General features: G+C 40.8%; 1 protein-coding gene across 3 annotated transcripts; it reads left to right on the plus strand.

Moving 5' to 3' along the window:
* Positions 1-11,595: 11,595 nt before the first annotated feature.
* On the plus strand, positions 11,596-51,447 carry kcnj19a (potassium inwardly rectifying channel subfamily J member 19a). 3 transcript variants are annotated; one of them, XM_066642319.1, is made up of 4 exons: positions 11,596-11,896; positions 12,051-12,958; positions 40,940-41,156; positions 48,973-51,447. In XM_066642319.1, the coding sequence occupies exons 2-4, from the start codon at positions 12,293-12,295 to the stop codon at positions 49,635-49,637; spliced, it is 1,548 nt and encodes a 515-aa protein (XP_066498416.1). In that variant the 5' UTR covers positions 11,596-11,896; positions 12,051-12,292; the 3' UTR covers positions 49,638-51,447. The 3 variants fall into 3 exon arrangements, with proteins under 3 accessions (XP_066498416.1, XP_066498417.1, XP_066498418.1); XM_066642320.1 differs by having other exon boundaries at positions 12,082-12,958; XM_066642321.1 differs by lacking the exon at positions 40,940-41,156 and having other exon boundaries at positions 48,973-49,058.
* Positions 51,448-72,089: the final 20,642 nt, after the last annotated feature.

Raw genomic sequence — 72,089 nt, forward strand, 5'->3', positions numbered from 1 at the left:
GGCAGAGCAGTGTTTAATATGCATTAGGATCATCCTCATCAAATCTGCAGCTCCCACAATGACTGTCCAGGGAATATCAGCTGCCCTAAAGAAGTCTGGGACAATCAGGGTGTGTGTGTGTGTGTGTGTGTGTGTGCCAGGAATATATCATGCTGTGTGGGCTAACCCCTGTTTAAACATTCAAGTTGTGAGTTATTCTTTTTCTTTGTGAGGACCACAAGCTGGTCCCATCAACGTAAATCATTAAACATTAAAGTGAAGACTTTAGGTGTCAGGGTAGGTCTACATTTCCAAACATTGGAAGTCTATGTTTTCATGCCCCCAGAAAAGCATGAAAATAAAGTGTGTTAATGTTCATTTTTGTACACTTCAGGACAAAGTAACCTTTGTGAAAACTGTCAGAACCAAAAACATTAGAAAACAAATGAATACTTATCCTCTTTAAAGTGGTGATTTTACAAGACATTCATACATTTAAACATTTATACATTTGTTTGAACATTTATAGCATTTTTATTTATATGTTCATGCAAAGAGATGTCATTTTGCTGCATTTCTATTGGTCCAAGCCTAGGACAATTTTTATACTGTGTATAGAGCTGCTGACATGTTCTAATTTCATTGAAAATGACAGGAAAAAATGGAGATACATGGTGTTGTTTGAACAGTTACAATTACAGTTATACTTACATACATGTACATAGATAGACAATGGATATTCAGCATATATTTAATATATGTTTCTCTATGTGTGTGTGTCAGTGAGTGAGTGAGTGAGTGTGTGTGTGTGTGTGTGTGTGTGTGTGTGTGTGTGTGTGTGTGTGTGTGTGTGTGTGTGTGTGTGTAGGTTTATCAAACCGTAAACTGAGTGAGAGAGAAAGAGATAATATTATTTGAATTCTTTCCACAATGGAGTTGATGAGTGCCTCACAGTGGGGGTCCTTCATCTTTTCCTCTTTATTCTCTCAGAGTAACAGAAGACAAATAGAGAGAGAGAGAGAGAGAGAGTAAGAGAAGAGAGGGAGACACAGAGAGAGAGGAAGGAATGAGAGAAAAGCAAAGAGCAGAGAATGTGTGTGTATGGGAGGGCAAAGAAATGTGTGTGTATGGGAGGGCAAAGAAAGAGAGTGGAGAAAGAAATAGAGAGAGAGAGAAACAGGGAGAGAAAAGAAGAGAAAGAAGGAGAGAAAAGAGAGGAGGGAGGGATGAAGGAAAAGTTGCAGCTGCAACTTCAGGGCTTCATTTCCGACTGTGGAATAAATATTACACTGCTCTTCCTTCCTGTTGACTCTCAGAAAACCCACAGCTATTATTGCTGTTTAACTATTTAAATCGAGGATCTGCAGAGATGAGCGTCCACATCTACTACCTATCTATCAATACCGAGGACTGTTTTCATCAGCCATAACATACAGGATGATTAAAACAACCAAACTCTGCAGCAACAGAGGAGCTACTGTCTCTGACTTTACTTCTACAATGTGGAACAACAATGCATCAATAGTAGGTGTCTAACCGAGTGGACAGTGAGTGTTTAAATGTGTTTAGAAACTGTAGCAGCCCTGCTGTGTCTGATCCACTCAAACCAGCACACAGCACACCACAACAATGTCAGTGCCACTGCAGCGCTGAGAATAATCCACCACCCAAATAATACCTGCTCTCTGGTGGTCCGCCAGTGGTCCTGACTATTAAAGATATAAGGTGAAAATGGGCAACCAAAGTATGTAGCTACAGGGCAACAGAAGGACTACAGTCTGTAATTGTAAACTACAAAATGTGTGTTAAGAAATAAGAGGCCATTTGACTGTGTGTGTGTGTGTGTGTGTGTGTGTGTGAGACTATGTTATAGACTAAGGGTGGAAGTGTATAATTAAGTTATCATAGCCACCCACGAGTAATGGGTGTAAGATTGTGTAAGTGTGCTCAGGGTCTCATTACAGATTAAAGAACCATGTGCCTCCATTTATGTTTTAATTCAACGATTCATGAGAGAGCATTCAAATATTTAAAAAAATAAATGAATATAAAATATATTTGCAGTGGAGCATATGATTGTGCAGCAGGTAGTGTCTCTGTCACAGCTCCAGGGACCTGGTTGTGGGTTCAAGCCCTGCTCCGGGTTACTGTGAGGAGTTGGTGTGTTCTCCCTGTTTCTGCGTGGGTTTCCGCCGGGTGCTCCGGTTTCCTCCCACAGTCCAAAAACACACGTTGGTAGGTGGATTGGCGACTCAAAAGTGTCCGTAGGTGTGAGTGAATGTGTGTGTTGCCCTGTGAAGGACTGGCGCCCCCTCCAGGGTGTATTCCTGCCTTGCGCCCAATGATTCCAGGTAGGCTCTGGACCCACCGCGACCCTGAACTGGATAAGGATTACAGATAATGAATGAATGAAAGAAAGAATATTTACATTGATTAATTGTATGAAACAGAAAGGACCTGAGAGAGAGAGAGAGAGAGAGAGAGAGAGAGAGAGAGAGAGAGAGAGAGAGAGAGACAAACAACAGACAGGAAAACTGTTTCCATTACCCTGTATGTTATTTAAGGAAAGCCAGCAGGTCATATGACATATAGATGCTTATCAGTTTTCTGCGCTCATGTATTATTCAAGGAGCAGTGCATTAATGCTCTTTTAGACCCCCCAGTTCTCCCCTATTCTTCCTCTTTTCTTTCCCTTTCTCAGTGGGAAAGCTACAAGGTTGTAATAGTATAACAAGGGAGGATGTGGATGATTGACAACCATGGAAGTGGAGGAATATACCCAGAATCCATAGAGATCAATCAGCTCAGTAGGAGGAAGTCAGATCAGCCCATGACTTGGAGCTTAGGTCTTAGTCTTTAAAGGGCTCATATAATTGGAAAACACAGTTGTCAAATATATATTTGAACCAAAATGTTTATTTTTGCGCCATAATCCATGCTGGAAACTAAACAGTGAAGAAAAACAAAACTGTTGTTGTGATATCACAATAGACTCAGCCATTCATTCACACTGAAGTCATAAGGAGTGTTTCAGTCTGGATTGCCCTTTGAATGAAGCACAATACAACTCAATTAATCAGAAGAGACTTTCAAATATAACTCTTAATAAAAACTTTACTACTAATAACAAGAATAATAACAAGAAAAGTTATTATTATAATTATAAAGGAAAATATAACAAAGAATTCATGATTTAAGCCATACTTGGACAGGATTTGTTTCATGTGGAGAGCTGGGGAAATGTAACTGATATTATAAAATGTTTAAAGGTAACTTAATGAGTAAGGTATATGTTCATAACATCGCCAGTGTGTGTGTGGATTGACTGTTGAGTGTTGATTGTAAAGTATCCTTGTGTTTCTAGAAAGGCGCTGTATAAGTGTAATAATAAATAACATGTACAGCTACCGGAAATTTCCCTCTGCAGAGTAAGCCTATATATATTTATATACCTTCGCACAAAACATAAGGAAATTTGTGTTTGGTAGATTATTTCTTGTAACAATGTTTCTTGGTAATAAATCTTATACTGTTGGAAAGCCTGTTAATTTCCCTTTTAAATGGTGCCACACTTGTAAGGAACATGCAGTTGTGGAATGAGCAGTAGAGCTGAGTACGTGGGTTGCGCCCATGAAATGTCAGAAAATTAACTGTCAGTTCTTGGTCTTAATAGTACATTTGTCTAGTTCTAAATTATAATTTAGAACTAGAACTATAATTATAAATTATAATGGTCATATATTGGTCAGGGCATTTAGAAAATGGCAAGTCCTGTGGGGTGTTCCTTTTATACAGTGGTTATTACCTACAAAAAGTGCTCTTAGGACGGACAACCTGCTTTTCCTCCTTCCAACACACCAACTTCGAGAACTAATATATCAGCAGGGGTGTGGGATGTAATGAGTTAATGAAAGTTATTCACTTTCATTTCCTCCTGTCATTAGTTTTAATGTTGTGCCTGATCTGTAAAAGTGGCCCTCAGGGAAATAAATTCTAATACAAGACAAAGAAAAAATATATTGACCATAGACTGAGTATAGCTGAGTGCTCTTTTCAACGTAACTGCATGGTTCTCTTAAGTGGAACATTGGATTACAGCAATTATATCCAAGGGCACACAATCCGTCCACTCATAACAGCCGCTCTGCAATTACAAGACATTCCTCCTCTTTTATTAACTATTAATCAGTGGTGTGGTTGTTTTCAGTGTAATTATTCCCGCTGTTTTGCTTTATAATTGAGTTGAACTCAGTTTATCCATTCTCTCTCATGGGTTCTTAAAGACAACTAAATAAAATTCAAGCCCAGGTCGAGAAGGAAAATATGATGCTACTGTATTTAGTTATTTTGATCATTTATGTAAATATGTGGCAGAATTTGCTCAGTAATTGTAGAACGCAGTCTTTCATTGATGTTAATCGCTGAATAGTGCCCCTTGTGGACCATGCTGGTAAATGGGAGTGAGTGAGAGAACTTGTGAAGGAGTGAGGGTGTGAGCAAGTGAATAACAATCCAGTTTCATGATTGGCTTCATAATGAAAAATAATAATTCGATTTAATAATACTAATGGTAGTGGTACTGGGAGTAATCATCATTACGCAGTAGAGCAGTGCAGCTGTGTTCTGTGGAGGGAAGAATCTCCATTAAATACCTTTGGGATGAGGTAAGGTGATATGGGTGAGTGCAGTCAAAATTACAGTATGTAAGTTACAAAATGTTACAGGATGTAGCGTGAGACCCTTCATTTAAGAAGAACCTAAAAAATTAAAAGTTCACAATGTAGTTCACAATTGTAATCAAAAATCACTTTTAATAATATTCAGATGTTTCCTCACCATTGGCTGCTCTCCAGTCTGTTAGTGTGTTCGAAACCATTCTTTGTAAATGAGTAGAAAAACAAACTGCCTCTGCCGTGTATGCTAGGCTCTCTCTCTCTCTCTCTCTCTCTCTCTCTCTCTCTCTCTCTCTCTCTCTCTCTCTCTCTCTCTCTCTCTGAACCGAAATGAGGACTGCTTTGTTTCTGCTCCATAGGTGGTTGATATTTTCGTATTGTTTCTGTTTTAGATCACTTAAGGTGGAAATGTCTCCAAACTCAGGAGACGGCTAACTGCATTACTGAAAGTGCTACAAAACTAAACAACTCGAGTTACAAATGAGTTTCTGTGGGATTTCAAACAGTGAATAAAAACGTACAGAAAAGTTAAATGTCAGCCACGTCCAAAAACAGTCATTTTTTTCTCCTCAAACACACTGTTCCACCTTAAAAAAAACATGGAACTTGAAACAGCATTTCCCCACAGTCGTCGACGTTCTCTTTAAGACCCTGTGGTGGAATTAATGTCTTTGTCTCAGATTTATTTCACACACACACACACACACACACACACACACACACACACACACACACACACACACACACATACACATACACACACAAACACACACAAACAAATGACAAAAATTACTGGCTGCTCAACGGCTCAGCATTTTTAGTACTTCATATTTTCAATAATCCTTCACACCCAGTCCCACTGATGGATGCATTTAATTCTCTTTTGTGCTGAAAATAAAGAAGACCCATCCAATAGAGAGACACTCAGTTCCTTTATGTGATCTCTCCATTATTTACAGAAGCCTGGAGATCAAGGAAATGAAAGCAGCGAGACGTCTTTAGCTGTTGGCAATTATAAATACAGTTTAATAAAAAGCCCATGGAGATGAAGTAGAGCTGCCAGTAAGACGTCTGTCTGACTCCACGTGATTCCTGATGGGGGCAGATTCCTGGGTGTGATCAGAATGACATAATCACAACTTTACGTCGTCAGCAGCGGGTCCTATTACAGCTTTGCTGAAACTCCACTGGCCTTAGGGACAGCTACACACTACACTATCACACTACATTACACACAGCCAGAGTCATACCAAAGCTTTTTATGCTGGAATAAGGAGAGCATATGTCTTGCAGAAGGTTTGTCTTTAACCCCATAAAACATAGATGATTTATAGGGACAATAACGATTAAGTGGTTTTAAATGAATACCAAACAACACATATCCTTCCACATGACCCTGAAAACATGTCAGCTTTAAAAAGATTTCATAGAAAATATATTGACAAAAACACCACATAAACAACATGCGAGGTCAATAAAGCTTTTTGTGGTGCTCATTGTTGTCATGCCAACAGAAAGTTATTAAGCCATTATGACATTGTCAATAGTGAAAACATTGGGTAACATTTACTTTAACGCCACTGCATTTCAAAGTCAAATATTGTACATTGTACAAAATCTGTGATTCCTTTTGGCTTATGTGTGTATAAGTCTGTAACATGTCTGATCCATACCATCCCTAGGAGAAAGCTGGAGTCTGTGCTCTACGACAAGTGAAACTCTCTGCCTAAAACCAAGCAATAGCAAAGGTAGACTTGTTATATTATCAACTGTTGTGCGTATATGAGACTATTAACTATCACTTGTTTGAGTTCTTAGAACCATTTTGAATTAACCAATGGTTTGTACAGTTTAGTATTTGTCTGTTTTAGAGTCAGCAGTAACTGAGAGTGTTACAGAGAGTTGTAATTTACTGTTCATATTACAAGATAAACAGATCCTGATATAGCATCATTCATTGTATTTAATCTTTGGCTACTTCCGCTATGTTTTAGCTATTCTGTTATTTTATATGGCCATTAGGGTGACCAGATCTGAGATGGTGAAAAAGAGGACACGTGGGATAGCTGCTCTAGATAAGGGTAGGTACATGAGCTTTGCCTGACGTAAACAAGGACTACTGACGTGCAGACTGACCAATTAAATGTTTACAGAGAGGGTTATCGACCAATAACGGTAGCGCTACAGTCAGATCGTCCAATCAGATGATTTTAGGCTACTTCACCACGCCCCCTTCTCACTCAAGCGAACCAATCGGAGTAGGGGAGGGCGGGACTAGTTTGTGAACGAAACTCTTCTCGAAGTTCTATGTAAACTCTAGAAAAACTAAATCCCGGACGTTTGTGAAATTCCGCCCGGACATTTTTTAAGCCTAAAAGAGAGGACGTGTCCGGGTAAAAGAGGACGTCTTGTCACTCTAGTGGCCATGTATGTAGTATTGTTTAATGCCTCTCAACAGTCATTGTGTTTTATGTAACGGATAATGTAGTAACACTTTTTAGGTTTGTGTGTGTGGTTTTGATGTCTGTTGTATTACATGATTTTAACTTCGGTTATATATTGAGAATGTTAGTAAGTAGGTTACTAATTGTATCATATTAATTAGTCTCTTTACAGATACAGAAGTTTATTTCTTTTAATTTTTTTTATATTTACTATTAACTTTTTTATATTCGATATGTATATGCTTTACCTAATTGCTGTTTTTATTCACGATTAAATGATCGAACTGTTAAATGCCAAATATAGAGCTTATTATCGCACATCCGGAAATGGAAGCTACTTTGCTCTGTAGTTAGCTGGAGATGGACCTCCAAGGCCAAAAACCTTTAAAGAGTAATTTTTAAACTCTTCTGAAAGACTAGGAAAAGAGCTGGAATCAATAGAGCCTCGGAGCGAGCGAGCAATTTAGAGCAAGAACACTCCACCAAGCCAGGGCTTCGATAAATGTCTGTGAAGTCAATATAATCTAATTACTCCAAGGCGAAGAACCTTCTCTTTTGTTATGTGTTCGGAATCAGGCTTTAAAAAAAGAAAAGGAATGAAAAAAAACATGCTTTTCCTCTAAGCAACACTGAGCTTACTCCTAGGAGGCTTTTCACCGCCAGATGGCGATACTGCTTCTGCTCAGTCGTTTAGAGCAAGGACAGAGGCTGCGTCCGAATCCACACACCACACAGTACATACTAGAGCTGACCCTGAATGTCCTTTATTTTCTACCCACTTAGTGATTATTATGGTGATAAAACAGAGAATCCTTTCTTCTGTTTCTGTCCTCAGGCTTATTAGCTTTGCTAAATGTCATAACTATAAGTTATTAAACCTCATATCTCCAAGCATTAACTGTGGGTGTGTTTAAAGTTACTCCCTCTTAGTAAGACTCCTCTCACCTCAGATGTCTCTCTGCTGCTCTTTCCTCCCTCCTCTGCCCCAGTGGAATTATGGCCTGCAGCAGTGTGCTCTATTAGAATACTTCACTCCAGGTGCAGTACAGCGTCAAGGACATTTTGTGTACTGACGCATACGGTACATTTCGACCTTTTACTCAGTGATGACTCCAGTATATATTTTGCTGTCACGTGATGTTTTTGGACTGTAAGTGGGAGCAGATTGGAGCACCCAGAGTAAACCCACGTAGACAAGGAGAGAACACATCAAACTCATGGTTCACAGACACAGACTATGGACACTTTTGAGTCGCCAATCCACCTACCAACGTGTGTTTTTGGACAGTGGGAGGAAACTGGAGCACCCGGAGGAAACCCACGCGGACACAGGGAGAACACACCACACTCCTCACAGACAGTCACCCGGAGCAGGACTTGAACCCTCAACCTCCAGGTCCCTACCTGATGCACCACCGTGCCGCCCCCTAATTCTGAAATATTTTGTGTTATTTGTGTCTTAAATTTGAACCTAAACTGAAAAATTTACAAATTCTATGATGACACATATGAATATCATTCTAAACAACCCAGTTCCCAGATAACAGATGCAGAATAAGAAGCAGCATGCTGGGCTACTCTTAATACTGGCAAAGTGCTTGTGAACCTAAAGTGGCCCCAAATATAAAAACATTAATTCAGCCACAAGTCACAGCAAATATGTGTTGGCTGTGGTAAACTGAGAATGAGCCTAAAATGGCTCACAACATGACTTGTGATGACATGGGGGTTTGTTTTGGTGTTTATGTGGCCCTTCATGGCAAGCAGACGCCGCATACCCAAGTGCTGTCATTACTTGAGGCAGGTGGGTCATGAAAACAGGGATGTGGGCAAACTAGTGCAAGGATCGTTTTTTCTATTTACACCCTCACTGCTTAAAGAAGCATCAGATAAGATTTGGTATATTTGTTCCTGGTCTCCCCCTACACAGTGCAGTTTCTGAAGTGCTGAACCGGGAGTAGCAACACTGTATTGGTTTTATATGATGTTCATGTTTACTGATGATTGCAGCATTCTTTGTACAAATCATACTCACCAGCTGCTCTCCTGGTGAAGAACTGAGCAGCTGTTTTGTACATCCTCCTCATTCTGTCTCTGATAGATCCATGTTCCATTGTTGGAGGACTGACTGATGGTCAGACTCTCCATGCTGGACACCACTGACCCAACCTCTGCACCTGTTGAGCTGTGGCATGTCTTTTCCCCTGTCACAGGTGCACCACAGACCAGACCAGGAAGCAGATTCCATATGATTTTTCCTCCTTCCTGCTCCTTCATTGGTACATGGCCATCATAAGGTGTCTTCCTGTGGCCATTTTCAGACCCTCAATGGCAGCAAAGACCTGGTGTGTTATGGAAAGGGCAAGTTCTATGCTGATATCAATGCTGGAGACAGAGGGCACAGCCCAGTGTCTCAAAAGGTGGCTGTCCAGAATAAGAAGCATGTTCTGTGAAACAACCTCCCAGAAGTCTCACAAGCCATTATACTACAAATGTAAACAAATGCTTAATTAGACATGAAAGACATTTATACTATAGATTTAATACTGACAATAATCCAACTACAGTCAATTAATTCACAGAGCAAGCTTGATCAGTTTGCAGTAGATACAAATTATATAACACTTGGTCTGTGTTCCTGAATCCTTAGAATCAGGGAGTTCAGGAACGATGAGACCATTTTTAAGGATGTTTTGAAGCTCCTGGTTTTTCGTGCTGTAACCTGGACTATTTTGGAATTTTGATGAATACGATCATGAAATTTCAACAAAGCAAATATGTGAAGCTACATTCAGAATCGTTCTCTTTTACAGAAATAGTGCACTATAGAGTGTGTCAGCCATTTTGAAGTGTTATTTGAAATCTCAGTTCTTTTAAAATTTCACTCCCTATGTAGTCCACAATTCAATACCGGTAATACATTGCAAAATGTAGTGTACAGACAATGTACGCTAGAATCTCCAATGTATACCATACCATAATGCAATGCGGAGGTCTCCATGGCAGTCGTGTTTATGCAACAGAATATGAATTTGTCACACCAATGTTCCTCACTTTTTTATGAACCTATTTTTCTGTAGTGTCACAGTCACGCAGCGCCCGGGACCTGAAGGTTGTGGGTTTCAGTCCCGTTCCAGGTGACAGTCTGTGAGGAGATGAAAGTGTCCATAAGTATGAGTGTGTGAATGAATGTGTGTATGTGTATGTTGCCCTGTGTAAGACTGGCGGGGCCCTCCAGGGTGTGTTCCTGTCCTGCCTTGCAGCCAGTGATTCCGGGTAGGCCCCAGACCCACCACAACCCTGAACTGGATGAATGAATGTTTCAGCATGTAGTATCCCAAAAGACTTTTGGTCTTCCCCTAGTCAGTTTATTATGTAATAATTAATAATGTGAATAGTGATTGAGTTATCGAGTGAACCAATCAAAACACAACATCTGTGTCATTAATAATAATAATAATATTTCAACTGATACTAATAATAAAAGTAATGCTGTTATTATTGTAATACTGTTGTTATATTTTTAAGAGTTTAAATATATTTATTTATTATTAATATTTTTTTGGGCCATTCACAAATGGTTCTGTTATTTTCGTTGTCTCTACACCAGTGCACTGTACAGGTTCAAACGTGGAGAATATTTAATAGAGTTTGGCTTCGGACACAACCACACCTTAGGCACGTGATGTGAATGAAAATTTTCAGCCTGAGAGTTAAGGGGAGTTCTGGTCTTACCTCGACATTGTCTCGTTCAGTATTGAAAAAACTGGCGCGAACACCTTTTATAGTAGAGACGCGTGACGCCATAATACAGCAGAGGCACCTGGCAACCTGCAAGTTTTACGTTAAAATACAGAGCAACTAACGGCTCTCTTTAAGGTGGAATGAGAAATATTTCTGCCTCATAGTGTTCTTATTAATGTGGAAAGAAAAGCAAATTTCAGTCTCACAGCCGTCCATTTAACGATAAATGGAAAATCTGACAACAAAAAGTAAGCCTTGTGAAAGGGTAAATTTAATGTACTGAAATAGAAAGCAAAAAGAAAATGAAAAATAGCGAACGAATATAAAGGGATAAGATGGAGAAAATTTAGAAAGGGAACGAATGGGTAAATGTTTAGTTTTAAAGGGAAATTGAGGGTAGCGACGTCTTGGCTAAACGCCATTCTAGTGAATGGACCGGGGTTAGAAGATAACTGTCGATAAAGCACTGTTTTGGTATTTGCTGGTAAAAATTAATACCAGGAATACTGTGCGTGAAATGGAGGAGGTGGTGGGGGGGTCTGGCATTGAGAATGCAGGAAAATAAAATACGTAGCACATGCCAAGAGAGAAAGGAAGGTGGGTCTCTTTCTCTCTCTCTCTCTCTCTCTCTCTCTCTCTCTCTCTCCCCCCATTTCTTTCTTTCTCTCTCTGTGTGTGTGAAGTGTTTATTCTACTCCTCCTCCTCTGCTCCGCCTCTTTCAGCTCTTCTCTCTCCGAGCGCGCGCGAAGCTGAGTGCGCTTCAGAGCGCGTACGAGGCAAATACACGCGCTGCTCTGAGCTAACAAGCTAACAGCACTCACTGAAGAAAGAGCTGCTACAAACCTGAGGGAAAACTTCTCCTGAGAGAAGGCTAGCCTGGATTTTTAAAAACTAATCCCGCCATGTGAACGAATCTCACCCTGAAGAACCATGATAACTGAGAGAAACCAAAGGAAACGGTGCTGAAATGCTGAAAACGCGGTGACCAAAAATGACAAACGTCGAACAACATGAAGAGAAAATACTGAAGTGGATTTAAGCCAAATGATAAGTCTGTAAGTATGTCTTGCTTTAAATGTTAAGGTTTTGTGAAACAGTCCAAACAGCCTTTCAATGCAAGCTACTCTGATACATTTTTATATATTCATAAAAGTGGCACAATAAACCAAAAATACTAAATACAATATCAATGTGACTTATGTTTTTCAGTGTTTTTCCCCACTTTTTGCCTTTATTACAGCTTGAATAATTTTCAGGATACCTGTTTTTTAGTGTTCCAAAGAAACCTGCAGGGAAAATTTTCTACATCTCCAAAGTTCAGTCTTAGAAGATGGTTGCATTTTCTGGTCCCCAGTAAACTAATGTTTTGTGTTGTAATGCTGAGAGCACGGTGACATTTGTACTTATTTTTCACCACCACAAGCACAAACCAAGAAGAATAAGAAAATAGCATGGCTGCACTCCGACGCAAATTTGGCGAGGACTACCAGGTGGTGAACACAAATCGAGGTGCACCGTTTTCTGCACCTGTGAGGAAGAAGAGGCAGCGATTTGTTGAGAAGAATGGACGCTGCAATGTCCAGCATGGAAACCTGGGCGGAGAGACAAGCCGATATCTTTCAGACCTCTTCACCACTCTGGTGGACCTGAAGTGGCGCTGGAACCTGCTGATTTTCATCCTCACATACACGGTAGCATGGCTGGTGATGGCCTTCATGTGGTGGTTGATCGCCTACATCCGCGGAGACCTGAACCATGGACATGACACTTCATACACACCTTGTGTGGCCAACGTCTATAACTTTCCCTCTGCCTTCCTCTTCTTCATCGAAACCGAGGCCACCATCGGCTACGGCTACCGCTACATCACCGAAAAGTGTCCTGAGGGCATCATCCTCTTCCTCTTCCAGTCGCTGCTGGGCTCCATTGTGGACGCTTTCCTCATCGGCTGCATGTTCATCAAGATGTCTCAGCCCAAGAAGCGTGCAGAGACGCTGATGTTCAGCCAGGACGCCGTCATTTCACAGCGAGACGGAAAACTCTGCCTTATGTTCCGTGTCGGCAACCTGAGGAACAGCCACATGGTGTCAGCACAGATCAGATGCAAGCTCATCAAGGTGAGAGGTACTTAATAACAAGTGTGTGTAAATGTTTTGCGGGCCACTGCTCGGATTGAACTTAATATTTACATGTAAAGCAACACTCTCACTCATGTTTAGCAGGAAGGAAACTTTCCACTAGAGGGAGCTACTATCATTAACATTTCTTTTATTCTACTGTATCCTTGATCTAAGTGAAAATATCACCAAGATATAATATCATCTATAATGGACTTTTGCACATGCTCAAGTACTTTTGATTTCCTGTAGAGTAAAAACCAGAAAAAATATGTAAAACGTGGCTTGTGCTAACAATTACACAAGAGTTGTCGGATAATTGTAGGATATTGCACACTGTTTACACATTAGTGTAAACTAGTGAATATTTTCTCTGCATAAATATTTCTTTAGCCTGGCCATACATTTAGCACAGGTAATTATACAAACATTTGTCCAGTGTAAAAAATATCAACTTATTTCACTTATAAAATAATGTAAAATGACATGTGGCCCCCAAACCCTGGCATATAACTATACACGCATGCATACACACATTTCTGCAAGTGCGCACACCATATGCTCCAGTACACACACACACACACACACACACGCACACACACACACACACATACTCAGCAGGCTAGAGTCTACACGCACACATACACATGCCCGGCAAGAAATTCTAGCAAAAATTGCAAATCCGAGACAAATTGGTACGCTTTGATTGTACCCTGCGGAGCTGAATATTCCGGTGATACTGGTAAAATATCGAAAACTTGTATTTGTTTTATCTATTAAATTGTGTGTATCAGCTTTGGCAGATACCTATATGAAAAATATCACACATGATTATTGGTGCACAGTTTTCATATCTGTGTATCATGCTATTTAAGGTAATTCCTTGTCATGTTATTACTAAGAATAGTTTTATTTAATTTTATTTGATATTTATATGGAAATATCATATTGCTACATCATTCATTCTCTACAAATAGTTTGAAAGAACATTTATACTGGTTCTGTGGGAGTTCTAGAGTGGCTGGTGTAGTGTTGTGAGGTTCAGTTCCCTCTTGAATTTAGTTTAATTTGAATGTTCATAAACCTCAGAGCAGGTTTTCCAAATGCTGCTTTATTTTTGTTGATAGGAAGTTATCATCTAATCAGGCTGTTAGATAGTCCATGTGGTTAATGCTGGTTAATGATGCATTATGCTGTTCATTTTTCTCATAATGGAGCAGCCTTTTTGTCCAAGGATCACTTATCATTTTTGTTCGGAAGGTATTATAAATCTCTTTACTATTTGTGTTATTTGTAATTATATAATAAACTCATTTTTTACTTATTGTCAGATCTCACAAACTGACCAGTCAGGAAGAAGAAATGAAATATAAAACAGTTCTCCACCAAGTGAACTAGCTCGTTCTTGGTCATGCTGTTCTTAAATCATCCTGCTGATCTTAAAAGTACACAGACAACATGCAACCAGAAATAAAAGCAAAAAAACAGAAAAAAACCTCCTCATTCAAACTCCTCATGTCAGTTTTTATTAAAAAAAACTACGTCAATAACATTAAACACCCATATGGAAGCATACAATATGTACATCCACTGTTTTGTTTTGTTTTTTTACCTCACTCACACTCAGTCAAGAGGTGAACATAGTGCCGATCTAGCAGTTCCTGACTTTCTGAGCTATCGCAGTATATCACATGTATATTTTGATTGATTTTGCTTATTTGACAGACTCTGTTTAAAATATTGCAATAGCCTCACGAAAATATGTTAATGAGAAAGATCTGTTTAAAAACAAATAATTGGAAATTGCAGATATTTAGCATTTAGGCACGGACGATTTAAAGGTCAGAAAATGTCCTGTCATTGTATAAAAAGAAAACACACGTGTCATTGGGGGATTATATTTATTCTGTTCCCCCTTACTGTAAATTATAGTGCACAAAGTACACATATGCTTTTGATTATATATCAACATTTAAAATAATACAATTCAATGTACAAAATAAAACTGGAAAAATGGAAATAAGGAGCAACACAGGCAACTAGACGTCATGTTAAGAGTTTAAAAAAAATCTGCATATTACTCACCATATATCAGTCAAACATTAATGTGACTAGTCTCAGCTTTAAATGTGCCCTGGATAGAGCTTCACAGGGTCTGATATCATTTGTATGCCAAGCTGAACAATACTGAGTATCAGAATATTGCCAGTTCTTTTTCACTGAGCTGTGACATTGAGTAGGAAATGATAGGAGGAATGATTTTAATCATTTAGATATTCTTCTGTGTTAGGTCTGTTTTTGTGGTTTGTGGTTTACACTCTTTCTTGTTCAGATATGTGCCACATTAAATAACCCTTTGAACTGTCTAATGATAGGCCTATGTTTAACTAGTGGAATTACTAGGGAATGACTTAACTGGAGACAGTTTTGAATACTATGCAGGGAAAACATAGTCAATATGTGAAAATGGGATAATAGAGTGGTTATTTCCTCCCTATCAAACTACAGCATCCAATATTTGGGTGACTATTACTTCTTAATATCAGACCAGCATGTCTGGTATTTGTATGATAATCGTGTCTGAGTGTTAGACTATAATGTCCCCCTTCTCCTTAACAGTGGGTGTCTTATCCCATAAAAGGTTTAGTAGAGCATTAGCATAACTCAGTCACAGAGATCCAGTGGAACAGATGAGTGACAGTGGAGCCATATCAGAGACTGAGTGTTTTAATCACAGTTCCACACTCTGCTCCATGTGGAAACATGACCCGTGGCCAAACTCTGTCACTCTGGAACCAGTGACATTTAAAGAGTCACCCTGGCCAAAATGGAAAAATGTTACCACTGCTACATCTGTTGTAAACATGCCGACTTGTACTTTACACCAGCGTCAGAGTAGTCTTTAGATGGAAATGTTGTCTGATGGTCTGTTGTAAAGATTAGAAACCCACATTTCTAAAAGGTATATCTTGATGGTGGGAAGAAATTTACAGCATGTGGTGGATTTCTGAGGTTTGTCTGTACAGATTTAAATTTTCATGAGTACAAAAGAGAAGGAAGTTGAATATCTTCCTGCAGCTGTACAGCTTTGATTACATTGCAGGAAATGTATTATTCAAACAAGCTAAAAAACTAAAGCACAGTATCGGACTGGACATCTCAAAACCATACCTTAATTTAATGGATCTGAAATGGTAAGAAATGTATATGTGATGTTTATGGCGAGAACAAAATATTTTTTCTTTATGATTAATCCATTTATGCACAATAGGTTGTATTTATTAATGTGTAGGTAATCAATTAGCCGCCAGGATTTGTTGACACAGGGATTCTCAGTGGCTGTATGGCATGTTTTCATAATGCATGTGTTGTAGTGTAGTAACACAGATCAATGACATGATGAATATTTATAAAATTGTGAATTCGGTCAGATAAATAGTATTGAATGATGAAATGCTCAGCTACAGAACAGAGCTATAATTTGAAATAATATTTTAAATTATTGTTTAAGACTATATGTTTGCAGTTAAAGACATGTATTTTACAGTAAAAATTTAAAATACTTCCATTCTGTTCTGAACCCATTTCATTGTAATGTGTACAGCATTTCTACATGAATGTAATACATCAATTTAATAACTGATAGAAGTGAATAAGCTTATGTTTACATCTGTTGTGTTCATGTAGTGTAGTTTATTCATGCAGAGATAGGAAAGGAGTTCATGTAAATATTCATCAATATGAATCAAATAAATTCAGACCGTTTTCTATCCGTTTGGAAGCTCTTAGTTTCATCTTGGTGCCAAGATGATAGGATGAGAACAGAGACTAGTGGAAGCTTTGAGCCTCCCTCTAGTGCTGAGGTTACATTCAAAACCGTGCCAGAAAATCCGTGCTTCTGAAGCACTGTGAAACTATCCAAATTTTTTTGTAGGTCACAACTCTTGAGGAATGTGTATTGTTGCATTCCTGGAGAGAGTGAGTTGGCCTATAGTGTGTACTTCATGTATCTGAAAATCAGTCTTTAAATGATGATAATTAACAGTAGTTGCCAACAGTAATGGTGGGTTTTTTGTTTTTTTTTTTGTTTTAATGATAAATGACTTTAATCAAAACAATATCTGTAAATAGACAGCATATGTACCTAGCAGTCTATATGCTGGACATAAGAATGTCTTTCATTCTGACAATTGCAGGCCATATTTAGGTGATTTTGATCGCTTAAAAGGGTTAGAATGGGAACTATGAGCCATCTGCAGCTACAGAGCAGATGGGCCTTGGGCCCTCAACACCCAGTCCGTAGCTGGTGGCCTGTCCCTCCTCAGACCACTGTCAGCAGGTACTCTCCAGAACTGACTGGGAGTATCCTACTAGCAATGAGAGCCAGGTTTACTCAAGTATTCTCACACACACACACACACACACACACACACACACACACAAATATACTCTCACAATTAATCAGACCTCTAATCTCAGACCTTGACATGCATCCATTAAAATATATCAGTGTTAATCCTTTTATGTTAATATTTTGTTTTGTTTATAATTGTTTTAATACATATTTGCAATACTGATATTTCAAGTGTGTGTGATCGTAATGTCTAATGTTTTGAATCATTAGTGTAATGCATATCAGCAGCACCTGATATTGCATTATATAAAATAAATATTTCAGTACTGAAATAACAGTAATCAACAGAATATTTTGCCAGCCCTGATGTGCATATGAGCGTCTGTGCTCTGTTTTCTTCATCCTCACGATCACAGTACACTGAGCAAACGGAGATATAGCTTAATGACGCATGGAGTATTCCACAGGGGCAGGGACATTGTGAATGGACACACACACACAAGCGCAACCCAGCACCCGGTGATAGTGTGTATACACTCTTTAACAGTTAGTGTATGCTCAAACTCAATAGGACTATACCAGTCATTAACCACTGATAAGGCATTGGAGGTGGCCAACTCAATGGACTCTGGTTTTTCTGGTTCATCCAGCAGTATGTCAATGATTCACTAACATGTACAGTGCCCCCTAAGAAAATTTAATTCTATTTAAAGTAGGGTTGCCAGATAAATAGACTCATTGTGATTAATTACATTTTTGCACAGTTAATCTTAATTAATTGTATTTATCATATTTATGGATGTTTGACCCTAAAGAAAGACTTTTCCTCTTCGCATAGCAGGACACTTTGTTATAACTACATGAATGGGTAAAATAGGCTTCGACAGAATGTATTTGTTATATTCAATAGTTCAGTAATATTGACTTGATCATGTGAATGCAGGATTCACATCAACCAAAACATGAAAATCAAATTTCATTACTGATGGTGAGACAAATGTGGCTGTATATGACATCATTATGACATCATTAATGACATCAGATTCCTTGGACATCACAAAGGTGAAGAAAGAAAAGTAAATATTTACTTTTCTAGAACTGTAGTTTCTATTTCACCCCACCTTATTACATCCCACCTTATACACTCACCCAATAAACAACACAAACACACACCAGACATACTCACCCAATACGCAGCATACAAACCACATACACTGAACCCGAGCTGCTAATGCTGACTAAAAACAGCAAAACACACCAACCTTTCACTCCCCTGTTCTTTCACTAAGTTGCTGCTAACGCACTGACAATTTACATTAAGGACTGTAAATAATGCTTTGATTTTTTTGTTTTATTTAATTTAATTCATATATTTTTATTTTTGTCTTATTTGATTTTTTTTCCTATTTTTATTCCATTTTAATGATGTGGCCTCATTCTCGTGGTTTATTGTAATCTAGAGGTTAATGAGTGGATCTATAGATTTGTGTTAGTTCTTAATTTACTCAAAGAATGAGCAGCTGGACTGTGAATGGCTTCAAGGGGTCAATATGTTTTAACAGCATCAATTATTTATCATGTTAATTATGTGTATGGTGTATATGTTTAAGGTGGCCTAAAGTAAGACCCATATACAGTACTGTGAATTAATGCATTAAACAGGGAACGAGTAACTGCATAAATCACAGATGATTATCAGTGGGCTGACATGTTTCACATACCTGTCAAGAGCGGACAGCCAGCAGGACCACAGTGGGAGCACAAAGATCCCAGACAATAGGCCTTATTATCCAGCAGAGAATGAATTAATTAATGCCGTGCTGCGGGTCAATGGTTCTGGAATTAATGAAGCAAGCCCTGACAGTTAGAAACGAATAGAAGGTCTCTTGGTTTTTGAAACGAAGTGAGAGAGAAAGAGACGAGGAGTTGCTGAGGTTAAATGCACAAAAGAGTTCCAGGTTCCATCTACTTCAACTTCTAAGGGAGCGAAAAGAAAGAGAAATTCAAAGATAACTGCGAGGGCAACGGCGGTGTGACAGAGCAGTATGAAACATGAAAGTAAAATGAAACTCTATGTCTTTTGTTCGGTACGAAATGTAGAGAGCAAGGTATGACTCTCTCTGTCTCTCCATCTCTTTTTCCCTCTGTCCCAGGCTACACTCTAATCTCTGCAGTATTTTGTTCTGCTTTAGGGCTTTTAAAACAAGCCAAGAGTTTTTATCTTCAAAAAGACCCTCAGCCTGCATGCCGAATGTTTCAACCAATCAGCTATACTAAAATAACCCTGAGAGCTTTGGGAACAATTGGACAAAAATATGTGACTCACATTATATGGGTTAGGTAACAGGAAGTTTTTTTAACAAAGAGTATAACATTTGTTACAAACCTGACACAATGTATGAGAGCTTCAGCTGACACTATACAGAGAAGCACACACATGAATATTATACTAAAAGGGAAGCATAAAAAGGAGAAATGTACAGGTTTGAAACGATCATTTCAAATGTATTATAAATTTAGAGATTTTGTAGTTTTGTTACAGCTGTAATTGCACGAGATGTCCACTAGAGGCACTGCTACACCTCTCAATTAATCTTCATTACTCGTGTCAGCTGCTACATAGAGCATGCAACTGTGTCCCTTACAACAGGCAGTTGTGTTGGATGTAGATGAGAGAAAAAGGCTCTCACATTAAGACTGTGTGTGGGGGGGTATATGTGTGTGTGTGTGTGTGTGTGTGTGTACCTTATATACATTGTGTGTATAGTGTTGATGCCATGACAAATTCTTGCTAATACATTATATTGCTTTTTAGGAAAGGACCAATAGAAACGTCCACATTAGATTGGATTAAAATCCTAGTGTTGTCATTACACATTAAAAGGATTGACAGAAACTTTTTTCAGATTTGAAGAAAGAATGGAGCATGATTTACTCTTGTCTCTCACAGAGGAAGTGTTTATGTTATTGAGGGGGTTAATTGGACTCTCTGGTCTCTCTCATTTCTGCTAAATTTGGTTGTGTAGTCTCACAAGCAAGATATCTGCAACCCATTTTGAGGTGCATATGGATAGTGGCTTTTAGTGAGACATTTGGGAACATCTTTTGTTGGGAGACAGACTTTTGTTGGAGGATGTTATAATTAAAGTGGCAGCATTTTGCAGAAATGTAAAGTACAACCAATTTATTCATTCATTCATTATCTGTAACCACTTTTCCAGTTCAGGGTTGTGGTGGGTTCAGAGCCAACACGGAATCACTGGGCGCAAGGCAGGAACTCACCCTGGAGGGGGCGCCAGCCCTTCACAGGGCGACACACGCTCACACATTCACTCACACACTCACATCTATGGACACTTTTGAGTCGCCAATCCACCTACCAACGTGTGTTTTTGGACTGTGGGAGGAAACCGGAGCACCCGGAGTAAACCCACGCAGACACGGGGAGAACACACCACTCTCCATACAGACAGTCACCCGGAGCGGGACTCAAACCCACAACCTCCAGATCCCTGGAGCTGTGTGACTGCGATACTACCTGCTGCACAATAGTCAAATTAAATTCACATATATATGATATTGTACTTCGTGTAAGAGGCTGGTGGTAAATTTAAAAATAATGTCAGGCACATATAAACATGAGTAACTTGTATTTCATGATTGTTTTGGTTGGATATAAACAACTGAAAAGGTGGTCTCTGACCAGTGTGGCATAGTTATTTTTCTTGTTGAAATATTGAGCCGACACCAAATGCCATTGTACAAATGGTCAGAATACTGCTGTCATTTTAGTCACACATCTGTGCACAAGTAAACACTCTTACACTGAATTATATAGACATACCGTACCAGGAACTGTCACAAAACCTGTGACAAAAAACAAAAAAGTGTGAAAAACAAAAGCTAACCTTGCAGTGCCACTGATGAGCCCTTGTCATTTGCTTGTGAATTTTGAATTTGAAATCATACCTGTGAGCAAACATATTCTTCAATTAGAGAGCTCTGCCAGAACACAGGATCATGAGCAATGAGCAATGAAAAATGTGTGTGTGTGTGTGTGTGTGTGTGTGTGTGCGTGTGTGTCCTGTTCCTGGAATCTGAATACACATGGCAGATGGTTATCACTAGACAACAAAGGAGTCATATTCAAACTATTAAATCAACCACCCAACTCCATGGAAAGGTATAAAGGCCAGTACAAAGCACAGTGGGTAAACAGGCATGTTACTGTGCAACAGGCCTCAGCTCTTTAAGCGTAATAAAACACTTCTCCCTTGGATCCAAGCACTACTCTGACCAGCAGACTCCTCATTCCAAGATCCTCAGCTGTAGGTACTACTGAGATGCCCACACTATCAAATGCACCAAACAATCAGTATTGTTTGTTTGTTTGTATTTATATATATATATATATATATATATATATATATATATATATATATATATATATATATAGCTTTGTCCTGTCGTAAACACACTTACAGTCAAGATTAATATTTAGTTTAATGTGTTTTATGGCTTCCTAAGACATTCACATTCCTGTATATTTGAATATATCAAATATATCTGGTCTCTTAACCCAAGAACTCGTGCTTTAGATGAAAATATATCAGCTCAGTAAATTCCCAAAAGCCCAGCTGTAGTACTTTGTGCAGTAGCACTGTCCCCAGTGTCCTCTGCTTTTCCTCTCTCTGGCTTCTCACTTTTTATGAACCCCTCTCTATCTTCCTTTGTCTTTTATCCTGTCCCCATCTCTCTCTCTCTCTCTCGCTCTCTCTCTCTCTCTCTCTCTCTTTCTCTCTCTCTCTCGTTCACTTGTCCCATGTGTTTTCCAGTGGACTGTAGGTCACTGAGAGTAGAGCAGGGGAAGAAACATTACAGCGCTGATGAAAAGGGCAGAGACATGGAAGAAGACAGCAAGCTCTGTCATAAGTGGCTGCATGGCTCAGCAAGAACAAAAACGCCAGTGATTTTCATGCCACTTGAAACGGCAGGCGATGCAGATGGTCTGTCATATCTTTGGAGACACTTTGTCATCTTTTCTCATGGCTGTTGTTTGTATAAATTAAGTGTGTGGGGAAAAATATGAAGAAAGTGTCTGGAAAAGTTTAAGAATAGAACGGTTGTTAATGAATAATCATTCTTCATCCATCTGTATTCACCTCGTCAGTTCATGTGACCTCTATGGGGATTGCATCCTGATATTGTTTTTACCAAATGCATTTACACTCTCTCAAATGTGACTGAAACTAAGTTTCTACATGGAACAAATGATACAAATCCAATTTCTATTCCCAGTTGTTGGTCGCATGTGTTTTGACATACTGTTAAGGGGTTCTGGCTGCACTGCGTGAAATACTGTTCATGTTGGACAGGGCTTTTGGTTGTATTGGGTGGAGTTTTGTGTTTGGTTGTATTTGTCAGGGTTTTGATAGTATTGTGCTATTCTGAATGTGGCTAAAATACACCTATACCTAAAGGCTAAGCACCAGCTATATGAAAGTGTCAAACAAATAAATACAGTGGAATTTGAGTTCCTAACTTGTGTTTATTGATAGTCAGAAAACATGTTATTTCTTACTAATTCAAGGAATAAGGTTTAAAAGACCATTGGTCATCCCACCAACGGTGTTCGGAAACTCTAATAGGCGTCTTGCCTGTGATGTAGATGGGGGACAACAACTCTAGAAGTTGCACTTAATTTAATGCAAAATGACGAAAAGGTGTGTTGTTTTTGGCTGCAATCATTCAATGTACAGTGGGACATCTGTGCACAAATGGCCCAAAGATCCCAAAATATCCAGAAAATGGACTAAATTTGTCAACTTTAAACGGGCACTTTGGAAAGGACCATCCGCTCACTCCGTTATCTGTAGCTCATTTCACTGGCGCTTTTCCAACAATATGGGCATGTAAGGAAACCAACGAAAGGTGTTCAAGAGCCTCTGTAACATGGAGGTAAACAGGGTAAGGACACTTACTTCGCCTGTTTTAGCTGGTGTTAGTTAACGTTAGCTTGACTTGCTAAACTTCGTGGCTCAGATTATACTCAGCTACGTAGCTGCATTACGGAGGTTTATAGTGTTGGATGAATTCGAGTTCGACTTCGATCACATTTACAAGAATAACGGTACCTCTAAATTTGAGTTTAGCTTAGTGCTAGGGTATTGTCATGAATAATGTTGGTTATTTGGCTATCGCTAGCTAGATACTGTCTTAACAATCAGTCATAACGGTGTTTTACCGCGGCGTTGTTCAGCTGTTGTCCACCAGTGACGTCACGGTAGCGTTCAAGAATTTCCGGAGTGAGCTCGGGTTTTTCCGTCAAATGAATAAATTTGTCAGTTTTAAAGCAAATTAAGCTGCTATTTTCATTTAATTTAATACTTATATATGTCAGTAACTAAAATAATGTGAAATATTAATGGAGGTCCATTAAATGGTGCTTAGCCTTTAAATCACCTCTTTAACTCATTTGGAAATGTATCATAGGTACTTTTTGATCTGCATTTTATGTGAAAAATCCTATACCCTTATAATCTTGGTACACAAAAAAAACATAAAATATGTGCAAATAAGCGTGTGCTAATACCTCACGCAGAACAAATTTGATTTCTGTTGTCACTCCAGGACTAATCACTCAAAATGATTTCTTTTCTTGGGCAATGAAAAACGATCACAAATTTGAAAAGAAAATGATTTGGTGTTTCTGAAAAGGAAGCAGTCCTCACAATTGTGTTGTGTGTGTGCATATGAATGTGGTTTAGCTTCCACTACCTTACAAGGTGGATTCCATTAGCATTATGCTTTTAACAATGTAGGAGTAGAGGAAAAGTAGGGTGGAAGACACAGTTGAAGACAAGATTCTAGATAGAAAAACTCAGGAGAGTTCTTTAGCACAGCGGGTGGTGTCTGATGTGTTAATGTCTTTGACCCTTCAGGGCTGTATGTAAATATTGATGGTGTACTATCACACACACATACAAATGCCTGCTCATGTATTATACACACTCTTCTACTTTAGTAGATTCACTGACATGTTTAAATATGAATACTTAGGCTTGCCTATGTAACTTTAATCAGTACACCAGATACACACACACACAGTCTTCTTGAGAAGTTCCTTATACTGCATTATAACATCACATAAGGCTAAGGTTAAATATGTTAAGTTAAAAAATATGGGCTAAAGACTAGAATTTGTTCCGTTATTCCTTCTTACTGCTCTATTGATATTTTAATATAATATAATATCCCACATGGAAAAGGCAAAACATTAACCATGGGGCAAGACTATAAATATTTTAAATCTTTGATAAATTTCAATCCATGAGACCACAAAACTATATTTTTTTGTGGGTGTGTTACTGCAGTACTTCAAGTGAAATGTAGACAAATCCTGCACCCATTTATGGATTTCAAAGGATTTATAGCTTCAGAACTGTTCACAAGTTTATGCCTTATACCATATAGAATATAGTTGATAATACTCTTTAAATAAGAGTTTGGCAGTCAGTGGTCTGGATGTATTTATCAGTATTGAAAAACATGAACATTCCTCCAAGATCCGCCCTTGTCTCCTTGCTGAGTTTGTCTCGGTATGGAGTCCTCTTCACTGACGCTTCTCCATTTTTAGTGCTGTCACTGCAGCCTGAGGATAAAAATAACGCAAGTTCTTCACAGTTTTCACCGGTCACTCTGACAATACCTCATAAAGAGCATGTTGGTGGTGTCAGGGGCTAAAGACGGAGAAATGTCGATAGTTTGACATTACGTGCAGAGATTTAATACCTGCTGGAGTGTTCTGTTCAATGACAATCCACATTAAGTTCTCAAAAACCACTCTATCCTCCCTGGGGTAAAATTTGCCACTGAGTAAAATTGAAGATGAACTTGTGCTCCCACAAATCGCCTCTGTTAAAATACTGGACTCTCGTTGTCCAGAACCTTACACAAAGTTGTGAAGTGGTCGATAATTAGGTGAGATTCTGAGGCATTAACATATTCAAAGCACCATTATCATAAGCTGAATTAATCTTTCCAGAAACTGCCCGTCCAAACACACACACACACACATACACACACACACATATCAATCCATAAGTACCAAGGCACTAAGGCAGCACCAGAGGGAAATGATAGAGCTGTTTGTTGTCTTTATTGTTGATCTTGTAGCCTGCTGAGTTGTTTGTGGTTGAGGCAGACACTGGGGTGAAGTGATAAATTGAGTTAATTAATGATAATTAGATTGCAAGAGACATTGGAGGTATGACTCAGGGCTCAGCCAACCCTGTGTGTGTGTGTGTGTGTGTGTGTGTGTAGGGAAGAGAGAATGTGTGTGCTTTCTGTATAGGCCCTGCTATTTAGTTATATGTATATTTTATGTCACTTATATTTTCAGTGAAAATAATTCTGCAGGCCACTCTCCCCCTTTTTCCCACTCCCACCCTCCCTCTCTTCCTTCCCTCTGCATGTGACTGTATGACTTGGCTGGAGGGAACTGATGCATGAGGTGTGAGGAAAATTGCATGTTGTTTGTCTTGTCTTTACAGCCATGTAGCCCAAGGAGCGGAACACTGGAGTGAATCATGAAGTGTATATGTGTGTTTGAAGAACTGCCTTTATTTCATATCAGCGTTTCCCTTGCTTATTCATATGCCGTCAAGAGTGTGGTGTGTTATCTGTCACTAAGGACTTTAAAGAGATGCTGGGAAACATTAAGTATGGAACTGCGAGGCTAACATTTGCTCCCTGGTGTTCATTTCTCACTGTGTTGTTTTTCTGTAAAAATAGTTTTTAATTACTATGTTAAAAATTTACATAAAAATACAAGTCTAGCAGAATTCAGGTAATAAATGCAGCAGCGTAATATAACAGGTTTTGATGAGGCGAGCAGACTTGTGCTGGAGAAGCAGAGTCTAACACAGCTATTACTTTGGTTGGCTTTATTGGCATATGGTGTTATTCACCTGAACATATGTCAGTACTCTTAAAGGACTCTACCACCCGGACAGAGAAGAAGTGATATTTTGGACACCATCTTTATTCTTTCTCCTTCACATGGGCATTTTTGAATTAGGCATGCTGCTTTAGCTACTGTGCCTTTAAAGGTACTGTATATGATTCTGGAGAATAACTGTCCTCACAGCAGAATAGACCCACCCCTCTTTCTGAAGCTCCTACAGAAGCTCTGCCCCTAAAGACATGCACTCATTACAAGGCTTTAAGTAATGTGACTTGCTGCCTATTTTACTGTGGAGTTGTAGGTTTGAAAAGCTGGCCGTAGCTTGTTTGTGGTTGAAGTTGATTTAATCTGTAAGCTTTTATTTACTGTTTGAATTATTGCATAAAGTGTATTGGAATTAAAATCATACACAGCACCTTTAAGTCGTCAAAGACACTTCAGTGACTAATGTATCCTTGAAGTCTGCCATGATAAATGAGCTTAGTAACAGCCAGGAACACACCGTTTTATTCTTGTATTATTTACTATTACATCTTCCATTCCATTATGTACCTTACAAATTGTTGCAGTAATAACCCTGTGTATCACCAGTGTGAATGTGTGTGTGAAAGTGCCGCAAGTAGTTTTAAATCGTGCTCATGGTTGTGACATCACAGATTCTAAAGGGTTTGTTTTTCCAGCTCATTTTTCAGAATTGAACTGGGAAGTGAACTGGGAAGTACACATGTATTTTTGCAGTCAAGAAAAGTAGAATACACCTTGAATGCTTCCAGGGAGAGCTCTGCTTTGCACTATAACCTGATTTCCTCATTCTTCCTAACAGAACCCAACCCAATCTAGGCCCAGTCGTCCATAAAATGAAGGGAAGGTGTGTTTATGGTGGAGCTGAGTTTGGTGCTTGTGGCTTGTTGATAAAACCACAGTGAAAATTGAGTCCTATTTATCTGTCCACACCTTGTTCCTGGTGCTGTCTGAGCCACTGTGGATCACCTTAAGGTAAAACAGGAAAATCCCAGCTCTAATTGAAGAATGCGTGAGACTAAGTAGAACTGATGGTGGCTGTCACTGGTGAAGCTGCTTTTTTCTCTGTGCTTCTTTTTGCCGTAATGGCTTTTCTGCTCAGAAAGCATCCGTCCATCTCATTTTTTTTGTGACTCTTTCCTCATCTTTGCTCTTTTGGCTTTCTCTCGCATTCTATGTAATCTTCCTTACTCTCTCTCTCTCTCTCTCTCTCTCACTCTCTCTCTCTCTCTCTCTCTCTCTCTCTCTCTCTCTCTCGTTGATGGCATTGTGATTCAGTTAGATGACCAGCCTCTTTGGGGGGCCATTTAGTGGATGTCATGAGCCGTGACAGTGCAGTCTTACACCCACACATACACAACACACACACACACACACACACACACACACATATATACACACAAACAAACTCTCAGGGACTCTCAGGAGAACAAACCTCAAGGGGAACAGCAGTGTTTTCGAATGCTCTCTCTCATTTCAACTGTCTCGTTTGTGTGCAGTCTCAAAGAAAGCGCATACTTTTACATGTCATTTCCACTTGGGAATTTTCAAAGTTTTACACCTGGGACTTGGAGAGACTACTTTCAGACTTGGGTAGAGGCTGCAAGGGAAATCACAGAATAGATCTACCCTTGCTTTCCATGTTGCTACTTTGGTCAGGAGAGTAGTTACAGTGCACGTGTTCACGCTGTATTAGAGATGTCTGTGTGCCACTATATTTTCTGTCACTTTTTAAAACCTTCACAAAACTTTGCAACAGGCAGTGCAGCTGTCACACAATTAGAGGGTTCTGGGGTTGTGAGGTCAGTGCCCCGTTTTTGGTCACTCTCTGTGAAGAGTTTATCATATATTTAAAACTGTTTTTATAATAGATTCTTATGGATTTATTGAGTTTTGACAGCCTGTATAAATGCTTGTAAACCTGCTTCCTACAGTATCCTAAAATAACAAACCTATTGCTTTGCTTCCTATTAAATCATATTATTTATTTTCTTGCATATGAGGCCATACATTGAAAAGGCAGCATTTTGTATTCCATAATGTTTGGTTTACTAAACACAGAAGACTTTCCAGGCAGGGTGTGTAGATCATGACGGACGTACAGGGTTTATTGATTTTCACAGGTGTTTTGAAAAGCTAGAGAGTGAATGAATGTGCAGACATTTACATATTTCCATAAACCTGTGATGTGACTGGACTGCACAGCAGCTTCAACTCAAAGGAAAAGAAACCGAGACCCTTCTAGAATCAAGCTGGATGGCATCTGGCTATGTAAATGATCTTGCCACTGCCATTTCTGTTGATAGTCTGTTCTAAAGCACTAGGAGACAGTGGCAGTGTAAAAAAAGGTTTACACACAATATATAATTAGCCATGGTCATATATTGCAGTGATTAATGTCTATAAATGTTGCTGTAACATTAAAAGATGGTTGGTTATGATGCATTTCAAACATCAGCCTACCTGCCTAATGTATTCACAGCCCTGTCCCATTATGCCAGATGGGTCCGCCCAAAGCCAAAGCCTGTTTTTAGGATTCATATATTCTGAATGGCTCAGGGGGTTAATAAAAGAAACCATACTTTGTAGGTTTAATAGCTATGGGGTCAATGGCACCATAATACCTCAGGAACGTTGTACTAAAACCAAGGGCACAAAGTCACTGATATGAAGCTCTGGTTTTCTGTACAAATATTTGGTGGGTTCTTGCTTGGCAAGCATTTTTCAGGTGGTCAGGTATTTTTAAATTTATATTTTAAATAAATATCATAAACGCCATAGAATGATCTTATTTAGATCCACTTAAAGTAGTATTGTGCAGAATGTTTTAGCATTTTGTAGCTTTTGATGTTCCACAATGCTTTGTGGGAAATTGACATAATTCCATCACAGGTTACCAACCCTCAAGGACTATGAATTGGCCATGTTTTATTTCTAGTTATTTATGAATTCAATACGATTCAAACGAGTGGAGACTGCAGGTTTACAGTCCTGCAGCTCGCAGCCTACATGACTATGGGACCTGCTGTCTACCCTCTCACACACTTTCTTTTCATTCATCAGAACGAGATTAGCTAGACTACTCAAGCTTGTTCTGGTTGGAACATAAAGGATGTGTGTTTCTGTGTGTGTTCGTGTTTCTCCATTGTGTGTTGGGAACAGTGAGAGTAGCGTAGCATGGTGCTGCAGGGCTGTGGGTAAGAGGCTTTTGTGTGTCTGAGTCTCAGATACAGTCATCCTTCTTTCTAAGCTAAAGATGAAGGGACAGGAGTGAAACAGTGAGGCGGCCGTGGGCCACTGGCAGATTAAACCAAACGGAAGAATACCCCTCACTCAGCTCAGGATTCAGAAAGGCAGAGCAGCCCACAAAATCCAACAATATCCCCACAGCACCAACCAAATCCCCCCCAACCCAACTGCTGAGCCTGAGGCTGAGGTGCTCGTTTGGGGTGCACTCACTCTAAAGCAACGTTGCTCAAAGTGTGGGGCATGTAGGTATTGCAGGTGGGACGCAAGGAATCTGAAGAAACGAGCATTTCTTTATCAATGAGTGTCTTTATAAATGCCTTTCTTTTTTTCCTATAAAGCTTACTCAGTAAAAAGCACACACTCACAATGGATTCATTAACAGACCTTAAACATACTACAAGAACATTATATAGGACCCCAGAACAATGTAGCTTGCCTGGAACCAAAATATGCTTTTATTTTGAAAATGCGCCGCAGAGATTAATGCGATTTGGCAGCGAGTCAGACACCGTGGGTCTTCAGCCTTTGTTAAGGCGCCTGTTCAAATATAAAGCTGCTCCAATCATCAGCTTCACTGGCCTCAGATTCACCGCCAGAGTCTGGATTATAAAGTTAGTTTTTACCAGCTCTGGGCTTGAGGTCAGTAACGAGACACAACAGATAACAATGACGGCTAATTACAGTTATAAAAATGGCTTGTATGTAACTGTTAGGGAAACAGAGGAGGATCTCAGAGCTGGTTAACGTTAATATTAGTTGTGTTCAGGTTGTGAGAAAGCGCTCTAAACGTGCAGCAAGTTATCTTTAGTCTCTGGCCTTATCCCAAACTGCACACTGCTGCACTGAATAGTATGAATATAGGTATGTATATATATAACACCCTTATCAGTGTTTCTGTAGTGTAGTATGTAAATTTCCATAGTGTTGTTTGGGACAAAGTCTCACTCTCTAACGTTAATTTTAATCAAATGCTCTTCCACATCATTATAAATGCAGTATTTTACTGCAGTATCTACAGGAATCAGCTTATAGCAATGTAATATTTTGGATATGGGGTGGGTTTTGACTCAGCAAATATGTCCCCCCCAATATCACACTCACTCCTACGTCCTGCACCTGCCTTTGCTCATTATTGCACAGATTGAAAAGTGAGAAAGTGAAGCACTGTTTAATTACTAGGCAAATTTTCTGTATTTGTGAATGTTTGAACATTGGCGTTAATGTTGTATCTGGTGTTATAACGTTAAGCTACTGATTTAGAGACAGAAGTTGACGTTACTTCAATAAACTAGAAAATTGTTAAATTGCATGTGTATTTTATTACCATTTTTTGGGGCGATATGGTACAGGTGGAGTGCTGAAATTCCCGTTCGTCTGGGGTGGGGAATGATAGAAAATTTTTGAGAACCACTGATCTAAAGACCTTATGTTTTCTGGGTGGTTTTCTTTTTTCAAAGTAAACAGCAAATCAGGCTGAAGAGCATTGTATTTGACAGCGATTGAGCACCATTCAGTTCTTTTGGGACCTGTTCCAGTGCTCCAGAACATCAGGCATTACTAACACACTTGTATTGACTGGCGTGTAGTGTAATGCTTTCATAGAAGAGCAGAAGCTGTTACACACTCCCTATTAACAGTGACCATTTCAGAAAAAATGGTTGTTTAGTGCACAAGCTAAAGTGGAGGTTTTTGTTGGACTCACATTATATCCTTGGGACAGCCATCCATCAGGCACCATTGTCCCCTACTATGAGCTCCACCTGAATGTATTGGATTGTTTTAGCCCAAAATTTCTCTCTGTTATCCCTGGGTGTCCTCATAAAAGGATCACATTTGGCCCCATATAACTAGGGGAGGGGCTTTTGTAAAGGCACAAAATGAGTGAAAGTTATATTAAAAAAAAGGCGTTTGAACTATCTCTGTAAGACTGACTTGTCTTTTTCTGCTCTCGCTCTTTGGCTCTGCATATGATATAAATACACTAAGAAGTTGGGTTTTAATTCAAAGCTTGGAACAGAAATACTTGCAGCAATGGAAACATCCATCTGTTTATCCGAGAAAGATGAAAGTCAGAGAAAAATCACGCATAAGGAAACATCCTAAGAAAGCTGCTAATTTCTACTAGAGAAGTCTTTGCCATACATAGACAGCTTTGAAAAACTTGTAGGCTCCTTATAGTGATAATGATGTTGTTCTTATGGTGCTTATATATGAAATTGAGTCATAAGGTGAACTCACACTAGGCAATACGTACCATGCCTTGGCACCAGGTCCGCTTCAATGAGGTGGACCCAGGCACAGTTCAGTTGGACTCTGGCATGGCAAGTGTCATCATGAGCATGATACATGAATGTGATATGAATTAGGGGTGGGCGATATGGCCCTGAAATAATATCACGATATTTGAGGGTATTTTGGCAATAACAGTATTCTTGGTGATATGAAAAAACACTGGTGACTCATTTCCAGACGACACTATTGCGATGGCACAGCAGGTAGTGTCGCAGTCACACAGCTCCAGGGACCTGGAGGTTGTGGGTTCGAATCCTGCTCCGGGTGACTGTCTGTGAGGAGTGTTATCCCTGTGTCCGCGTGGGTCTCGTCCGGGTGCTCTGGTTTCCTCCCACAGTCCAAAAACACATATTGGTAGGTGGATTGGCGACTCAAAAGTGTCTGTGAGTGTGTGTGTCGTTGTGTGAAGAACTGGAGCTCCCTCCAGGGTGTGTTCCTGCCTTGTGCCCGGAGACTCCGGGTAGGCTCCAGACCCACTGTGACCCTGAATTGGATAAGCGTTTCAGACAATGAATGTATGGATGAATTACATTTGATTTTAGTACAAATCTAACAATTTCTAACATTCAGAAGAAACAACAAATAAATGTGTAAACATGTGCTTATTTTGTAAACAACCGTATTGATATCTGATATTTATATTGATATTTTATATCCAATATTTCCACCGTACCTGTCTCTGTGCGTAAATCACCCACGTAATGAATGTACTCCATATTATGTTTAACTGCATGACATATTGCATAAACACGTCAGAGTATCACGATAATCATGAGATTGATTTTTTTATAGTTTAAAAAATTACAATATTACTGTACACAATACGATATGGCACAGCCCTAATATGAATGCTCCGATACTCACTGTAAACACACACAGCAGCAAAGGGATCACTGTGGTCTACTCATAGACATACAGGGGTTGGGCAATGAAACTGAAACACATGGTTTTAGACCACAATAATTAATTAGTATGGTGTAGGGCCTCCTTGCACAGTGGTCAGAGGGATTTTAAGCCATTCTTCTTGCAGAATAGTGGCCAGGTCACTACGTGATGCTGGTGGAGGAAACGTTTCCTGACTCGCTCCTCCAAAACACCCCAAAGTGGCTCAATAATATTTAGATCTGGTGACTGTGCAGGCCATGGGAGATGTTCAACTTCACTTTCATGTTCATCAAACCAAACTTTCACCAGTCTTGCTGTGTGTATTGGTGCATTGTCGTCCTGATACACGGCACCGCCTTCAGGACACAATGTTTGAACTATTGGATGCACATGGTCTTACTGGTGAAATGTGCAATTAATGAAGATTGGCCACCAGACTGCTCCAATTTAGCCATGAAACCTCCCACACTAAAATAACAGGTGTTTCAGTTTAATTGTATAACCCCTGTATATGCAGGGTCTGCTGCTGAGACCTTGAGTATTTTTGAGTGTTTGCTGTGATGTTTCTTAAAAATTTAAGACTGTTAGCTTCCCAAATAAAGAAAAATCCCTGCACCTTATAATCGATAATGTTGAGAATGTTGAGAGTCACTGGCGACTCCAAATAAGCCATAATGTACAAGCCTGAACTCCACAGTGCTGTGAAAAAGCATCTTTAATTTAAATAAAAGCCACAATCTGATGACGTAAGCGTGAGCTCAGGTTCGAAACATTAAAACACAATGTGAGCACAGACCAGTGGGGAGTGGGGTGAAGGGACATCTGTACACCACCATGCTCAGTGCCCGGTGTCGGTTAGAGGGGTATAAAGCCCTCCAGCATTGGAACTGTGTTCTGAGTAATGAAGCTCCATCCAGTACTTCTGTGCTGAGCTGGAGTGGCTTTTGTATTCCAGAATTAATCATTCAACATCAGCATCTGGCCTCACTAATGTTCCAAGAAATATTCCAACAGCTAGTGTAAAGCCATCCCACAAGAATAAAGGCTTTTACTGCAGCAAATTAAACAAATTCTATTGATTTCAGGAGAAATCTTTTACCATGGGGTTTCAATTAATGACAGGTGTGAATGGAGCCAAATGAAGTGAGTAAGGGCCAATTTCTGAGACTTAATTGCAGTGTCATGGAATAAGCTTTGTTAATCCATGTTGCATTTTCACAATAATGGAAAATAACTTATTAAAATCACACTGACATACTGTTTAAAATTCTGGATATTTGAAAAGCAAAAACAGTTCAAATGCTGTTTCCTATCATACAGCACAGGTGAGGTAAGTTGTGGGGACACCATTATTGAGGAGTAAACTGGAGGAGGGAAGGCAGAAGAGCTGGTTAAATATAGAGGGTAGAGATGGGGTGTGTAGGCAGAGGATGGGTTTCTGGGATAGACTGCATGTAGGCCGTTAGCGTGGAGCCGCTCCTCTGTGGAAACGCTCTCAGCGCTCTGGAGGACACATGAGTACTCTCTGAAAACCACCCCAAAAACCTCTGCGTGGGTGAGGGTTGTGTGTGTGTGCGTGAGAGAGAGGACTGTGTGTATGCGTGGAGGTGAGGGTTGTGTGTGTTTTTGTGTAAGAGAGAGAGGACTGTGTGTGTGTGTGTGTGAGAGAGAGAGAGATAGAGGACTGTGGGGGTGGGGGTTGTGTGTTAGTTTTTTTGGGCTGAAGAATATTTCTGCGATATGATATGTTCTTTGCTCATTGTGGCTGTGTGTGTGTTTGCAGATGTGTGTCTGCAATCTTTTTTGGTTGTTGGATGTGCCCCGTATACCTCAGCCTAATCCTAAACGTACGAGATAAGAATGGGATGGTAATTGTATTCATTATAAAATATCATCACAATCATAATATTTAAAACTGTAATAATTCTGACAATGGAGGCAGCATTGTGGTGCAACAGGTAGTGTCCCTGTCACACAGCTCCAGGGTCCTGGTGTTGTAGGTTCAAGATACACCTTGTGTGTTCTCCCTGTGTCTGTATGGGTTTCTTCTGTGTTCCACTTCCACTGCTGAAATTATATAAATAAAACTGAGCTCCACTCTTGCTTCAGATCTGGAAAAATACCAAAGACATGACCAAGACCTGAACGTCACTGAATGTGCTTGGGTTTGCTTGGATCATGAAAAGCAGGAAATGCAGCCCAACTTCTAAGCCTCAACTTTGGAAAGTAATGGTGCTTTTCTACCGCATGGGTCCAGCTCTACACAACTCGACTCGGCATGGCTCGGCTCGGCTCTTGTCACTTTTCCACTGGCACAGCTCCCCCGCAAAATGGAGCCGGTGACTTCACAAAACCCTGTCTCTAACAGGAATCACTGGTTTTGAAAACCATAGCAACAACGGCGGTAAAGTTAGGTGCTGTTTACTCATCGTGTTTTCACGTGTTGTTTTTGTTTTATGGACTAAACACTGCTCCGCGCCCCAATTCTCACACATCAGTTTTACTGCACTTTCAGCTTTCACTGGAAATTTTCTTCAGCCATCGGCCCCTGGAACATGTAAACCTCTTCAAAACACCATCCATCCATCCATCCATTATCCACCGCTTATCCGGGTCCGGGTCGCGGGGGAAGCAGTCGGAGCAAAGAAACCCAGACCTCCCTCTCCCCAGCCACTGACTCCAGCTCTTCCGGGGGTATACCGAGGCGTTCCCAGGCCAGTCGAGACATATAGTCTCTCCAGCGTGTTCTTGGTCTGCCCCAGGGCCTCCTCCCCGTTGGACATGCCCGGAACACCTCTCCAGGAAGGCGTCCAGGAGGCATCCGAACCAGATGCCCGAACCACCTCAACTGGCTCCTCTCGACGTGGAGGAGCAGCGACTCCACTCCGAGTCTCTCCCGGATGTCCGAGCTCCTAACCCTATCTCTAAGGGAGAGTCCAGACATCCTGCGGAGAAAACTCATTTCAGCCGCTTGTACCCGCGATCTCGTTCTTTCGGTCACTACCCAAAGCTCGTGACCATAGGTGAGGGTTGGGACGTAGATTGAACGGTAAATCGAGAGCTTTGCTTTTCTGCTCAGCTCTCTCTTCACTAAAACGGACCGGTACAGAGCCCGCATTACTGCTGACGCTGCACCGATCTGCCTGTCAATCTCACGCTCCATCTTTCCCTCACTCGTGAACAAGACCCCGAGGTATTTAAACTCCTCCACTTGAGGCAGGATCTCACTTCCAACCTGAAGAGAGCACTCCACCCTTTTCCGACTGAGTACCATGGACTCGGACTTGGAGGTGCTGATCCTCATCCCTACCGCTTCACACTCGGCTGCAAACTGGAGGTCCCGGCCAGATGAAGCCAACAAGACCACATCATCTGCAAAAAGCAGACATGGGATCCTGAGACCACCAAACCGGACACCCTCCGCCACTTGGCTACGCCGAGAAATTCTGTCCATAAAAATTGTCAACAGAACCGGTGACAACGGGCAGCCCTGACGGAGTCCAACTCCGACTGGAAACCAGTCGAACTTACTGCCAGCCATACGAACCAGACTCCTGCTCTGTTTGTACAGGGACTGGATAGCTCGTAACAAAGAGCCCAGTACCCCATACTCCCTGAGCACCCCCCAAAGAATACCCCGAGGGACACGGTCGAATGCCTTCTCCAGATCCACAAAACACATGTAGACTGGTTGAGCAAACTCCCATGCACCCTCCAGGACCCTAGCGAGGGTAAAGAGTATCAGTCGGACTCTCTTCTCCAGTACCCCCGCATAGACCTTACCGGGGAGGCTGAGGAGTGTGATCCCCCTATAGTTGGAACACACCCTCCGATCCCCCTTTTTAAAAAGGGGAACCACCACCCTAGTCTGCCAGTCCAGAGGCACTGCCCCCGATGTCCACACGATGTTGCAAAGACGTGTCAACCAGGACAGCCCCACAACATTCAGAGCCTTGATGAACCCGGGGTGAACCTCATCCACCCCCGGGGCCCTACCGCCAAGGAGTTTCCCTACCACCTTGGCCACTTCAGCCCCAGTGATAGACGATGCCAGGTGTACTTGTGGACACCCTTGTGTTCGAACATGGTGTTCGTAATGGACAAACTGTGACGAGCACAGAAATCCAATAACTGAACACCACTCGGGTTCAGATCAGCGGGGCCGTTCCTCCCAATCACGCCCTTCAGGTCTCACTGTCATTACCCACGTGAGCGTTGAAGTCCCCCAGCAGAACAATGGAGTCCCCAGAATGAGTGTTCTCCAGCACTCTCTCTAGGTGCATAAGCACAAACAACAGTCAGAGCCCTTTCCCCAACCCGAAGGCGCAGGGAAATTACCCTCTCGTCCACTGGGGTAAACCCCAACGTACAGGCGCTAAGCCGGGGGGCTATGAGGTCTTCAAAACACCTTGAGGTAAAATTACGAGCTGCTATTGTGAGTCCAATAAAAATAAATGTGAAAGCTGCTGTAAGTGATTTTACAAGCTGTGAGTTTGTGCTGCATTTAAAGCTCTGCATTTCGTGGTGATTGACATGTCTCTCTGGCCAATCAGTGCTCTGCAGGGTTTTTTACATGTCACCATTTAGTATTAACTCAGCACAGTTGGAACCTTGAGCGACTGAAAAAGTACCCGGTTCCAGGGCCAGGTACCAGATTTGGCCAGTGGAAGTGAAGAGTACATGTGTAAATTGCTGTACAGATGAAGACCTGAGGGCAGCTACACTGTGGAAAAACGTTTTTGAATACACCAAGTACATGGACGGAGGGGGCTTTTGCATACCCTGCCTTCTTAGTAAAGGAAAAAAGAGACAACTCCGAACCAGGAGGCAGGTTCCGAACCAAGCTCTTACTCAACTGGACTGTTTCTCAACACCAAAAACATCACTTGAGATGTCGCTGTGCAAGAGCTAAATCATGAAACTGCAGTGATCAATGGGACTTTCAGTTCATTACTGTTGGTAAATCATGCATCCTCTTTATTTGGGGAGCATCATAAACTACATCGGGTTTGTGTTCTTGAATACTGGGTGGTGGGAGATGACGTCAAGTGAGGACACAAGGATGTAAGAATACACAGAAAGGATAGAGAAACAGCCCTGGTTCCCTGTAGTCACTGTAATACTGTGAAACACCAGGTGAAGAACAGATTGACAGACATAAAGGTTTTGTTTATTGACTTGCTGACATTAATGTTTGTTTTAATAGCTGACCCACTCCTGCCCCTTTTGGCCTCCCTCCGGGGGTGTGGCAAATGGCTGGCCCCAGACCTTTCCTGAATCTCAAATTGAGCTGAAATACAAGAGTTTACAACGTGTTTTAAGACTGATCACACTGAGCCCTAACCTCAGAATTGACATGGTGATATATATCTTCACCCCTCCTCCCCCCCCAAACCCCTCCAGGAGATTCCATATTGTCCCATCCTTCTTCTGAGTTCATTGCCTCTCAGTGAAATTGACAGCCCCAACTCACTCTTCTCTCTCACTTTTCTATTACACGGGGCAGATTTAATCCCAGAGCACGGCTTAAATAGATTTAAAATCCCTTGTAAAATATATATACATTCAAAGGGTGAGTGTGAAGCAGCTGAAGAGCTGCATGTATGTGGGCAGAGAGGAGTGATAACGGGAGCGTGTGTGTGTATGTGTGTGTGTGTGTCAGATTGATATGTTTATGTGTTGAGCTGTGGAGTAGAAGTAGCAATCTGGATTATAAAGAGCACTGTGATAATCTAATGAAATTTAATCCATTCAGAGAGAAAATCATGCCTACAAATATGCGCGCGCACACACACACACACACACACACACACACACACACACACTCACGCAGTGGCACCATGCTGTCTCATCCTATTAATTCACAGACACAGAAAGAGGTGGGGGTTGTGTTGGAATTTCTTCTCGGTTTTTGGCATTTCTTCAAATTGTGCTCTCTGTCACAGCTGCTTTTTTTTTTTTTTTTTTGCTTTGTGTCTTTGTTAGAGAGAAAGGCAGTAAGGTTAGATTTTGTATAGAAATAAACAGGAAGATGTTATAGTGAGGGGAGGGAGTGTGTGTGTGGTGGTGTCTGTACAAGGGCTATTAAATGTTTCTGCCTGAGTGTGCAGCTGTATAAGGGACACGGCCTGACCAAACAGTGACTACACACTCCCTAGCCTCTGCCGACCCACACACACATGCACGCACGCACGCATACACACACACACCCTATGGGGACAGGCACAGCAAGAACATCTAACATAGGACCCTGTAGGAAGCCACACACATGCTATATTACCCTATTAACATTCATGAACATGCAGATTAGAGGAGAGGGATGTAATAAATCCCAACACTATTACAGTGAACCACAGATTATAAAAAACTAAAGCAATAATTTTGTGAAAAAAACAAATCTACACAATTTACTGGTGTCTGAATTTGTACTTAAGGGATGATGCTAATATAGCTAACAAGTAGCAGAAGCTACCTTACTAATCCGAATACCAGTGAGGTACGCCATGTTAAAAGGGAAGCAGGTAAACAATTAATTTTATATCACATTTTCATGAATAAAATGTTTTTTCACTATAAACAAATTGGCTGTAATTTTAAAGTACATGACAAGTGTACATATGATTTAACAGTCATATATTCATTCATGGGTGGCACGGTGGTGCAGCAGGTAGTGTCGCACTCACACAGCTCCAGGGGCCTGGAGGTTGTGGGTTCGATTCCCGCTCCGGGTGACTGTCTGTGAGGAGTTGGTGTGTTCTCCCCGTGTCCGTGTGGGTTTCCTCCCACAGTCCAAAAACATACGTTGGTAGGTGGATTGGTGACTTAAAAGTGTCCGTAGGTGTGAGTGAATGTGTCTGTGTTGCCCTGTGAAGCACTGGCACCCCTTCCAGGGTGTATTCCCGCCTTGCGCCCAATGATTCCAGGTAGGCTCTGGACCCACCGTGACCCTGAACTGGATAAGTGGTTACAGATAATGAATGATTCAGGGCAGCGGTGGGTCCAGTGCCTACCCGGAATCAGGTGCCAGTCCTTCACAGGGCGACACACACTCACATATTCACACCTATGGACACTTTTGTGTCACCAATCCACCTACCAATGTGTGTTTTTTAATTGACATTAATTTGCAGATCTAGTTCCCAACAACCCACAAACTGTGGAGCAAAAATCTGAAAACATGGGATAAAAATAGTCTTCCTGTTCTGTGTGCTGAGGCTATAGAATAGGACGACTTCCTCATCTGATTGTCTCCAGTAACAGAGCTGGAACCTTGTTTATGTGAGAGCGCAAACATTTTGGACAGACACAGAGAGTACAGAAAAATAACAACACAAAAACAGGAAAATGAGAATGAAGAAGAAAGAGAACGGGTTGGAACGGCCAGAGCTTCTGCCCCTCACTGTGGGGCACTTGTGTTGGGGTGAACAGCGGCTCCTTATAGTTTAAAGGAACAGGTGCTGAAACAGGTCATTGTGAAAGGTGCTGTGTAGACGAGGGGAGAACAGTGCTGTGGTGTTTGATCCTTGTGGTATTGTGACTACTTTGCATTGGTTAATTGGTTGTTTTACTGCATTTCTGGGCTAGATTTAGGAATGGGATCTCTTCAAAGCTTCATATGGGCATGGATGTATGGGTTAAAGTTTACAATTTGCTAAATCCAAAAGCACAGTCCTTGACTGTGGCTACCTATAGACTACAGAACAAAGTTCAGGAGTTCAACATGTCAGCTGAGCTTGCTTTATTTTTATTTATTTAAGAATGGATGGATGGATGGATGTATGGATGGATGAGTGCCTTTTCAGAGACCAGGGGTCAGCCCTTGCTGTAGTGGACTTGAGTGAAGCTGTCAGCTTGAATAAATGCAGCAGAAAATGTGCAATCATGGGACATATGCTTAGTGTATGAAGGAAGAATCTGTTCATTCACTGTTTCAAATATCAAATTAAAACATATATATAAAATAAAATATGGGATAAATATATAAACTCAGCCATATATTCTGATGTAACTAGTGATGTAAAACTGGTTCAGTTTCATTTTTTTCAGTCTTTCCCTCTCTCTCTCTCTCTCTCTCTATCTCTCCCACATTGTTTTAGACATGCTCTGATGATGATGAAGATAATGACCTACTCCCTTCCTACCTCTCTCTCTGTCTCTCTCTCTGTCTCTCTCTCTCTCTCTCTCTCTCATTCTATTTCTCTCTCTCTCCCCTCAGTCTCGTCAGACCCCTGAGGGCGAGTTCTTGCCGCTGGATCAGTGTGAGCTGGACGTTGGTTTTGGAACAGGAGCCGACCAACTCTTCCTCGTCTCTCCTCTAACCATCTGCCACGAGATCAATCCCAAAAGCCCATTTTTTGACCTGTCCCAGCGGTCACTCATGAACGAGCAGTTCGAGATTGTCGTCATCTTAGAAGGCATAGTGGAGACCACTGGTAATATTCACGTATTCCTTGTACCTTGATCCAAAGGCATTTTAAATCACTTTTCTGTTCAACTCCAGAAATCCTAAACAATGGCTCATTTGACTTCATCTACGTAGATACCTAGTGGAACATTCCTGATTCCAAATGGCAGACCTCTGTCCAAACCTGGACGTACTAACAGTTCTATACAGATTCTTGACCAATCGTAGATAAATTTAGGAGAAAAAATAGTAACGTTCAAGAATTGTTGTTATTTTTCAGATGGCTGAACAGTAGACCATCCAGTTAATAGACAGATAACGTCACTGAATTAAGCCAATCAAATGATTTACTCTGCGTGTAGGTTAGTCCAAAGTTTGACTGAACTGAGAGCCCATGAATAATATACCTGTCTCCTGACATTCATTTACAGCCCAGCAATGTTTAAATGAATGTTCCCTAAAGGTAGCATGGATTGTGGGGCAACACAATAAAGTGTTCAGTGATAACACATATGTACTCTAGACTATAAGACACTATTTAGACCATACATCCATCCATTATCTGTAACCACTTATCCATTTCAGGGTCACGGTGGGTCCAGAGCCTACCTGGAATCATTGGGCGCAAGGCGGGAATACACCCTGGAGGGGGCGCTAGTCCTTCACAGGGCAACACACACACTCACACATTCACTCACACCTACGGACACTTTTGAGTCACCAATCCACCTACCAATGTGTGTTTTTGGACTGTGGGAGGAACCCAGAGCACCCGGAGGAAACCCACGCAGACACAAGGAGAACACACCACACTCCTCACAGACAGTCACCCGGAGGAAACCCACGAGGACACAGGGAGAACACACCACACTCCTCACAGACAGTCACCCGGAGACAACCCACGAGGACACGGGAAGAACACACCACACTCCTCACAGACAGTCACCCAGAGCGGGACTCGAACCCACAACCTCCAGGCCCCTGGACCTGTGTGAGTGCGACACTAACCTGCTGCACCACCGTGCCCCTCACTATTAAGACCTTTTCTTCAATTCTTTTTTAGCATATTAATGTCATTTAATTTTAATTGAATACCCCCTGTGTTCTCCCCGTGTCCGCGTGGGTTTCCTCCGGGTGCTCCGGTTTCCTCCGGGTGCTCCGGTTTCCTCCCACAGTCCAAAAACACACGTTGCAGGTGGATTGGCGACTCGAAAGTGTCCGTAGGTGTGAATGTGTGTGTGTCTGTGTTGCCCTGTGAAGGACTGGCGTCCCCTCCAGGGTGTATTCCCGCCTTGCGCCCGATGATTCCAGGTAGGCTCTGGACCCCCCGCGACCCTAAATTGGATAAGCGGTTACAGATAATGGATGGATGGATGAATACCCCCTGCCTTAGGGTTAAATATTTCATTGGATATCGAGTTCTTATATAAGTTTTGCTTTGTTCAAATATATCAGACCCCAGTAGAACAAAATATCTTGACCTGTCATGAAACTATTTTGGAATATTGTGATATAACTGTGTTGTCTGTGATGAGTTTGATGGATCAGCTCATCCAGCGCTGGATCAGCGCTTACAGACAATTAATGAATGAATGAAAATGAACTATTATGTTTCCATATCACAATATTTGTGTGAAGGCGGTGTGATTTTCCCAGTTTTCTCCTCAATCATGAGTCATCATAAATTCAACCTTAATAACAGTCTAGAACTCACCCAGTCAACAAAGTAATAATCCTGGGAGGGCAAAGGCAAGTACATGCCCCCTCCGAGTCATGTGAATCCTGCCACTCCTTGCTACAGCATCTACACTTCTAGAAAAGTGAGTTGTCCTCACGTGGACTTGGCTAAGACATCACCAGGAACCCAACCAGCAAAGTCTTGTTTACAAGAACAACACTTAGGCCCCTGCATCACTCGGGAGCCCCCACCTTCCTGATTTTCAACTTCTCTTTCTCTTTTTTATTTTTCTGAAACTCTCTTTTCTTGAAAGTGCAGCTGAAGTGACAAAGGCCATGTCACATTCTGGTGACACACAGACTCCGTATCTGATGATTATTGCAGAAGCTGGAGCATTAATGAAGGTTTTCCTTTAGTTTCTCCTCTCATGTCCCTCTCTGAGTTTGGATCTGCCTGAAGCTTGCCTCGCTCTTCTTCACTAATAACATCACATTCCCATACTCCTCTTTTCATCTTCTCCTTCAACTCAGTCTTCACCCTGTACCTGCCTCTTTCTCAGTAATTATAATTCTCAAATTATTCTGAACTGTTTTGCCCCACATAAGTCTCTTTCTTCCATTCTCTCTCTGTCTCTCTTTGTCTCTCTCTCTCTCTCTCTCTCTCTCTCTCTCTCTCAGTTTGTCTGTTTTCCTGTATCACCCTCTATTTCAGTCTCTTGCTTGCTCTCACTCTCTCAGCAAAAATATTGCATCAAGTGACAAAATCTTAAATGTCAGCAACACATGTAATATTTTTCATTTTTCAGATTGTTGTAAGAACAATATCACATTATTCCACTTGTGTAAAGTGACCTTTTCAAGTGTAATGTTCTTCATCACCCTGATAGATGATTTTACTTCCTTCTGGAAGTATTTCTCAAAACAAGGCAGTAATGCAGTGGATGCCAGTGCAGAGGAGAATCACTTAAAATAAGTCAAATATATTAAACAGTCTCATTTACATTTACAATTATCTCATAAATCTCATCTGGAAAAATATAATATTATAGTGCTTATAATTAAGATGCTTTCACATTTCAGTATACTTCATATATCATATCCTTGTTTCAACATTGAGGGCGGCACGGTGGCGCAGCAGGTAGTGTCGCAGTCACACAGCTCCAGGGGCCTGGAGGTTGTGGGTTCAATTCTGACTGTCTGTGAGGAGTTGGTGTGTTCTCCCCGTGTCCGCGTGGATTTCCTCCGGGTGCTCCGGTTTCCTCCCACAGTCCAAAAACACACGTAGGTAGGTGGATTGGCGACTCAAAAGTGTCCATAGGTGTGAGTGAATGTGTGTGTGTCTGTGTTGCCCTGTGAAGGACTGGCGCCCCCTCCAGGATGTATTCCTGCCTTGCGCCCAATGATTCCAGGTAGGCTCTGGACCCACTGCGACCCTGAATTGGATAAGTGGTTACAGATAATGAATGAATGAATGAATGAATGAATGTTTCAACATTCACTGTCCATTCTCTCAGCTCAACAGACTATACCGGTCCTAGAATTACAGAATGCAGTCCACCACAGAGCAGGTATAGTTCTCAGTGCTGCAGTGATGCAGGTGTCTTAGTGTGTGTTGTGCTAGTATGAGTGGATCAGACACAGCAGTGCTGCTGGAATTTTTAAATAGTGTCCACTCTATTAGAGACACCTACACTGTTGGTCCACGTTGTAGTTGTAAAGTCAGAGACAGTGGCTCATCTGTCGTTGCACATTTTGTGTTGTTCATCCTCTAGTACTTCATCAGTGGACACAGGACGCTGTTTCGTGTATATTTTCTGTAGACTGTTCTCACTCCAGCAGTGACACTGAGGGGTTTAAAAACTACTTAAGCAGAACCAGAAACAGAAAACAACCCATAACCCTCAATTACATGTAAAACCTCATCATCACTTTCAGTATTTACTGTGTGTGGTTTTCCCATTACCTACATTTTTTCAGAACGCTTGATGGCAGTCAGCGTAGAGATGTTTATCCACATGTCTAACGTATCCACATGTAAGTCTTAGAAGTTGATTGCTTTTTCTGCGTTTCATTATGGATGTAACCCCATTCACATTAAGTGAGGTGTGGGTTCTGCGGCGACAGCTTCTTCGTTTGATTTGTAAATGTTCTCCTTTGTTGTCAATTTCTTTTTCTCAGTAGCAGTTTCCTCAGAGTTCCACAACATTTCAAACACATCGTCTTCACATTGTCGTCTTCAGATAGTGGAAAGATTGACAGGAACCCCTGGGATAAAGCAAGGACATTTTAGACCAGGAAATATATAAACCCACATACACAGAACAGCAGTGTAATGAACGGGAATGGATTTCAGATTGAGGTAGGAGCGCTGTGTTATATCCATGCATGGGCTCACAGCTGTACTCTATGCATAATAACTGCTCTGGGTCTCTCGCATGCTACTGTGATGTAGGAGTGGCAGACCCACTCCTTTTGTCTTCTACACATGCAGAGAGTGTGAGCAAAAGAAGGGAGTGTATTTTCAGCAGGATATGTCAGCTGGCCCCAGGCAGTTCCTCTCTTTCATATTTCATAATGAAAACTTCCTCCAGACCATACACCATAATGGAGTGTATAATTAAAATGCATGCTATACCTTTTCAGATCTCTGTCTCAAGTAACGGCTCATTTGGTCACATCCCACCGAAGAAATAATAATAATAAAATGTCTGCAAACAACAGTCATTTTTATAATTGATTAATGTTTTGATTATAGTTTCAGGTTCAAAAATGTTGTTTTGAAAATGCAGATAAAGACACTATATTTAAAAAAATAATATTTAATTCAATGAAATGTTCAAGATAAAATACAAAATAGCACTTACAGTGAATGCTTCCCTTACATTTATTTAAACATTAATAATTAATTAATACAATGTTCTGATTGGAAAATCAGTGATGTTATGTCCAACAGCATGTATTAAAATTAGCTTAGGGGACCTCATTGGCTCTTGTATAGAAATTCAAATGCCTCCTCTAGAGCTAGCAAGCTGACAGTAAAACCACAGCTACACATTTATACTGTGATAGTGATTTATATCTCTCTCTGTCTCTCACTATACCTCTCTTTCGTTGTCAGTCAGTGGCTCCGTCTCGTGCTGACTCTATCACTGTGGGCTTGCCGAATGCTGGCGTGCACTCATAAGTGTTTATTGATCGACATGGCCCCAGACCCGGATAGAAATGTCAAGCTAATCATTGTACACAGTCTCGGGTCAGCCACATCCCCCCTTGGCTATTAAGACACATGCAGACACCTGCACCTTCCCTTTCAATTATACACAAACCAATAAAGGACTTGTTAAAGGCCCAGAGTGCCCTCAGCCGTTTACCATTAAGTGGTTAATGTACAGGTGAATGTCTCACAAAGTGTTATATCTCTTTTTACAAAAGTTCTTCTGTTTTAAAGCCAAAGTTTGTTTGTCCACGTGGGTGAGAAATGGCTGATAGTAACTGGTATTAGTTTTTGCATCAAATATTTAATCTAAAATTAATGTTTTTTTAAAAGGGAGTTTGTTCCCATTTCCTGTCTTATGGGAAATAGAGGATTTGATGGCATTTAGTCACATAACTCTAAGTGAGGCCTGTACGTTTTGAGGGGATGTCTAACTGACCAATATGTTGAACACAGTCCCACTATTCAAAATATAACTAAGGCTTTATACCCAGCTAATCTATGCATGAAATTGGGTAGCTGCACCAATTTTAATATTGTATGCACTAATTATAAGGGGTGCATACAAACAAACACAGGCCATAATTTCAGAATCAGACCAATAGTATTCGGGAGTGTATCAGTCTGTGGTGGACTGCATGGATTTAAAAATCAAGCCTGGATTTATGTCAGATTTTCACCTGACACAAACTGGCAGAGATAACAAGGTTGTAACGATGTTCCATATAAATATTCCAGAATGTCCAGCTTTATTTCATGTCTTCTCTCTCGTTATCTCATTCCCCCAACATTATAACGCTAGCTTTTTCCTTCACTACATAACAGCTCGATTTGCACATTACAAAGTCAGTTGATTTGAACATTCAATTACCTGTATAATTAGGAAACTTGTGTGGAATTGAGATGTGTGTGTTATAAATGATGCTGTTCAGTGTTTTAATTATAGAGGCGAACAGACCCCTGCTCTCTAGATCAATATCACATTACAGATCAAAATGAAGGAGTCAAAGAGGACCCAATTAAAGTAGGGGAGCTGATGAAAGGAGAAATTATATTGAGGAACATGAAATGTTTCTTGTGCTCGCAAGGTTTTCTAAGTCTTTGTCACAGAAATTGCTGCACTGCAGCCAAATGTCATACTCAGAGCTCTTAGCGGATTGCAGAACTCCTCACCCGATCATGGAGAATGTGGCCAGTGATCTGCGAGAGAAAGCTACCTGCTCCGTGATCTCAGTCTTTCTGTCGTTACCCAGTTTTCATGACCATTGCTGAGGGTGGGGTCATAGATCCACCAGTAAATTGAGAGCTTTGTTTATGGCTCAGCTCTCTCTTCACCACTACAGTCCAGCACAGCGAACGCATTACTGCATTACAACACACTAGTCTATACAACTCTGTCAGATGTCCAGTTTCATTTATTTTGTGCAGGGGTGCACATCTCCAGTCCTGGGTGGTGACTGTCCAGTATGGTGGGGTGATTATTCTGCTCACATAAGCTTGACTGAACTCAGGTTTGCCAGGTTTGGTGCATGTGCTTTAGCAGGGAGATCACCTAACTTTGCTGGACACCAGCCCCCCAGGAAAGGAGTTGTGCATCCTTGTTTTGGTCTAATGTTTCTTATTTTGTGTCCATTTTCTTTTCCCAAAGGTTGAGTTTTTTCAGAACTGAAGCAAAAGTGCTTCTCTGATCTTTAAAACGTTTGGTCCTTTAATCATAAATGGATCACACGTTGGCAGTTAGTGACAACTATAACATTTACCAATGCTTTGAGATTTAAAAATGAGTAACCGTGCATTTAAATGTGTTTCTGTGGAATTTCTCTCTGACTGTAATTATCTTAATACTATGTTTGTTTAAAAGGTTTTTTTGTGAATAAAGTTGTTTATTCACAAAGTAGCCCAAGTAATTGAAACACAAGGTGAATGGTCTTTTGTCATTCTGTTTACTATCATTTTCGCTGATTGACATTTGTTGCATACAAAGGCAGGTGAATTGTTTCTTTTGTACAAGCTGAACAACTCCCCTTTACATTCCAGTGACAAACAGCTCCGGACTGATCGGTTTATTGACTGTTTTAAATTGTATGGAAGAGAAGCCTGAAATCAGAGAAAAAAATCGGATTTTGCATCTTTCTCTCTCTCTCTCTCTCTCTCTCTCTCTCTCTCTCTCTCTCTTTCTCACTCTCTCTCTCTCTCTCTCACACACACACACACACATAGTCCCAACCCAGTCCATAAAAAGCAGCAAAGCCAAGTAATGATGGAGCTTGCATTTACGATCCACTGAATGCTGAAAGCCTCTCTGAGCTACTGCTTAAAGAGCCACCCGAAGATGCCACACACAGAGACACACTATACTGAGCCATTGTAAATTAGCCTTCACTGACAGGCTGATGGAGGGAACAGATGAATGAAATAGAGTGAGAGAGGGTGAGAAAATCCATTATTTGGCTTGTATAAACTACTTTTATTCATCTGCCATGCGAATACTTGTTTTTTAAAGGGTGCACTTTCTTTCCTGGACCAAATACCACCATAAAGCAACCCTTTTCCTAAATCTTAACCCCCGCAAGCTGTATTTGTCACTGTGCCTTCAGGGGAAATCTATGTATAATGCCTTCTTTTCTAATAGGCTGAGCCCTTCACAAGCAAGATGAGGTACATTCTGTTCAAAATGCACTCTGTGGGTTTTGTATAATGCTGCAGTGATATGCCTCCTGACAGCCAGGAGCAGCACAACATTCCTTTCAAAATTCAGCAGATCTTTCACTCAAATAACTAGAGCCTGTCTGCAGTAACAACAAAACTTATTACCTCAACCATGTTGAATTAAATACAAGCTGGTTTTGCAGGTTAGTTTCCATGTGAGGTCTGTTGAGACCAGAAACACACACAAAAAAAATCTTTCCACCACCTCTTTTCACATTTCCTTCTTCCTGTTTCTCTCATTTAGGGATGACCTGCCAGGCCCGCACCTCTTACACTGAAGACGAGGTGCTGTGGGGTCACCGTTTCTTACCAGTCATGTCTCTGGAGGAGGGCTTCTTCAGAGTGGACTACTCCCAGTTCCACAGCACCTTTGAAGTGCCCACACCACCCTACAGTGTCAAAGAGTATGAGGAGAAGTGCTCGCTGCCTTCCCCCATGGCCACGCCCCACCGGGACCGTGTTTTCTCCGTCAACTGCCTGGAGCTGACCGAGGAGAGGCCCAGTCAGGGAAGTGGTAGTGCCTCCTGCAGGCTGCCCAGCAAGCTGCAGCGCATGAGCTCATCCGGCAAGGAGGATCTTCAGAGGAAGGTGTTGCGCCTCAGCTCACAGCCCTCAGAGAAAGCATCCAGCACGGGAGACCTGCCGCTAAAGCTGCAGCGACTGGGCTCTAGCCCCGGGCAGGGGGACGGAGACGGCCATTTCCACCTCAAAGCTCTTAAAGTGGGCTTTGAACCTATGACTATGACCATGTCCACTGGAGACCTCCACCAGAGGAGCTTGCCCCCAACCCCAGCTCCAATATCCACACACACTCATGCCCCTCCTCACACACCACTACCCTCTGCGGTGGGAGGCAGGCCCGAGGACAACCTACCAGCCAAGCTGCGGAGGATGAATGCTGACCGCTGAAGTCAGCCGAACACTTGCTCTGGTAGAAGTTGTTCTTTGCTGCTGATTTGAGATCAGATGTGAGTTACGGTTCTTTTAAAACGTTAGCAGTTGGGATTTGGTGGGATCAGCACAGTACGAACAACTTCTAAACCAGAGTTAGCAAATTTATGGAATGGTCAGAGCTGATGGATAGGCTTTGACCTCGATCCTGGTGGCACATGTGGTGATAGCGAAAGATGAAAGATATAAAAGGAGGGAGGTGGAGCTGTGCAAAGACTGATCAGTGCATGACAGGAGAGGGTTATTTAGCTGTAAGGGCGCACATTTGTTAGGGGTGTCACGATACACATATTGAGGAATGTTTCGTTTTGATACGGGGATTACACTGTGAATCAATTACAGTTCAAATGTATTTGTAATAACAAACATACCGTCCTTCAGTGGAACATTATCCACAGAGTCTGGTCCTGATTAGGTGATAATTACTCAAATATTCACTGTCAATGCTAAGCTTATAGGAGAACGATATAACTTGTTCTGTGCATGTGCACATTAATTTGCAGTTCTGAAGCCTCCCAAACAAAACAAGGATAAAAGGAGTCTTTGTGATTTTGTGCTGCTTATTACACAGTGTTTAAACATTCCTCGTCTGAGTCTCTCCATTCTCAGCACTGGATCTGCGTTAATGTGAGAGCGCAAAGGCGAGGTTAAACAGCAAAACAAACACAACAGAGAAAAAAGACTGATTAAAGGCAGCGTAGATTATTCTGAAGATCGACTGTCCTCACACTAATATAAGATCCCCGAGCTGTTTGTGTTCATTCAGGAGCTTCACATCTTTTAACAGTGAACAGTGTTTTTGAGTAAGAAGCCGACTGTAGCTTGGTGGTTGAATTTGAACAATCACTGTTTAAATTACATTAAATTAAATTAACAGAAAGTAATTTGTATTTCGTTAATAATATATCTCCGACAGCAAAAATAAGCCTATATTACCGACCTATGGAGCAGGAATAGAGCAACATCCTCAAGCCTTTTCCTGCTTTTCAATGTTCAGAGGTTTATCTAGCCCAAAGCCCAAAGGCCTCCAGAGGTTTCAGCATCGGCTCAGCAGAACAGAGAGCAATCAGAGGGTGAGAAAATGTTCTCTGGAGTTTAAACAACAACAAAAGAAATAGACGTCTAGCCCCTCACTCCTGGGCTCTCGCGCTGAACTGAGCTGTGGCGTATTCACGTTTAAAGGAACAGATGCTGAAACTGGCCGCTCTGAACAAGGCTGTTTAAACAGGGGATAACGCTGCTGTGGTATTTGAAACTTGTGGCATCTCGACAAAAGCGTGTCCGAGACATTACTTTAAGACCTAAGAACTGTGGAGAAGAGGTAGAATATGTCCCTTATATGTGTTTGTCATAACCATTATTCTTAAAGTGTCCAGTTAGAGTCAATGACCTGACAAACACATAATTAAGAAAACCCCACAGCAGCCACTGTGTACGGATTGAAAATCACTGCACATCTGCTTCCACTAGATGCGGTGCTCTTATTTTAACAACTGGAATTTACAATAAATACAAAATGAATGTTGTAATTTTTTGTTTTCTGCATCAGATGTGTATCATATTGCAGCCCAAAAAACTCAATACATACCGTGCCAAGAGAATGTGTGTATCGATACACCCCTATCTGTCCAGTTCACACAAACCCCAGCCTCTAGCTGGGACTAATGTTACTTTAGCTGGTTACTTCAGACTCACACAAACACACACATGTCACCATGTGTGCATGCATTCACACATTCACCATCTCTGTGTAGCACCCCTCCCTCATCCCATAGTTTTGAAAATGAATAAATTCTGTTGAAGAAGCCTCAGTTGTTGGTTCTGATTCGCTACATTTTTATTTTTCCTTCTGTAAACTCAGATCAGAACGTTTAGAACATCTCTGTTATATATTTCTTTAACAGAATCGGAATCTGTTAAATACATGATCCAGGTAAACGCTATCACTGTGCAGCTGATGTTCAGGTGCATTATCCGTAGATGAATTACACTTTTTCTTCAGTGGCAACAAATGGGAGCGTTTTCAGAATAATCATTTCCTTTCATTGTTTATTCATGCGCAATGACCAATGTTTTATTCATGCAATATCAAGACAGACCCCATGTCGCATGAATAAAACAATGTAATGAAACAATTATTCTGAATTCTAGCTCAAAACATACTAAATATATCATTCAGGTGTGCTTGAAATAAACAGATACAGCAGCCTTCCACACACCTGAAAACACATGGGCTTAGTCTTCAGGCCAGAGCCCAAACTTTCAGATCCAACTAGTGTCAGTATTTACTCAAACTGGCCTTTAATGCCATTGGATCACCATAGAAAAGCATGGGTGCAGCTGCACATGAGCCTAAGGTCAACATTCATTCATTCATTATCTGTAACCCTTAACCAGTTCAGGGTCACGGTGGGTCCAGAGCCTACCTGGAATCATTGGGCGCAAGGTGGGAATACACCCTGGAGGGGGCGCCAGTCCTTCACAGGGCAACACAGGCACACATTCACTCACACACATTCACTCACACTTTTGAGTCACCAATCCACCTACCAACGTGTGTTTTTGGACTGTGGGAGGAAACCGGAGCACCCGGAGGAAACCCACGCGGACACGGGGAGAACACACCAACTCCTCACAGACAGTCACCCGGAGCGGGAATCGAACCCACAACCTCCAGGCCCTGGAGCTGTGTGACTGCGACACTACCTGCTGCACCACCTAAGGTCAACATGCTTAATTCCAAATGCAGGCTAGAGGGGTATAACCATCCCCAAACCTAGTCTCCATTAGCTGCAGTAACAGCCAAGTGCTGAGATTTTTGAAGCTATTCAGAAAAAAATGCTGAGTGAGCCGATGTATGGCATCAAAATGGGGCCAAAAGTTTTGAGAAACATAAAGCAGAATCCTTAACGTATTTAATCGTTTAATTTGTGTTTGCGATTTTCTTTGCTCTTCTCCTCAGTTGAGCTTTCGTCCGTCTCACGTTCAGTTCCAAAACCTTCTCACTTTTGAGTTCCGCTTCTTCCTTTCAGTTCAAACAGCTCCTCGCTTCTGAGTTCTGATCCGGTTTTGACGGGAGGGAAGGATCTAGTCAGCCATTGGATCCTGCTCACAGAGTACATTGTACATGCCCCGCTATGTCAGCAGACGCTTGCAAGTTTTACCTCTCCATACACACACACACACCATACACACACAGTACTTGCCCCTCACCCTGCAGTTCAGCGGAGCCACCACTGTCAAAAGAGCCAGAGAAGAACTGAGAGAAGCGTAACTGAGAAAACTGAAGTGATAGCACAAAGTAAATAATGAAATACTGCAATATTCTGTTTACAAACCTGTTTTTAAAACTCTCAAATCAAATAACAGACCTTTCAAAATGCAGTTTCCTTGTTATAGATTATGCTCAAATTTTTTTGACAGCATACAGATGTCCAGGAAACTGGTAAATGGTGCTGTATCAAATGTCAAGGCAGAGCAGAGCAAACGTCCGTTAAGCAAAACAGACCCAAGCTTTGTATTTTCATTCAATTCAGTCCTTTTTTAAGCACTTGTCCAGGCTCAGCAATGTCCAGTTCATTACAGAGCTCCTGAGGTCGTAATCATCACCCGCTGAGAGGGAAAAGAACACATTTCCTGCCAAAGAGTGCCATTAAGAGCGTTAGATTTCGATTGGCTGAAAGTGTAATCACTGGCAGGGTCTGGGGGTGATTGAGGGCGTCTGATTGGTCAGCAGAGGGAGTATGGTGATTATTTCTGTTAGGTCAGATGGGAAATAAAGCATGAATGACTCAGTAATTTCACCAAAGGATATGAAAACACATATATTTCAGGAAAATACTAATAGAAAACAAGTGTGTGGAAGGAAAATGGCAGGACAGATTAAAGTTAAAAGAGGAAGACTTAACAGCACGGCACACAGGCCAGTGTAATTACAGGCTGAAAGAAAAGAGCCTGATGGGTCCAACACTTCAGTGAAACACCATGCAGTGGAAATAAAGAGAGGATGGGGAAAAAAGAAGGGAGAAACAGAGAGGTTCAAAGGTAATGTGAAAGAGGAGAAGGCCAGATGGAGGGGTCTTGTGTTGACGTGGGCCAGCAGGGCTCAGATGGTGAATGTGCGCTGGGTTTTGCACCTCACTGGCAGATTACAGCGAAACATAAAGAGCATCAGGGGCATAATCAGCGCTGGAACGACTGGGAATACTGTCCTTCAGAGAAATACATTCAACCGTTGGCCTGTTTCTCGGAGCATTCCCCCTGCTGATGTACACAGTGTTCTGGTTAATAAGCTGTAGCACTGCGGGTCATGACACTTTTAAACCAGTCTGTGATGCACTGCACTCTTAATAAAGCAATAAGCCAGGAGGCTGAGGGGTACAGTGCTTTCAAATGTAAACTCACTGACCCCAAACATTTATGGGATCCCATGTGGCCCAAGTGCTTGCCCTAGAGATCACAAGTTTGATCCCCTGTGAAGCCTAGAGCCATCCAAGCATAACAGGCCTCACTCACGCTGGATGAGAAAGATGGCTCAACTCTTCCCCCATCAACATCTGTTAGCGAAAATAACAGAAGTGGGCAGTGAGTGTTCTCCTCCATGTTGCGCTCAAATAAATAACACTGTATTTAAGAAGGCTGCAGCAGTACAGTTTGTTGGATCAGTGATGTTATTCCACAGCAGGAACTCCTCTCTTCCATTTTCACTCCTCATTGCTCACTAGCAGCTTAACATTAAGTCCCAACGTCTAACTCCAATACATTAAAGAAGAAACATCCCATTAGGGAAATTGCTTCTCTGCATTTCACCCATCTGTGGTAGTGAACGCAGAAACACACACTAGTGAGCAATTCTTCACACTCACTAGTGGCAGTGATCTCACACACACACACACACACACACACACACACAACTGGACCAGGGGCTGCCAACTATGCCTGGGGAGTACTTTCGGGATGAGTTGCCTTGCTGGTCCTGGGAATTGAACCATCGAGCCTCCGTCCTCAAGCTCGCTTCTCTAACCTCAAGGCCACGGCTGCCCTCCATTATAGAGTTCGAGTTAATCTGATAACAGAACTTATAGAAAAATCTTTAACTGAAGTTGATTAAAACTTGGGGCGGCACGGTGGCGCAGCAGGTAGTGTCGCAGTCACACAGCACTGGACCTGGGTTTATGGAAGCGTGCAAATACAAAGGTAAACAAAGCAAAAACACACACAACAAACTCTGAGAAATAAGAGTACAGTTTAAACGCTCTCACATCGAACTGAGCTGTGGCTCATTCTCATGTAAAGTAACAGGCTCTGAAACCAGTCGTTCTGAACAGGGCAGTTTTAATGGGAGGACTCTGTTGTGGTGTGAGCCTTTGAGCCTTGTGGTATTTTCACCAAAGCATGTCACAGATGTTTCATTAAGAACCCAGAACTGTGTTCACTTGTGGAAAATGAGCAGAATACATCCCTTTAAATCGTTTCCCTTGAATCTTGTGTTCCAGTCATGAACCATTTGAGAAATTTTATTTTTAATCGTACACAAAGGGCAGCCAATATTTCCGGAGGGGAGGTTGATGTGGATTTGTGCACTTTTTAACACCAGCTTTTAACAGGTCTCCCACCTCGCACACACTGAGAGTGGCATGTAATCAATCTGGACAGTTCCATATATAACATTCGCAATCATAATTCAGAAAGTGTTAAATATAACCCCTGCTCCCAAGCCCTAAATCTTATCATATCCTTCACAGCGCATCAGAAACAGAGACAGTGCCCCGCAGCCAATCAGCAGCTCCAGAGCCTCAGACACAATGAGAGTGATCAGGATGACATCCCGCAGGTGTAAAAATACCTGGCGCATTAAACTTTCAGTAGAGTGGAACAGCAGAGTGGTACTTTAGATTTAAGAGCAGTCGGAAAGTCACTATTCCATCTTTGTTCCAAACTGACTTTTAGACAGCAGTGCCCAGGACTTGGGAACATTAGGATAATCAGAATCTTTCTTGGGGGAAATGATAAAGAGCTCTACTGTACGCTTTAATTAAATTAGCAAAATGGCAATTCAACAGATCCATGGCTTTCATCTGGAATTATAATCGTTCCCCACAATCAAAGCCCCTGTAAGCTGCACAGCTACTTCAGAGTGTCCTTAAGGAACATTTGAAGCTGATGCAATGTGAGGGCGCTTGTTTTAATTCTGCTAAAGAAGGAGCAGTAAGCATTTCTGGAAATTGAATCACATTCTTCTTCCACTTTGAACATACACTGCTTTGAACAGTTTTTGGAAATACACCGATCAGCCACAAGATTATAACCACTGACATGTGAAGTGAATCACTTTGATTATCTGGTTACAGTGTCAGGCGGCACGGTGGCACTCACACAGCTCCAGGGACCTGGAGGTTGTGGGTTCGGGTCATGCTCCGGGTGACTGTCTGTGAGGAGTTTAGTGTGTTTTCCTCGTGGGTTTCCTCTGATTGCTCCAGTTTCCTCCCACAGTCCAAAAACACATGTTGAAATGTGGATTGGCGACTCAAAAGTGTCCGTAGGTGTAATGAAGTAAGTGTAAGTGCCCAGAGATTCCCTGCTGCGACCCTGAACTGGATAAGCGGTTACAGACAATGAATGAATGGCTACAGTGCCACCCGTCGATGAGGGCGCTACATTTGGCAGTTGGTGAACAGTCAGTTCTTGAAACTGATGTTAGAAGAAGGAAAATGACCAAGCGTGAGGATCTGAGATCATGGTCATAATGTTTTAGTGATAGCATCTCAGAAACTGTGGCGTAGTCTTAGGAGGCAGTACTTAGGAGTTTAGAAAGTCCAAAAGGACCAAAGGAGGTCTAAAGTCCAAGGATGGCAAAGCTGGTTCTATCAGGTCCCACAGAAGAGCAGCTGTAGAACAAACCGAATCTGAAATGCAGTTTGTGCTCTACTGTAGCTCTAGCGTGAGATCAGACCAGACGGGCCAGCTCCCCTCACGCACCGCTGAGGTTTTGGTCGCCCATGACTGGTTCACCTGGGGTCCATCCTTGTGTCATTTTTGGTAGGTGTTAACCATAGCACTCAGGGAATACCTCACAAAACCTGCTGAAGAGCGAATGCTTAGACAACAACATAAAAAATTACCATCACATCAGCTTCAACTGACCGTGGTCTTGCTGCCTAATATATACCACCCTTGGGCAGGTGCCACTGTAAGAAGATGATCAATACTGGTCTTAATCTTGTAGCATACACTTTTATACAGAATTTTACATTACAATAAATCACTTCTTGTTCATTTTCAAAGTGGAAAGAGCTTCAGCGTGATAGGAAATTTTTTGTATCATTTTAGGTATTTAGCCCTTTTATTTCCAACAAAAACATTACATAATATAATAAGTGTTTTACTCCTCACAGTTTTGATAGCTGAGAATATACAAAAATATATGAACTAGAACTAAAATGGTATTTGCCAGACATGGCCTTCTCTGTCGTGTTCATTTTACATATGAGGTTCTTTAAAGAACGATCCATTTAATGATTCTTCAGGGAACCAAAAGAGGCCATTCTACCATGTCACTACAATAAGTTTGGATGCCTTTACTTTTTAGAGCAACATGGAAGACATTGAAGAAACATGGAAAGCAATTGGATCTAAAAAGGAAATTATGTACAAAACAACTGCAGAAATAACCAGTCCCTCAACACACACACACACACACACATACACACATACACACATATACACACACACACACACACACACTTACACACATACACAGAGGACCCCTTCATGCATGAAAGTCAGAGCCAGTCAGCCTTAAGAATCATAAGTGAACATGATTGTGTGTGTGTGTGTGTGTGTGTGTGTGTCTGTGTAAGTGAGTAAGTGTAGGTGATGTTTAGCCTCAGCACAAATTAGAATAGTCATCAGTTGCTCATTTCTTAGTGCATCATTCCACTCATAGCTATGAATGCCCTGAACTGAGCTCAGCTGAGGACAATCTTCCACAGAAAGCTCCTCTCGACTTCACACACTAAACAGCTTTGCGTTACACAGTTTACACATTTATCAGGAGATATCCCTGAGGAGATAAACTACGAGAGCATCTAGTAAAAAAACCCAAAGCAAGCGAATAAATCATATTACAATAAAAGATGCAGAGAAAATGAGAAAACAATGCTCTTAACAACAATGTGAAGCCTTGTCTGAGCACTGAGCATGTCCTCCATCAGATCCACACAACTCATAGCTTACAGTGGGGACACAGGAGAGAATCTAATTCCACACTCACTTCAGATTTTTAAAATTACTTCACAAATTAGTTTGTAAAAAAGGGGATGTGTTTGAACACTTTTCCACCTGAGTTCTGGGTCTTCATAACAAATCTGTGACGTGCTTTGGTCAGAATACAGCAAAGATCAAACACCAAAGCCCTTGTCTACCCTTGTCTAAACAGCCCTGTTAAAAACGACCGCTGAATTCAGCCACAAGAGAATGAGTGATGTTAGGTGCTGATGATGGATAAATAGTTCTAGATCCTAAAGACCACTCCAATTCATCTTAAAACTATTAGGTGGAGTGCCATCACTTCAGAAAACACAGTTCTAGTTCACCACAGTCATATCCAAGCAAATATATCGCATGCATTTGTTATATAAATAGATTTCTATAGAGATTGCACTAGTAGCATTCACACTTCAGATGAGGTACACTCACTAATTGGAAAAGCTGCATACTTCTGGATGTAGTGATTTTCCAAGAGAGAATTATGGGACATGAACGTGCTGTTTACTTTTCATACGTATTCTCCCATTCATTCCTCCATATCACCCACGCTGAGGGAAGTTATTCAAGTGAAATGGTTCCCTAAAGGCCTTTCTGCAGCAGTTCAGAGCCACTGGGATTTGAACCAATTACCCTCTGATTATGAGTTCATTAACAAAAGCAGTGGAGCTCACCAGCACCCTGTCTACTGCCTCCGTTCTGCTGTTTCTCGGAAAGAGATGTACATTAACGCCAGAAAGATTGAAACCATTGTTTTGATTATTTCCTTTCTTTTTTCCCAGTTTGGGTTTTCACCCCAATGTACTTTCTTCACAGATTCCACACCTTAGCTAAGATTCCTCCACTCACACACAATATTCCCAACTGGGAAGGTGAGGGCAAGCTCAGAACATCTGCACAAAACCATTGCTAACACAACACCACTGGACAACAATTCCAGCTACCCAGATCAGATATGAATAGAGAGGGAAGGCCTATCCTGGGAACCGATCCTGCCTTGGTATCCCCTCGGAAGAGATAGAAGAAGTGGTTAGGGAGAGCGAGGTCTGGGTTTCTTTGCTAGGACTGCTTCCCCTGCGACCCGGACCCAGATAAGCGGTGGATAATGGATGGATGGACAATTCTATCCAGAACAGAGGACAATTCTGTTCTTTTGGGCTGCCAGCCTCAAAGGACTGAGGCATAAGGCCCTCATTTAGACACAATAACCAAACCCACCGTTCCTTGTCATTTACCACATTAGAGCTTATTTCAGTTTGACAGTGTTATGAGAGCAATTTTTCCAAAGCTTGAAGACATTTCAGAGTTTTTCTGACAGCATGTAGGGAGTCTGATATTATTACAGCCAGCCTGCTTCGACGATTTGACATCACAACATACTGACACACAGATTAGAAGCCAGAATAAAAACACAATTCAGGCAGTATGGGGTAAAGCCTACAGACACATCAGTTTAGTAGAAAGCTTTGAGTGAGCACAAATACTGCACAGTGGCAAAATCATGAGCGATAAATTTGAAACCACTTGCCCTCCTCCTGCCATCAAAGCTGTTCTGACATGTCAACATTAACATTTACTACCCAAGACTACTCAAGGTGTCCTGTGACGTCTGCAACTAAGACGTTAGCAGCAGATCCTGTAAGTGCTGTAATTTATAAGGTAATTTTCCCCCTTTCCATTCTTATGATTATATCCCTTTCTCTCTTCCACACCAGTTTTAATATTTAAAAATGTTCCCTACCACCAAATTTCCCCCTTTCTGATTTTATTTGAGGGGTTTCTGTCCTGCTGCATCCTCATGTCTCTGGAGGACTGCTCTGTTAATAAGACATACTTTTATCATTGGTGTTACAATTTATGCAGAAAATGTACCTGGAACAGAGTGGACACTGTATGTGGTGTATATTCAGCTTATTATTCAGTACAATTACAGCCTTTCTTTTGTTAAAACTGGAGTTCTCTCTGAAAGTGCTCTGCTGCATTACATGAATATCATAAAGGGCTGGGGCAGCATTCAATGGACCACGACCCTGCTGATGTAGCACTAAGAGCTGGGTGCTCCACCACATGTCTGAAAAGAGCCATGAAAAACATCAGCGTCAACAAGGACCGAGTCCAAACTCTTTCACCCAAGCATGAAATACCCATTTCACCACATCCCAGCACAGGCCACATTTTCGCCGCTCCAATAACCTCCTAATGTTTACTTCTTACCCCTGCATTGTTTCATTCAGAGACTGAAAATAAGAAGCTTACTTCATTACACATCATCTTAAGAAGAACAAACAATACAATCATTTAATTTCCCATTGCTCAGGCCACACTGCCACAAGAGATTACACATTTAAAAAGAAAAAAACAGTTCTGTTCAGTCAAGAGGAACTAAGGATATTTCATTGACTATTAAAACAATGGACAGGGTATAAATAATGCTTGTTCCAAAGCTTGGGCACAATGTCATCATTTACAAACATGATTGGGCTTTTAATTTTATCTCACAACCAAAGACACATTACATGACCAAATGTCTTCAGCTGTTTTCGTGAGTGACTTCAGTTACGTAAAAGTGCACTTATTACTGTACAGGCCCTCAGTAGTGCACACATAGCCTGTACAATCAAAGTGTAAAAGTGTGGACCAACAGAATCACCATAAATTGGCCATTGTTTATTATATCAGTAGAATTAAATGATATATTTTAGGTTAATTAGAGGAAGAATAAACTAGCTGGTAACAAAGCTGCAGATGCAAGTTGATTGATTGTTCCCCACTTATTATTTCTCATCTACCACCATGTGTCTTACAGTAATTGCTGTTGGAATACTGCTGATTGATCAATTAAATGATTCAGGACTCCTTCCCTCCACCTCCCCACCCTTTTGCAATATAGCACTCAGAGTGTTAACCCTTTACAGAACTGAAAGATTCTAACATTTCCACCAAAATGTATACAAATATCTGAAACGTTCTTAATCAGTCAAGAAAAAGTATTGAGTCACATTTGGTGTCTGGAGTGTGCTGGTGCTCTGGAAGTACAATACTAAATCGGGAAGCTCTCTTGAAACTTAACCTTTGAAACCGAGCATCTTGAGTGTGAAATATTCAGAGATGATGTTGATGCACCTTTTAAACTCTTATAAATCTGCCACCAGAGGAGTTAGGGAGTGCTTATGTCAGAAAAATGACCCTTCTTTAGAACCTACAACCTTGTTTTCTATCAGTTTATATGAGGCTTCCTTTACTGTTGGATGCACTGTGGATTGTTTTTTACTACCATTATTCGGATTATATTCAAATTCTTATATTCATTCATTCATTCATTCATTGTAACCGCTTATCCAGTTCAGGGTCACGGTGGGTCCAGAGCCTACCTGGAATCATTGGGTGCAAGGCAAGGATACACCCTGGAGGGGGCGCCAGTCCTTCATAGGGCAACACACACTCACACATTCACACCTACGGACACTTTTTGAGTCACCAATCCACTTACCAACGTGTGTTTTTGGACTGTGGAAGGAAACCGGAGAACCCGGAGGAAACCCATGCAGACACAGGGAGAACACACCAAACTCCTCACAGACAGTCACCCGGAGCGGGACTCGAACCCACAACCTCCAGGTCCCTGGATCTGTGTGACTGCGACACTACCTGCTTCAGCCTTATTTAATATTAATGTTTGAAATGACTCAAAGTCAAGTTCTGACTCAAGACCCAATGCTGTCATTTATAATGTATACATAATGTATATTGCAGAAGCTTGATGCAGTTGAATCCTAAACTTCAGACTCATGCGTCATGAAGAATTAGTGCATGTATACATCTCTGTGATACAGCATGACATCTCTGAAAGTGATGACTGCCTTTAACAGTCTTTGATCTTTCCATCTCTGAAAAGTAGAGCTAGAAAATGTCAGGCTGATTTACTTCAAACAGAGATGTACACTTCAGAAATTCTGACAATTTTCTCAGTTTGTCTTTTGACTGTGCTTCTTTCATGTCATGTGTCAGATCTGTAACACACACACACACACACACACACACACACACACACACACAGACTGGGAGTTAAAGTATTTTTCCTCTAGAGGATTCCTGACCTTCAGTGACAGAAAAGCTATTGACTGATCCAATGGTTAATTGGTCCTTCAGACCCTTCTAATACACATTTTTCCAAGCTACACACACAGAGAGTATTCGTGGGTGAGAAGAATTTAGACACTGTTCTAGGGAAAGATTTTAACCTGTGATGTTACTTGGCTAATTCTCAGCAATAAAAACCTCATCAGCATTTTCGTTTTTAAACAAACTTCAGAGATAGACCCTACTGTGCATCGCTTTATTTTATTTATACAATAAGGCATTTTAAATAGCAGATAAGAACATATCTGCACAAAGATTATATGTCTACAAGTTATGTTTCAGGCTGTGCTTAAATTTACTTTTGTGAAGAAGAAGTAGAAGAATTAAAAAGCTATATTCCCTCAGATTCCTCAGTTAATACAATGATTTGTAGATTCGAAGATTTATAGACAGACCACATGCAAATCACCCAAAAATGTCTTTAAATCAATAACAGCTGTCTATAAGCACTACGTCCTCCATCAAGCAAAGGAAAAAACAGAACAAACCAGCAGTGAGAATTATTTTTATCTTAAAATTGGTGTTTTCTGGATGTATTTTGCATAACAATGCTGTCGATCCTGGACATAACAACACAACCTGAGCGAGACAGGACCTGGATTTCATTTGCACACTCATAGCTATGGACAATTTTAGACAGTGAATCCACCTAGCAATCTGCATTTTTGTGTTTCTGCCCCCAGAAACTCCTCACAGATCTCATAGGTCTCCATCCGAGAACCTTAGAGCTGTGAGGCAGTGACAACACCTGCTGCACCACCACAATGTCCACTTATTGGAATTTTGTCACACTTAACAATCTTAGCCCATTAAGACATATCATATTTAAGGTATAGCTTTTATGATTTTAGATTTCTTACTATGCAAACTTTTTAAAAAATGGATTTTGTCAAACATAGTGTGTATTTTAAGCCCAATAAATGCTCTATATAACTCAGATGGGCTCACAGTGAAAGAGAAATTAATGTTTTAACATTTCATTAGCTGCTCATATCCACAAGCACACTTCCTGTTTATCAGCCTGAAGCAAACTTCCTGTATCTCAGCAGGAGGGAGCCAATCAGAAAGCTTGTTAGCAGGAAGACTCAAAAACAACAACATAGTAGTGTTTATGCTTGAAAGCCCTGTAATAATTCTTGCCCCAAAGAGAAAAAGCCAATCACAAAAAAATATGTGCATAGAAATAAAAAGAAAATATCTGTTCTGTAAAAACTACTTTGAACAGATAAAGAAACTGTACCCAACAATGACAAAAATATACCTGTGCCTTCAAATAGCTGCCTGCTCTATGGAACTCTAAAAAATACTTTGAAGAGTTTCAAACACAAATCCAGTGCTAATCAGATTACCCAGCTGCCCAAATCTCAGCCCAGACATGGGTAAGAGGTTCAAATGACTCGGAACATGAAGTAAACTGACTGCCATAAACACTGCCACTAATTTAAACTTAAATCTTGATATGCAGTCAACAAATAAAGATGTAGTGTGTGTGAATGTGAGTAGGGACATTATCATTGATGTGCTGCTGTGTTTTCAGTTTTGACCTGAAAAACTCACCCGAGCGTTTCTGAAGTGATGGCACATTCCTGCAAACTGAGGTGAAGAGTCAACACTCAACACACACACACACACACACACACACACACACACACACACACACACACACACTACAGTTATATAATGATAGTGATTAACCATACACTCTATTTACAGATATTTACCTTCTTGGTTCAAGGCCAGATATGAATTTTACTAAACACAAATCAAACACAGACACACACACCCACACCCACACACACACACACACATAAAGACTGCCCAGTCAGGTCATGCTATTTTTCTGTTATTTGGGAGTGAGGTCTCTTGCCTTCTCACCCTCGGTGCACTTTTATGCCTGCATCAAATCTGTAACAAACAACTAGAATATTTGACAAGTGTCTGACCTCACTGATGAAATTTGACCAATTTAATCTTGGAATGTAGGCATTCAGTCTGAAAAAAAAGGAAGGTTAATGTTTAACCCCCTAAAAACGTTCAAAATTTTTTTTGTTTATTTCCACCTTTCCACCTTTATCTCCATCTTTCTGTCTTTCACTCTTCCTCCTGCTCTCTGTCTCTTTCTGTCACCTTCTTTCTTTCCCTGTCTCCATTTCCCTCCCTCTTTCTGTTTCTCTCTGTGTCCCTCTCTATCTCTCACACTCTCTCCATCTTGCTCTCTTTTTTTCTTTCTTTTCTCCTTCTCTCGCTCTCGCTCTTAGGGGTAAAATGCCCTGAAAGTAAGTGTTAATCACACAAGCTGATGTTAAATTGCAGCTGAGCTCTCTGAGGGAAAAAAAACAGATGAGAGAAAAGAGAATAGAGAGAAAAAGGAGTGAAAAGGATGGGGGGTTTTAATCCTAGAGGACCACTGTACTCTGCCCTGTTCTAGCACAGAGCTTTCAGCTCATCAGAAAGTAATCACATTCTTCAGAGCTCTGTCAGGCGAATCGGACTTAGGGAATAATGTATGTTCTTCAGTTACTGTACCTCAGTATTCACTGGGGGTGGACTGGGGACTTTCAATGTTGGACTTTGTACTTTTTCTAAATTGATTCATAAATATGGTTTGCTAGGATTTGTCAAAGAATGATTCAGATATCAGCAAACATTATTATATAATAATGTTTTTTGTATATATATATATATATATATATATTTATATAAAAAAATAATACTCACTGCCTACTCCAGGGTGTGTTCCTGCCTTGCGCTCAATGATTCCGGGTAGGCTCCGGACCCACTGTGACCTTGAACTGCATAAGCGGTTACAGAATGAATGAATAATTATCACTATATTTCAAACACATTGCTGTTAGAATATTCGGATCTGATGGAGAACCTGATGTCATTATGTTGGATGGTTAGTTGTGGATGACAAACACTACTCACTGCCCAAAGCTACTGGATGGTGCTCACTCTTTAAGAGTTCCAGCGCTAGATTACTGTGGAGAACTATACCTGTCTAGCCAACATTTAGCACTAGGCATCATGACTATATGCTCATGTGCAGCTGCTTCAGAGGAACCCATTTCATTTCATGCTTCTCTGTGAACATTATACAAGCTGTGCACTCACAACTGATCATCTGTGCCCTTACTTTAAAGTAGCTATCTTCACCCATTGGCCATATAGTGAATTAATACATCATGTGTTGCTTTCAAACATATTAAACATTATTATCCCCATCAAAAAGTAAAGATTTTGCTCACCTTTGAATGTCATATGATTACATCACCATGCACCAGTGGGTGGGGATAATTAGTTTAATGAATAACCCGTAATATCATAGCTCTGTCAAAACTATCCAACTTTTTTATACAAGTTCAGTGAATCAAATTAACAGTAATGGTGCATTAAAATATGGCAGAGTACCCCGCAGATGCCCAAACTTTTGCATGTGACTCTGCAGACCTTGTGTGCGAGTAAATAAACTTAACTGACATAAATTGAACCCGTGTTAAAGCCTCTGCAGACCCAGTACAACCCCTGTGGTTTCAGCACCAATTATAGAAGGCCAGTGTGTTGTTATGTAATTTCATGATTAATGGCACAGTCCTTTGAGATCTGATGTACATTACAGTGATCAGAGTCCACTCAAGACTCCACACATTAGTATGTGTAAACCCTTTTCATATGCAGCTTCAGCCAACAATCCGCCTTAAAGGTCAGGTTCTTAAGAGCTCAAAAACAGGATCAATATTTCATGAATATTCCATGAATATCCCTGGGTTGATGTATACATGAAAACAACTGTGAAGTGTATGGGTTTTTACTCTTTTACTCAGAATATTACAGTTCTTAGATTGATGCTTATTATTAAACGGTCTTTCCAACAGTTTTAAAAATGAGCGTGCTGGAGAAAAATGAAAAATGAGTGTCTGGTACGAAACAAGAAAATGCTCATAAATTTAGATTAGGCGTTGCATTTGTAATGTTGTGTACTGCTTGAATAGCCTTTGGTTTGAGGACATTAAAAGCTACACTGAATGTTAATTCAGCAAAGTTTTGGCTTCTTTTAAAGCAGGTTAGCCACAGAACAATCTACAACTACTCTAATATGAACAGACTGTATTAGCATTCTCATTAGCATTGGCTCTCTTCACTTTGATTTGATTTGCTAACATCTTCTAATGAGTGAAATCAGCTTCCTTAAGGACGTCCCACTGCTGACACTGTACAGTTCACGTTCTACTTCCTTCATAGAAAGGATTCTCCATGAGCATCTGCACATGATCCTAAGGTCACCAGTGCCAAGCAACAGCTAGAGGGGTGTAAAAATCCCAACATGGGGCAATGTCAGGATAAATGCCCTTACAGCTAAATTCCACAGTTATGTGACATTATAACAGAGTGATACTGTACTGTTTTTATTATTATTATGCCCTGAATTATTTCTAGACCAGTTAATGTACCAAATCAACAGGGGAAAAAACATCACGAATCCCAAAGGGATCTTCTTGATTAATTGTCTCTCTAAACCACATATTAGTAAATGATAGGGTCTGTAACTCTTGTATTTAGACTAGAAGTGGGTGTGTTTGTATTAGATTTGGTGCTTGGTGTAGTGTATAGTGCAGTTTTACCCACAATGCACTGCCCTGTTCTCAGTGCTTCTGTAATTAGCAGACACACTGGGTTTACTTTAAACATGAGCAAACACTCCAGCCCGTTCAACTACACACACACACACACACAGGCCAGAGGGCTGTTTGGACATCTGCTGGCTGTCTCACTGAGCAAAACCACTGTGGTCATCTTCATGTAGTTTCTTATTTCAGTCCATGTAATGTCCAGCATCACTGCTCTTTCTCTGTTCTCCCCCCACTGTGCATATACTCTACTTTTATGTCGTGGAATCATTGTTTGTCAAAAATATAAACCCAGAAATGTAAACAATATATTTAAAATTGTATTATATGATCCAGTTACTCTAAAACAATCAGAGTATGGATTTTGTAGAAAAATAATCACAATAATAATACAAAATAAATAAATAAATAATTGACAATAATTCAAGAAGGATGCTGAGTGGCTTGTCATCAGGAGATCACTGTTTGTTCCCTGGTGAGCCCAACTGGCTTCACTCTCTTTGAGTTAATAGGATGGCCTTCGTCTTTCCCATCACAAGCACAATGCTATCCAGGCACACCAGTCTGTAAGCTGGCATTATAGATCTAGAGACTTTGTGATCTGCTCCAAGCGTGATGAGCTCCAGTGGCATTGCATCTGCAGCAGTTTAAAAAAAGTAATAACTGGCTTCATGTCCCGGAGGAAGAATTCTGGCATCACTCTGACAGGTTGGTGGTACTGTCTGTGATTAGCTAATTGGTGGAATTGGCAAAGAGGAAACTGGGAGAAAAAAGAAAAGCAAATGAAACAACTAAAAGCAGTTGTTGTGCATCATTATTTGCATTTGCTTAATTTTGCAGAATATTGCAAAGCATGGAATTATCAGGGTCATTATGTAAAACGTTTAAGCTCAGATCACCATCCCAAACAGCCATATTTAGTCAGCCCAACTATTGCCCATTTCTGGCATTGCTCTGAACTTTTGCTCCCAGTTTGATAAAGTGTTCTGATCTATTTTTCTGCTGTTTTTAAGCAAAAGAACAAAGCAAAACAATAAAGCACATATGCTGGCTTTATACATCAAACAGGTACGAATAACGACGGTTACCTCATGCTGTATGTTTCTTTTTTTCTAGTTGTAATACTCTGCAACACTTTACATAGTTATTTTTTCCCTCTCCATTTCATACTTTTCTTTTGTACAAATAGCAGTGCTGAGTTATATAAATACAGCACTTTGCTGCATTTCAAAATGCAGTTGATTGTTGTATGGCTAGTTTTCTCCACACACCTGTACTCCTAAAGTGCAGCCCATGTGTGCTCCAATACATCCCAACAACTCTCACAGCTGTGGTATTTTTAGTAATAACAAGATACTGCATGCATTTTTGTCAGTGCAGTGACACTACAAACACAGCCCTAACCAAATATGTATTAAAATGGTCTAGTTAAGTGAAATACCAAAATATATCAAATGTTTGTCAGTTTTATTACATTATGTACTTCATTATGTTTGATAACAACATTGCATTATTAATCGAATGAGTCCTGGTAATAATTTGTAAGATATGTTTTATCAAACTCACTGTAATGCCAAAATCTACTACTGTTGGAGAACACTTCTAAAATTAATGTATTTCTGATACCATTTTTTCGGCTTCTTTTCTTTGTGTTTTCTTTATTTTGAAGAACTACATATAGTTGTATAAATACAATTGGTCAAGTGTTTTAGGGGGTAACATCACAGCACTGATTATCTGTGTTACTAAAAAAATAAAAGCTACTTAATAAAAAAGTCTTTGTACACTACTCTGAAACTGGGGCCTCAAGACTGGGTAAACTAATCAAACTAATGCATTTCAATTAAAATGTAATGACTGTAAAAATCATTTCAAGGCCCCTGTCCACTCATTTGCATAATTCCTGTTAAGACTAGGAGCAGTTGTGTAGGGAGGAAGCAGGTGTGAATGGAGGTGTATTAAAATACAAGAAGACAAATACAGAATAAAGTGAGAAAACTAAACAGAAAGAGAACTTTTAACAGAAAGTTAAATAAATAAAAACAAAATGCTAGTGAAAACAGACACAATCACAGAAACACATATTCACTGGCTGTAGAAAGACAATAACCCATAGCTTTTAAACACAATGACAAGATTAGCAGCACCTGTGAGTCTTCTTTTCCAGAGAAACCTATGACTCACAGGTACATGGTGGAACCAGAACAGAGAAATAAGAAAATACAGGGCAGAACATGAGAATTATCTTGTAACAGCAGTTTATATGCTTGTGATAAAGTCGCTCTGAAGGGGCATGGAAAGAATGAGGTAGTCCAGTTTTGGCCGTGAGATTTTATTTTTATATATATTTTTTTTACGCAGTCATCTTCTTTTGGATTTTAGTCAGTGGTGGTAAATTTGACTTAAACAAATATCAGGTCTATCAAAAAACTATTATAGCAATATGTTTATGTCACCTTGTTGGCAGTATCTCGCTACACTGATACATAACTGCATTACAGTATAAATATAAATTAAATATAACACGGAGAAATGCTTATTTTCTGCCATGACTTTTAGAATAAAATATATATAAAAGTTATATAATTAAAACAGAATGCACTGGGGCTTTAATATTAAGGCACAATGCTTGATGTGTATCTGCCAGAGTACCTCATCTCATTGGGGGCAGCTGTAACCTTAAGGTTAGAGAAGTGAGCTTGAGGCCACAGGGTCACCAGTTCAATTCCCAAGACCAGCAGGAAAAAATTAATCCATGGCTGAAGTGCCCTTGAGCGGTTTGCCCTTGAGCAGTTTTCGTCTTAATCTATCTGCAGTGTATATATTTACATCAGTTCTAAACACTGCAACTTTATTTTTTTGGTCTAAAAATTGTAATTCATCAGGGGTGACCAGTATCTCTCCTTATATTAGCAATTATTTCTTTATTGTGCAGACTGAGTCCTAAGATACAGAGGCTATCAGTGTGAGGCCCAAGGGGACAAGACAATGTCACACTATCTGCAAATGCTAATGATGTGAGATGGTGTATCCAGCTCGGGTAAAGGGGGTAAACGTGAGAGCTTTAATAAAGTACAATGACAAGGAGTCTTAATATGAAGTATTTATAAGTGAATGCAAGAACAGCATGATTTCTGAATAAACATCAGAAAGAGGCAATTCACAGCATTTTCCCTCTGCTGTCTACAATGTTCTAGTTACACACCCATGGACCTGTAACACCACAGTGTTGGACTTCTGGCATAGATTATGGAAGGAATCAAGACATTTAAAAGCTGTTCCCTCCTGCTGTCTACAATTTTCTAGATCAATATTTTGGCTTTGTGACACAGTACGAACAATCTATTTTCAACCAGCTTCTTTCATGGTATTTTTAATTTGGTAAGAAATAATGTGGTAATTATACCACAGTTATTTCCGACCCTGCGATGTGATTGGCCGAGAGATGTTCCAGGAGTGCCAATATTACACAATAATGGCACCCTGGCCGAAGCTTCAGGTATCACTCCACAAAATACTTGTAACCTAGCAACGAAGCCAGCGCTTACAAGACAGCGCTGTGCCTGGGCTTTTTCGCCCAACAAGGACTCTGTTAATTTTCTGTTCACACACCTTAAAGTACTCTAAATTTAAAAAGTTATGGCGCAGTGGACCATTATCTGCTTTCTGATTTGTAAACAAAAGGAAATTGGAAATAAATAAAAGTAAATTGCTGTGTCCATGTGGTTTCTGTGATTGTGTTTAGCTCGAGGTGTGTCTTTTTTCTCTGCTTTTGTTCACCAGCTCAGCAGTAAGGCTCTAGAGTGGTACTCCAAAATACTCACTTAACTTAAACAGAGAGAACAGAGAGGCATTGTTTTAGTGTATGATATGTATCATAAATATCTGAATACGCTGTAAACAATGGTTAAACCATGACGTTAGTGACACGTTTATCTCTGCTTTTGTCCTGAATTAGACAGAGGGCAGTTCTGAATAATGCAGCCTTGTTTGGAATTTGTGACAGAATGGGACTATTCTTCTTTGAGGAAGGTTCATGAACAAATCATTTTCACATTTTCACTTCTTTATCTTAACACCTAATAATAAACAACAATAACGAACTGTGGTGTAATCACAATAATACACTCGAGGTAAATGATATATTGGCACTGGTGTACTGATGCACTCCCTCTCGTGTATTATTGCTTAAATATAACCCTCATTTTCTATGGTGTTATATGCTGGACTTAGAGTGCCATAGAATATGGGAACATTCAAGATATTGCCAACCAGTTTCCTCATCCTGTCTGCAGATTCTAGCACTATAACAGTGAACTGATGCCACAGTATGAAAGAAAGCAATACATTTCCCACAAATTTCCCTCCATTTTCAATTGTGTTCCAACTTTGAGTGGATCTGAACCACAGAATGGAAGTATGGAAGCATTCTAGAATCCTGCTGTTTCCAGTGGAAACAATCAAATCATTTCCAGCTCATTAACTTCATTTTTCACAATGTTCTAGCACCACAACTGTGAACATGTGCCATATTATGGAAGCAATCAAGCCATTTCAAACCAACTTCCTCCATTTTCTACAGTATTCTGTCATCACAGTGGTAGATCTGTGCCATGGACTTTGGAAGTAAACTAGACTTTGGCAACCAGTTTGCTGTCTGCAATGGTGTAGATCAAGATGGTGGAAAAAATGAAGTAATGTTCAGTACGTTTCTAGAAAGTCTTAGCACAGCAGTGTTGGAAGCAATCATTCATTCATTATCTGTAACCCTTATCCAGATCAGGGTCACGATCATTGGGTGCAAGGCAAGAATACTTCACAGGGCAACACAGACACACACACACATTCACTCACACTTTTGAGTCGCCAGTCCACCTACCATCGTGTTTTTTTGGGAGGAAACCGGAGCACCCGGAGGAAACCCACGCAGACACGGGGAGAACACACCAACTCCTCACAGACAGTCACATGGAGCGGGAATCGAACCCACAACCTCCAGGAGCTGTGTGACTGCGACACTACCTGCTGAGCCACCATGCCACCCTGGAAGCAATCAAGTGATGCAAAACTATCTTTCTCAATTTTCCACATTGTTTATAACACAATAATGGTGGATGAGATAGTGTAAGAACACATTGACAAGCACTTTCCTCTTGCTGCCTACAATGTTCTAGATCACAGTGTCATTCGATATTAGATATTCTCAACCAATTTCCTCAATTTTACTACATTGTTTATTCAATCTAAATCATGGATTTGTGCCCAAGTGAGTGACACACTTACTTCATGCTAACTATTTTAATTTGAAATTACTTGATTGCTATAAACACCATTGTTTACAACTTATCAATAATTTAAAAATAAAACAACTGTTCTC

This window comes from Hoplias malabaricus, chromosome 13 (genome assembly GCF_029633855.1).
Source record: "Hoplias malabaricus isolate fHopMal1 chromosome 13, fHopMal1.hap1, whole genome shotgun sequence".
NCBI classification, from domain to species: Eukaryota; Metazoa; Chordata; class Actinopteri; order Characiformes; family Erythrinidae; genus Hoplias; species Hoplias malabaricus.

Bases quoted from the DNA above. Each gene is read 5' to 3' on its own strand.
- kcnj19a (XM_066642319.1), top strand. From the start codon at position 12,293: ATGGCTGCACTCCGACGCAAATTTGGCGAGGACTACCAGGTGGTGAAC. The intron at 12,959-40,939 runs GTGAGAGGTACT...CTCTCCCCTCAG, and splicing joins TCAGATGCAAGCTCATCAAG to TCTCGTCAGACCCCTGAGGG. The intron at 41,157-48,972 runs GTAATATTCACG...TCTCTCATTTAG, and splicing joins AGGCATAGTGGAGACCACTG to GGATGACCTGCCAGGCCCGC.